We start from the raw sequence: 72,089 nt of genomic DNA on the forward strand, positions 1-72,089 counted from the left end.
TAGGGTTGGGGGAAAAATCCACAGCACTCAATCTTTAAAGGCCTATTCATAGTTTGGATTTTCGGTGGTGAGGTGACCACCGCTCCGGTGGTGAGCTGACCACCGGAGCTGAAATAACGTTGAGCGGTGGTGAGTAAAAACAGAGAGAAGGGCTGGAGCGGTGGCGGTGGTTTGCTCTTCACCGCGGCTCGTGACGTCATGTTGTAGTTCGGTGGTCACCTATCCACCGAAAATCCAGACTATGTATGAGCCTTAACAAGTAAAGCACAAACAAGCAATGTTGAAAAGTGAAGTGAAGTGGTCCTTTAAAGAGTTAACTCTGAGAATGACTCCTGATTCCTGTGTGCTCCTGAATGACAGCTGCTGTAGAGAGAACTGAAAAGGACTCCATTCATATAATACCATGCATGAAATAATTTTATTAATTAGAAGGAAAAAAAAAGAATAGATATACAGAATAGGAGAGTATAACAGCAGAACGTTTTCCCCCAGTATGCTAGGTGTCAATGTGGTTTAATGTTTTCTTCTCCTCTGTTTGGTCTGCCTTAGAGGAGATTGGACGTTCCACAGCCTCGGCTCTTGAGCTCTGGAGAACAAGGAAACGTTTGTTACTTAACGGAGCCCGTTTTCAACCTCATTTTCTAATAATTGGTCTTCACTATAATAATGACGATTAAAGATGCACGGAATAAAGCAAAATTAAAATATCAAGACTGAAAATGTTTGTATGGCCATCAGTGTTGTTTTCGTCGACTAAAACGAAAAATGTTCGTCGACTACCTTTTTTCACTGACTAAAACTAAATAAAAACGAATCTATGATGACTAAAACTAAGACTAAATATACTGACAATTTCGCCAATAAATAAAAACTAGACAAAAATGTTAGGAATGGACTAGTGGACAAGAGATCCAGTTTTATGCTGGATTGCGCGACGCGTAGATTGTAGATCTGCTATTTTCAGTATGCAACCAAAGTGTAAAATATGTCATTACAACGTCATCAAGGCCTGTCAAAACACATTTTAGTAGACTAAATCAACTGTAGATTTAGTCGACTAAAATCGTATGACATTTAGTCGACTAAAACTAGACTAAAAACTAGAACATTCCAGGTGAATAAAATGTGACTAAAACTAAGTGAAAACTATTCAAGAGACAAACTAAAATAGAAATTTGCTGCCAAAAACAACACTGATGGCCATTTGGCCAAGTCCTAACATGAAACAGAAACCCCACCCGCACGGATTCCTAAACAATTGACACAATATGTAAGATGATGTTTTAGTAATAAAGAAATCACCAGATTGAGGCTTTAACCTTTGCTTTTATGAAATTTGGAAAATGCTTATGAACATATTGCTAGTTTGGCCACTTCAAATGCTCTATTATTCTTATTATTTTGTTAACCTAAAATAGAATGAGACACATTGAGAGCTTGTAGATTGGCTATTTTTTGCTGTGCAACATGCTTCTATATTATATAGAAAAACATGCTGGCTTCCATTGAATATAATGACTGAAGTCAGTTGTGGTGACTGAGAACTTTAATCCATAAAGATGCCACAATGTTTGTCTATCTACTCGATCTGCATCTCATTGGTGCTGTGCGGACGGTTCAGAAACCTGCCTACCAGTGACATCATCAATTGCGATTCCAAGCCAATTAAAAACTACAGCCTCTCTCATATCTGAAAGCCAGACGTTGAGAGGATAGCGCCCCTCAAAAATAGCAGATGTAAAAAGAAAATAATCTTCAAAGTGAATCATTTTGAATAAATGTTGAATATTTTTGAGAAACACAAACGTTCTCTTCTGAGAGTCCAGGGCCAAATACAGATTAGCATGAAAAGCACAGCTTTAAGATACTTACTGCTGGTCTGAGGTCAGTACAAAACCAATGCTAACAGGCAAAGACTACATATTAAGTGATACTTAATGCTGGTCTGAGGTCAGTATAAAACCAACGCTAACAGGCAAAGACTACATATTAAGTGATACTTAATGCTGGTCTGGATGTCAGTATAAAACCAATGCTAACAGGCAAAGACTACATATTAAGTGATACTTAATGCTGGTCTGAGGTCAGTATAAAACCACCCCTAACAGGCATAAAGACAACATAACTGCCACTTACTGCTGGTCTTGGCGCAGGTTTAGGGATGGACTTCCCTCAGTGTCTGCTGAACCTGTTTTAAGGAGGAGAGTGTTTTACAACCTGCCCATAGCATCTGCTACTGATGCTTACTTGCATGTTAACCCATTCTGACCTGAGATCAGATTCATACGGGGTTTCCACTGGACACACACTGGTCTGATTAACCCATTCTGACCTGAGATCAGATTCTAAAAATGTCAGTAGTTCTTCGATTTTTCAAAAATAGCTAAAGCATAACATGATGCCAACACCAAAATGGGTTCCCGTTCAGAATGGGTTAACCATGCAGAAACCACGTTCAGTCAATCGACTGCAAGTCATGTTTAATTTGTATTACTGCATATTCAGGCCATTGACTGGAACAGTACTATAGAGAGCTTACACATTTGCAAAGCATATGACAGTTTTTCTTTATAAGACAATCTCGCGAGAGGATCGGACCACCCGAGGCATGATATTCGCAACTGTAATCAAAAGTAAATAAAGCTCGTTTTGATTAGAATCGGAATCTGACATTAGAATCTGAGATAAAAAGGGTGTTAAGACTTTGGCTATTATTCAAGTCGACCTTTTTACTGACAGACCGACCACTTTCCGGTTCATCTCCTAGACACAGAGAATAGCGTGATCTCACTGAACTGAATTAATATAAAGCATTAAAAGACAGATCTCCATTCATGGCAGTCAGCATGTTAAAGAATCTGAAAAACGCATCGCGCTATGAGCTTGTTAATCTCTCAAGAACAGATTCCCGAGCGATGCTACCGATTCAAGGATATCAGGAAACAATTCAAGGAAACAAACAGCAGAGGGCTCTGTTTTTTCTTTTTTTTTTTGATTTCTAAATTCTATAATTTGTAAAATCAACATTTTTAACTCAAATATTGGTCCTTGGACATGAGAAGGTTAAAGAACCACTGTTATAGCAACATACGTTTTTTTTCTTCCAGAAAACTGCTTTAGATTTAGAAGACATTTTGTAGAATTATGGGTTAACCCATTCTGGGCGGGAACCCATTTTGGTGTTAGCACTATGTTATGCTTTAGCTATTGAAAAATAGCAGATCTACAAGCTCATAGCGCGCCACCGAGTGGCGTGCTACGAGCTTGTAGGTCTGCTATTTTTGAAAAATCGAAGAGCGACTGACATAGAAGACATTTTTAGAATCTGATCTCAGGTCAGAATGGAAAACTGTCAGGATGTAGAAGACATTTTTAGAATCTGATCTCAGGTCAGAATGGAAAACTGTCAGGATGTAGAAGACATTTTTAGAATCTGATCTCAGGTCAGAATGGAAAACTGTCAGGATGTAGAAGACATTTTTAGAATCTGATCTCAGGTCAGAATTATGGGTTAAGAACATCACGTGTACTGTGAGTATGCGACAGGAATCTTACTGGAGTTTATGTCACTCAAGATGGCGCTGAATCCTTCACCAAACGTCACATCAGAGCATCCAGCTGAAACACATAGCAGGGTTCAAGTATTAATAATCACTAATACTACGGTTGTTGGTAGTTTCTTTTTTTTCTTCCCCAGCTATCACGCATCATTAATACATTTCCATCTTGTGATAGGATAACACCAGCTGTGCCCGTGACGCCAGTTTGGTGCACGACAAGAGAAGGGAGTTTGGTGAAACAGAACCCCCACAGTACTCCGTAGTTCTTTGAACTTTAACCTTCGTTATGATCTGAACTACACGCCTGTCAAGCTTTCCGACTGCATCTCGGACGATTGTGATGCTACCACGTCAACATGAAAACAGACATTATGAAAACATACAGAATGCTAAAGTCCCACTCATTCACAGGATTATTGTGATTGACAATATAACTTTGACATGACAGATCGGGGGTTTTCTCCTGACCACATGGAGTGTTGACGGTTAATTATGACCTACCGGCAGGTGTGCTGATGGCTCTGAGTGCTGCTCCTTTGGACATTACTGTAAGAAAATGGATCATTTCAGTGAACCTGGAAACATTGTCATTTCATACTCGTCGAGCACCGGAAACATAACTTAACACAATTATTTTCAAACATGCACTCAATAATTACTTACAATACATACACTATCATTAGATAAAAATGATAAAATACACAAAATTACATGCGCAATGCATACACTATCATTAGATAAAATACACAAAATGACATGCGCAAATTGACAACGCACACATTGCAGCTGTTAGCACCGCTCAAAAGTTGAAATATGGAGATACAATGTTTCTGCCCGACAACGATATGCAGCCTCCTGTTGCGATGTTCATTCCCCTAACAATAGCAATTAGCAACTGGTTTGTCCCTCACAGGAGTCTAAAGTTCTGCTAGGTAGACAGGGTGGCGTGCCATGTTTAACAATTTATTTAATTACTGGAAAGGCAAGCACCGTTTAATGTTAACGGTCAACGACATTTTGGTGTTGCGGCCGGGCTACACTGGGGACGGAACGGAACCGTACGCAGCAAATTGTCATGACGGACAGACAGACGGCAGTACCTGGTTGTCATGACAATGACAGAGACGACAACAGTACCTGTAACATCACTTCTCCTGGTCGATTCATCGAGAGCTTCCTTCCGCTTCGCTTCCTCCAGATGTGCCGGAAGGGAGAAACGCCTGGAATTAAAGACAAACAATTTAACACAAAAAGGCCTTCCAAAATAAAAAAATAAGCTTTTTAGGCCTGTTGTAAAAGAGTCCGGGGGCTGGTGGTGCCCTTAAATCGATAGAAAGGCTGTTTCACGGGCACGGTGCTGCCGAGGAGAATGCCCGGTCCCCCATGGTGCGTAGATTTGTACTAGGGACATCGAGAAGGAAACTGTCTGTCCTGACTGGCAATTGTGGACATTAGCCAAGATAAAATAAAATGCATAATTATCCATTGATGTAACGATAAAGTACAACCTTGAACCTCTAAATATGATGTGTTCATTAATTAAGTAGGATATCAAACGTTTACCAGTACCGATTTTGTTGCGTCTGTCGAGGTCTTAAGGGCTGTGGTGTGGCGAAACCCGGAAGCGTGGCGAGCACGTTGGGAGCCTGGAGAGGAAATGCAGGGTAGAGTTATGAGGGTAAAGCGAGAACACTGGCTTTCAGATAATGGCTCAGGTTAAGAGTCGTTCCGACTAAAACTAAACTAACACTAAAACATTCCGGTTGACTAAAATGTGACTGAAACTAAGTGAAAACTATATTCAAGAGACTATGACTAAAACTAAAATAGAAATTTGCTGCCAAAAAACACTGGCTGCTACAAATAGCATCATGTCTGAAAACCCAGACATTGTAGGCGTAGCGCCCCTCAACAAAACAGCCGACCTAAAAGTACTCAGTACTGTACAGCCTTCCTGGAAATTTGCTCGAGTAAAAGTAAAATAATATGCCTTGGGAAATGTACTTGAGTAAGAGTAATAAGTATAAAAGAAAATATTCAAATAATAGTAAAGTACAGTTCCACAGAATCTGTACTTAACCCATTTTGGGCGGGAACCCATTTTTGGTGTTAGCATCATGTCGTGCTTTAGCTATTGAAAAATAGCAGATCTACAAGCTCGTAGCGCGCCACCGAGTGGCGCGCTACGAGCTTGTAGGTCTGCTATTTTTGAAAAATCGAAGAACGACCGACATAGAAACATAGCTTTTTCAGAAAACTGTCAGGATGTAGAAGACATTTTTAGAATCTGATCTCAGGTCAGAATGGAAAACTGTCAGGATGTCAGAATGCGTTACGTTTGTGTGTGTGTGTGTGTGCACTCACCGGGGAAGGGGTTAGGTCACAGCCAGGTGGAGCAGCCTGGTTCTCCTTCTCGCTCATCTTCAGGTTGTACTCCAGCTCCGACATCAGCTGCTGATCTGCAGAGAAGAACTGCTTCATCTCATCTCGCAGCTCCTTCATGTTCACCTGAGGGATGAGGAGGAGACCATGTTCAGTACTGAATGGATGATAGCTTTAATATAATAGTGGCATCTTTTATGAGCCCTCAGTGTGGGGCAGTGTTGTTTTGGGCAGCAGATTTAGTTTTAGTCTCTTCAATTTCTTTGTGAAATTTAGTTTCAGTCACTTTTTAGTCACATGGAATGTCTTAGTGTTAGTCTAGTTTTAGTCGACTAAATATCATAAGATTTTAGTCGACTAAATCTACAGTTGATTTAGTCGACTAAAATGCATTTTGGCAGGCCTTGATGCCGCCGTAATGACTGATTTTACACTTGCAACCAAGTGTAAAATGACTTGTACTGGATCTCTCGTCCACTAGTCCCTTCCTAACATTTTAGTCTAGTTTTTATTTGTTGACGAAATCGTCAGTATATTTAGTCTTAGTTTTAGTCACCATACTGTAGCTTAGTTTTCATTTAAAACAACACTGGTGTGGGGGTGTATACTGAATTTTCCTCCATTTACCGTTTGTTGCTCAGCACCTGCCCAAAGTTCAGATTGGGGATATATGCATGACGTTTTCTTTTTTGAGGGGCGCTAGCCCATCCTATGGCCAGATTTTGGGGTTTGTGTACACACGAACATTGAAGACAAAAAAGGAGGACGGAAAAGTGAAGACGCAAATTGTGATTGGCTGGAATGACATCTGTGATGATTTGATTGGTTGAGCATGGAATGTGATGTATGATGATAAGAGTGCCCCTCACTTTAACCCATTTTGGGGCGGGAAAAACTTTTGGTGTTGGCATCATGTTATGCTTTAGCTATTGAAAAATGCTACGAGCTTGTCGGTCTGCTATTTTTTGAAAAATCGAAGAACGACCGACATAGAAGCATAGCTTTTTCAGAAAACTTGTCAGGATGTAGAAGACATTTTTTAGAATCTGATCTCAGGTCAAAATGGGTGAAATATAAATGGATGCGTCTAATCCATGGTCTACTTACTCCAACATCCATTCAAACTACAGGAGGCCCAAATCTCCAGAGGACACATGGACTCATTACCTGGAGGTAGGACATGAGGTCTCGGAGGACGGGGGAGCGCTTCTGTTCCATTAGATTCTTCAATTCGATGATGACGGGCATGATGTTCTCCATGAACGCCTTCTTCTGCAGCTGTTGACCACCATCATAAAAATAATGTAGGTTAGACGACCGTCACTGGACACACACACACACACACACACACACACACACACACACACACACACACACACACACACACACACACACACACACACACACACACACACACACACACACACACACACACACACACACACACACACACACACACACACACACACACACACACACACACACACACACACACACACACACACACAACCTTCTACCAGACAACAAATAAGATGGTTATACAAAAGGCCTGTTCCGCTGGTGGTCCATGAAGGCATTCCATGCGTTCCCAACTTCCCTTACCATGCATTTAGTAAATGTAGCAAAGTGAGGATCTTGTATTTTCTTCCACAGAACAGAGCACTAAACCTTTTGTCCATTGATCCGTGGAAAATGCGTCAATGTTGTAATTTACTGGGAAGTCCGAGGTCAAGACATTTTCCACAGAAAAGGGAGTTAGAATATCAACAAGGGTGATTGAGTCATCGTCATTATTAATAGGAAACGTGCCAACCTAATCATCATGCCATTATGTGTCTACCCCATTTTGGGCGGGTACCCCTTTTGGTGTTTTAAACATTATGTTATAATTTAGCTATTGAAAAATAGCAGATCTACAAGCTCATAGCACACCACCGAGTGGCGCGCTACGAGCTTGTAGGTCTGCCATTTTAGAAAAATCATTAAAATGTGCCTCAAATCTTTCAGAGAATTGTCATGATTTAGAAAACTTTTTTTTTTAATTTCGACGTCAGGCCTGAATGGGTTAACCTGAATGTTGCGAATATGGGTAATCGTAGCACGAGATGCAGCCCGATTGGCTGCGTTCCGTGGATTTGCGAAGTGACAATTACAAATCCACAGAGCGCAGCGAATCAGGGTCGATCCCAGGCGAGGGCAACCGTGGGATTTATAGGAATACATCAGTGCTTAACCAATTCTGACCCGAGATCAGATTCTAAAAATGTCTTCTACATCCTGACAGATTGCTGAAAAAGCCATGTTTCTATGTCAGTCGTTCTTCGATTTAAAAAAAATAGCAGACCTACAAGCTCATAGCGCACCACTCCATGGCACGCTATGAGCTTGTAGATCTGCTATTTTTCAATACCTAAAGCATAATACAATGCCACCACCAAAAGGGGTTCCCGCCCAGAATGGGTTTAAAACAAAAAGTCCTTAAATCCTCCTTTCAGTTCAGCCTGAGCTTGATATAATTTGTTGCACATAGTATTGTGCAATGAATGAAATGGAGCCCTTAAAAGGGTTAGTTTGGATTTTTTGGACAAAGCTGTATGAAATACTAATTGATTGCCTGGTGAAACGCAGCTACTGTATGTCAACTTAGCTTTTAACCACTTTTAACTATTATTTTCAACTTTAGCTGTTGGGTTTTTTATTTAATGTTTTTAACCACTTTTAACTATTATTTTCAACTTTAGCTGTTGTTTTTTTTATTTAATGTTTTTAAACATTAAAGAATATATATATATTCAAAGATTTACTAATATTAAAATAAACAGCAAAAAAAAAAAAAAAAACTCAAATATTCTTCTGAATGTTTTTCAGAAAACTGTCAAAAATACATTTTTGTAGAATCTCGTCTCAAGTTGGGTGAATAAGAATGACTGAGAAACGAATTCTGCAGCCTGTAATTTATTTAAAATTAGCAATCCAGAAACATAAATATTATATTATAAGTAACCACTAACCAAAGGCAGTGATTAAAAGTTGTATTATGCTGCCATGTTGTATTATATGCTGCCATGAAATGTTGTTTACGTTGTGTATAACGTTTCCGATCGGTTACAGAGTGTCACGTGTTGGTGCGCGTTCATCTGTAAGCCCTTGACTTTCTGCGTAATGCATTGCAGTCCACATGTCTTCAATACAAAACGATAGGAAGCCACTGGGTCGCGAAATATGTGCGATCCATGTTATGCACGCCACAAACCACTTGGGGGCAGCATACACATCACAACACAGTTTGACATATAGTTTAACACCAGGGGGGCAGTGAGACAGATATTTTGTGAAGCCACTAAGGAAATCGGGACTTCCTGTTGTGGCGCTGTCATTGGGCCCAAAAAAACCCATATCCCCATAGAGGTCAATGTATTTGGGCCCAACTTCACCTAGACTGTATTACTTTAATAAACATGGTCATGAATACTTTCTGCTTCCAGTCACTAGTTTAAAGTCTCATTTCTCATGTCATAATATTCTTTTTGGAAAATTATGGTTCCATTTATGAAAAAAATTACCATAAAGTCGCGTATGTTCTGAGGGGCGTGGCTACCGTTACAGTCTATGAACGGGAGCCACCCCCCGCTCGAGTCAAAATAAAAACCAAATAAGAAGAAGGGGTTAAGTCCTGCCTCGTTGTCTGGGCCAGCCAATGGGCCAGCTGGGCCAAAACGGATCTAGAAAGATGGCGATTTACAGTACAAGGACTGACTGGCTTCATTTTAAGTCCATATCAGACCCGGCGAACGCGCTGTCCATATTTCTTTACAGTCTATGTTTAACACACAGTCACCACAGACGCTAGAAAAACATGACTGACGAGCCACACGAGTGCATGTTTTCTTGCTATTTTTATAGCGCACTTCCTGGAAAAAGTAGTCACCCACCACCACTGGTGAACGGTGAACGGGCCGATAGTATTTACCCGTGACAGCAGTTTGTTCTGCGCGGCCCGCACCACGGCCTGGGTGGCCATGTTGGCGTCCTCGTCCCCCGCCCCCTCCTCTCCCCTGGCGGCAGCGGCGGGGTCCACAGAGGAGAACATGGAGTGGAGCCTCATCTCCTCCAGGCTCAGCACGGCGAACATCTCCGACAGGAGGTCAGCGCCGTCCGCGTCCAGAGCCAGCTCCTCCTCCGCAAAAGGCACTGGTGAGAGAGGACACGAGAATGATCATTGGGCGGTTTGACTTTGATATCCATTTGGTTTGGATTTTTAAAAATCAGGAAACAATCTGTCAGTCACAAAAAGTTCAGAAACATAACTTTGGTCAGTTATTTCTCCCCTTTAATAATGCCAATTGGTATTGTATTTTACGTCGTTTTTTTATCAATGATTTAGTCACATTTACAACGAGACTAAACGTGTGGGTAGCTAAACATGGCAAATGGTTGGTATTCACCCGTTTTGAGATGCTTATAGGATTGGATGATTGCACTCTCCCACAGTAATAAGGAAAAATAACCGTGCACTCTCCCACAGTAATAAGGAAAAATAACCGTGCACTCCCACGGTAATAAGGACAAATAACCGTGCACTCTCCCACAGTAATAAGGACAAATAACCGTGCACTCTCCCACGGTAATAAGGCCAAATAACCGTGCACTCTCCCACAGTAATAAGGACAAATAACCGTGCACTCTCCCACGGTAATAAGGACAAATAACCGTGCACTCTCCCACAGTAATAAGGACAAATAACCGTGCACTCTCCCACGGTAATAAGGACAAATAACCGTGCACTCTCCCACAGTAATAAGGACAAATAACCGTGCACTCTCCCACAGTAATAAGGACAAATAACCGTGCACTCTCCCACGGTAATAAGGACAAATAACCGTGCACTCTCCCACAGTAATAAGGAAAAATAACCGTGCACTCTCCCACAGTAATAAGGAAAAATAACCGTGCACTCTCCCACAGTAATAAGGAAAAATAAGCGACCAAAGTAAAGTTTCCAAACAGTTTGTAGCCGAGTTTATATAGCGACATTATGTTATTTTGAGGGCTGCTAGCCCTCCTATATACAGCCTTTGTCCGCAACACAAACATTAAATACCATTGACAAAGGGAAAATGTACGTCATCTTGTCCCCACAGGTCTCATATTTGCCATGGACAATGAAAGGAGAAATTAGGTCAAATGTCCGCCAAATATGACGTAAAATATGATTGGCCAGTATGAGATGATGCATGATGATGTACAGTACGATGATAAGAGCCTGAGATGAACTGTTCAGAGATGTGGATCACCGTGTGGATCTCTGCCGTCATTGGTGGTGATGTCATAGTATAGGAGCGTCGCTCGTAAATGGACAGCCTGCGCAAATCTGAATGTCTACGCTGGCACGGCAACAGTTTATGTTGTGCGCTCCGTCAGGACCTGAGCTCCCGGTCAGCATAAATATCGTGCAAATTGTCTTTTTAGACTTTCACTCATCTCGTTGTGTACTATAGGAGTTTCTTCGGGACACGGTGTGAGTGAGTGAAGAGAGAAACGTAGAACAGGGATATATAGTACAAAAAGACTATTGTCCAACACCAACAGAGGAACCTAGAACTCTCACTCATGTCACAGTCCATTTGACGATGGAAGCGAGGAGTGAGCCACAATCGTTCCAGATTCGGGTCTCCCGTTCTCAGCGTCCACATGCCCGTGCCTCCACCCATCTCCGTGAACCCATGAAGATGAGCCACATCGACCTCTACGGCCAAACGCAGAGGAACGAGCACATCCATTCACCAGCCCCGTCAGCGAATAAACTGCTCTGTAGCGCCAGCCAGAACCAAAGAGAGACGGATGAGCATGAATCCAACGGTCGGCAACAGTTTACCAAGAATGTAGCTCTGGCGGGAGAAGTGAAGACAAATCGGCCGAGTTACACAGGAAAGAAGACCCACATGTGTAAACGGTGTGATAAGAGTTTCAATCGGCCAAAGAATCTGAAGACACACCAGCGTGTCCACACTGGAGAAAAGCCATACGCTTGTCAACAGTGTGATCAGAGTTTTAGTCAGTTAGGTAATCTAAAGGCACACATGCGTCTCCACACTGGAGAAAAACCATACCACTGTAAACAGTATGACAAGAGTTTCAGTGTGTCAGGTCACTTGAAGACACACCAGCGTATCCATACTGGAGAAAGACCATACCACTGTAAAGAGTGTGACAAGAGTTTCAGTAAGTCAGGTAACTTGAAGACACACCAGCGTATCCATACTGGAGAAAGACCATACCACTGTAAAGAGTGTGACAAGAGTTTCAGTGTGTCAGGTAACTTGAAGAAACATCAGCGTCTCCACACTGGAGAAAGACCATACCACTGTAAAGAGTGTGACAAGAGTTTCAGTGACATGGGTAATCTGAGGATACATCAGCGAATCCATACTGGAGAAAGACCATACCACTGTAAACAGTGTGACACGAGTTTCAGTCAGTTAGGTAATCTAGAGGTACACCTGCGTAGCCACACTGGAGAAAAACCATACCACTGTAAACAGTGTGACACGAGTTTCAGTCAGTTAGGTAATCTAGAGGTACACCTGCGTAGCCACACTGGAGAAAAACCATACCACTGTAAACAGTGTGACAAGAATTTTAGTCAGTTACGTAGTCTTAAGACACACCTGCGTAGCCACACTGGAGAAATAAAAACATACAACTGTAAACAATGACAAACGTTTCAAGTTAACTGACTCGAAGAGACACCAGTGTATCCAGTCTTTGTAATTGTTGAGGGGCGCTAGCCCCTCCCATGTACTGTGTGTGTGTGTGTGTGTGTGTGTGTGTGTGTGTGTGTGTGTGTGTGTGTGTGTGTGTGTGTGTGTGTGTGTGTGTGTGTGTGTGTGTGTGTGTGTGTGTGCGTGAGCGCATGCACAGGCTTTACAATGACATTGGCAATGAATGGACCGTTTTGCGTGTTTATGTAAACACAAACATTGAAGATGAAGGTGAGGACGCAAATTCTCATTGGCCGGACGAGATGATGTATGATAAGAGCGCCCCTCACTTCACACGGGTGTGATTTTTCTTTTTTAAACCTCTGAGGATTTAGAACGGTGGTGCTCTAAAATAGCAGATCTACAAGCATGTGAGTAATAAGGAAAAATAAGCGACCAAAGTAAAGTTTCCAAACAGTTTGTTGCCGAGTTTATATAGCGACATTATGTTATTTTGAGGGCTGCTAGCACTCCTATATACAGCTTTTGTCCGCTACACAAACATTAAATACCATTGACAAAGGGAAAATGTACGTCATCTTGTCCCCACACGTCTCATATTTGCCATGGACAATGAAAGGAGAAATTAGGTCAAATGTCCACCGAATATGACGTAAAATATTATGATTGGCCAGTATGAGATGATGCATGATGATGTACAGTACGATGATAAGAGCCTGAGATGAACTGTTCAGAGATGTGGATCACCGTGTGGATCTCTGCAGTCATTGGTGGTGATGTCATATCGGTGATGTCATAGTGGTGATGTCGTAGTATAGGAGCGTCGCTCGCAAATGGACAGCCTGCGCAAATCTTAATGTCTACGCTGGCACGGCAACAGTTTATGTTGTGCGCTCCGTTAGGACCTGAGCTCCCGGTCAGCATAAATATCGTGCGAATTGTCTTTTTAGACTTTCACTCATCTCGTTGTGTACTATAGGAGTTTCTTTGGCACACGGCGTGAGTGAGTGAAGAGAGAAACGTAGAAGAGGGATATAGTACAAAAAGACTATTGTCCAACACCAACAGAGGAACCTAGAACTCTCACTCACGTCACAGTCCATTTGACGATGGAAGCAAGGAGTGAGCCACAATCGTTCCAGATTCGGGTCTCCCGTTCTCAGCGTCCAACTGCATGTGCCTCCACCCATCTCCGTGAACCCATGAAGAGGAGCCACATCGACCTCTACGGCCAAACGCAGAGGAACGAGCACATCCATTCACCAGCCCTGTCAGCGAATAAACTGCTCTGTGTAGCCAGCCAGAAACAAAGAGAGACGGATGAGCATGAATCCAACGGTCGTCAACAGTTTACGAAGAATGTAGCTCTGGCGGGAGAAGTGAAAACAAATCGGCCGGGTTACACAGGAAAGAAGACCCACATGTGTAAACGGTGTGATAAGAGTTTCAATCGGCCAAATAATCTGAAGACACACCAGCGTGTCCACACTGGAGAAAAGCCATACATACGACTGTCAACAGTGTGACCAGAGTTTTAGTCAGTTAGGTAATCTAAAGGCACACCTGCGTCTCCACACTGGAGAAAAACCATACCACTGTAAATAGTGTGACACGAGTTTCAGTGACATGGGTAGTCTGAGGATACATCCATACTGGAGAAAGACCATACCACTGTAAAGAGTGTGACAAGAGTTTCAGTGTGTCAGGTAACTTGAAGAAACATCAGCGTATCCATACTGGAGAAAGACCATACCACTGTAAAGAGTGTGACAAGAGTTTCATTGTGTCAGGTCACTTGAAGACACACCAGCGTATCCATACTGGAGAAAGACCATACCACTGTAAAGATTGTGACAAGAGTTTCAGTGTGTCAGGTGACTTGAAGAGACATCAGCGTCTCCACACTGGGGAAAGACCATACCACTGTAAAGAGTGTGACAAGAGTTTCAGTGTGTCAGGTGACTTGAAGAAACATCAGCGTGTCCACACTGGGGAAAGACCATACCACTGTAAAGAGTGTGACAAGAGTTTCAGTGCGTCAGGTGACTTGAAGAAACATCAGCGGCTCCACACTGGGGAAAGACCATACCACTGTAAAGAGTGTGACAAGAGTTTCAGTGTGTCAGGTCACTTGAGGACACACCAGCGTATCCATACTGGAGAAAGACCATACCACTGTAAAGAGTGTGACAAGAGTTTCAGTCAGTTAGGTAATCTAGAGGTACACCAGTGTAGCCACACTGGAGAAAAACCATACCACTGTAAGCAGTGTGACAAGAGTTTTAGTCAGTTATGTAGTCTTAAGACACACCTGCATAGCCACACTGGTGAAAAAAAAACATACAACTGTAAACAATGTGACAAACGTTTCAAGTTAACTGACTCGAAGAGACACCAGTGTATCCAGTCTTTGTAATTGTTGAGGGGCACTAACCCCTCCCATGTCGTGTGTGTGTGTGTGTGTGTGTGTGTGTGTGTGTAAAATGACATTGGCAATGAATGGACAGTTTTGAGTTTTTGTATGATAAGGGCGCCCCTCACTTCACACGGGTGTGATAGTGGTGATGTCGTAGTATAGGAGCGCGTCGCTCGCAAATGGACAGCCTGCGCAAATGTGAATGTCTACGCTGGCACGGCAACAGTTTGTGTTGTGTGCTCTCTGTCAGGACCCGAGCTCCTGGTCAGCATAAATATCGTGCGAATTGACTTTAGACTTTCACTCATCTCGTTGTGTAGTATAGGAGTTTCTTTGGGACACAGCGTGAGTGAGTGAAGAGAGAAACGTAGAAGAGGGATATATAATACAAATAGACTATTGTCCAACACCAACAGAGGAACCTAGAACTCTCACTCGCGTCACAGTCCATTTGACGATGAGTGAGCCACAATCGTTCCAGATTCGGGTCTCCCGTTCTCAGTGTCCACATGCCTGTGCCTCCACCCATCTCCGTGAACCCATGAAGAGGCGCCACATCGACCTCTACGGCCAAACGCAGAGGAACGAGCACATCCATTCACCAGCCCCGTCAGCGAATAAACTGCTCTGTAGCGCCAGCCAGAACCAAAGAGAGACGGATGAGCATGAATCCAACGGTCGTCAACAGTTTACCAAGAATGTAGCTCTGGCGGGAGAAGTGAAGACAAATCGGCCGAGTTACACAGGGAAGAAGACCCACATGTGTAAACGGTGTGATAAGAGTTTCAATCAGCCAAATAATCTGAAGACACACCAGCGTGTCCACACTGGAGAAAAGACATACGACTGTCAACAGTGTGACCAGAGTTTCAGTCAGTTAGGTAATCTAAAGGCACACCTGCATCTCCACACTGGAGAGAAACCATACCACTGTAAACAATGTGACAAGAGTTTCAGTCAGTTAGGTCATCTAGAGGCACACCTGCGTCTCCACACTGGAGAGAAACCATACCACTGTAAACAGTGTGACACGAGTTTCAGTCAGTTAGGTAATCTAGAGGTACACCTGCGTAGCCGGGACAACGCTCCACACGTCCCAAACTCTTCTCCCTTCTGGCTCCAAAACTGTGGAATGCACTTCCCATTGCAGTCAGAACTGCAGCATCACTCCCAATCTTCCGCCGTAGCCTGAAAACCCACCTTTTCAGACTCCATCATGGCCCATAGCACTTACCCTAACCCCTTAGATAGAATTTCTGTTGGCTTAGATAGCATTTGACTTAGACTTATAGCATGTTATGTAGACAGCACTATAATTGTATTGTATATAGTCATAGCACGCCATAGTACATATGTATAGCATAGTAGTGAATATGTATAGTTTATTATGTATAGTGTATGTATAGTTTCATCATATAGATATTCCACTGTTACCTTCTTAGCTTACGCATGTTTCATGATAAATGCTTTTATGTGATGTATTCCCATGCTTTTGTTCTTGCCTAAATGTAAGTCGCTCTGGATTAAGAGCGTCTGCTAAATGCCTAAATTGTAAATTGTAAATTGTAAACCATACCACTGTAAACAGTGTGACACGGGTAGTCTGAGGATACATCAGCGAATCCATACTGGAGAAAGACCATACCACTGTAAAGAGTGTGACAAGAGTTTCAGTGTGTCAGGTAACTTGAAGAAACATCAGCGTATCCATACTGGAGAAAGACCATACCACTGTAAAGAGTGTGACAAGAGTTTCAGTGTGTCAGGTCACTTGAAGACACACCAGCGTATCCATACTGGAGAAAGACCATACCACTGTAAAGATTGTGACAAGAGTTTCAGTGTGTCAGGTGACTTGAAGAGACATCAGCGTCTCCACACTGGAGAAAAACCATACCACTGTAAACAGTGTGACACGAGTTTCAGTGACATGGGTAGTCTGAGGATACATCAGCGAATCCATACTGGAGAAAGACCATACCACTGTAAAGAGTGTGACAAGAGTTTCAGTGTGTCAGGTAACTTGAAGAAACATCAGCGTATCCATACTGGAGAAAGACCATACCACTGTAAAGAGTGTGACAAGAGTTTCAGTGTGTCAGGTCACTTGAAGACACACCAGCGTATCCATACTGGAGAAAGACCATACCACTGTAAAGATTGTGACAAGAGTTTCAGTGTGTCAGGTGACTTGAAGAGACATCAGCGTCTCCACACTGGGGAAAGACCATACCACTGTAAAGAGTGTGACAAGAGTTTCATTGTGTCAGGTGACTTGAAGAAACATCAGCGTGTCCACACTGGGGAAAGACCATACCACTGTAAAGATTGTGACAATAGTTTCAGTGTGTCAAGTAACTTGAAGAAACATCAGCGTATACATACTGGAGAAAGACCATACCACTGTAAAGAGTGTGACAAGAGTTTCAGTGCGTCAGGTGACTTGAAGAAACATCAGCGTCTCCACACTGGGGAAAGACCATACCACTGTAAAGAGTGTGACAAGAGTTTCAGTGTGTCAGGTCACTTGAAGACACACCAGCTTATCCATACTGGAGAAAGACCATACCACTGTAAAGAGTGTGACAAGAGTTTCAGTGCGTCAGGTCACTTGAGGACACACCAGCGTATCCATACTGGAGAAAGACCATACCACTGTAAAGAGTGTGACAAGAGTTTCAGTCAGTTAGGTCATCTAGAGGTACACCTGCGTAGCCACACTGGAGAAAAACCATACCACTGTAAACAGTGTGACAAGAGTTTTAGTCAGTTATGTAGTCTTAAGACACACCTGCGTATCCACACTGGAGAAAAAACAAAACATACAACTGTAAACAATGTGACAAACGTTTCAAGTTAACTGACTCGAAGAGACACCAGTGTATCCAGTCTTTGTAATTGTTGAGGGGCGCTAGCCCCTCCCATGTCGTGTGTGTGTGTGTGTGTGTGTGTGTGTGTGTGTGTGTGTGTGTGTGTGTGTGTGTGCGTGAGCGCATGCACAGGCTTTAAAATGACATTGGCAAAGAATGGACCGTTTTGCGTGTTTGTATAAACACAAACATTGAAGATGAAGGTGAGGACGCAAATTCTCATTGGCCGGACGAGAGGATGTATGATAAGAGCGCCCCTCACTTCACACGGGTGTGATTTTTCTTTTCTTTTTAACTTCTGAGGATTTAGAACGGTGGTGCTCTAAAATAGCAGATCTACAAGCTCACAGCGTGGCACGAACATTGTACATCCATTTTTGAATATTTCTGTATTTCTAAACTCAAAATGTTGTCGGCTTCCATTCAAAATGACTTGCAGGCATCATTGTCATCGCTTCTAGTTTGAACTTATGAACATTATGAGAACACAGTATATTATGAACATTATGAGAACACAGTATACTGAGGACACAGTACACACATTATGAGAACACAGTATATTGAGGACACAGTACACACAGACTGAGGACAGGACACTGTTAATGGGCATTGTGTGTGTGTGTGTGTGTGTGTGTGTGCGTGTGTGTGTGTGTGTGTGTGTGTGTGTGTGTGTGTGTGTGTGTGCGTGTTTACCCAGGACAGAGTCGTTTATCTTGCTGTAGATGTTGAAGCGCTGGACGTTGTCGGAGTGCTGCAGGAGGAAGCGGTAGATCTGGAAACGTTTGTTTCTGTTCCGAGGTCCCTTCAGGGAGAACAGGGCCTCCTCTCTGAAACAACACGGTCAAACACACACTTAAAGACTTCTGAGGGGTCCCTTCAGGGAGAACAGGGCCTCCTCTCTGAAACAACACGGTCAAACACACACTTAAAGACTTCTGAGGGGTCCCTTCAGGGAGAACAGGGCCTCCTCTCTGAAACAACACGGTCAAACACACACTTAAAGACTTCTGAGGGGTTCCTTCCCATGCAATCCCGCCTGCAACTGTTCAGCAAAAGGTCTAAAAGAGGGAGCCTATCACCGCTACCTGACCCCTCTACACTGGCTGCCATACAGTTAAATAATCCATTTTAAGATTCCTTTTGTTTATAGCCTTCAAATGGGCTGGTCCCCTTCTACACTGCTCATCTTTTAACCCCTCCAACTATCCACACTTTTCCTGGGCTGTGTGTGCTCCAGTTCCTGTCGATTTGATCCAATGAAAGCCAATGAAACTGGTCAGATGACCAATGATATCCAATGAAATCAACAGGAACTGGAGCACACACACAGCCCAGGAAAAGTGTGGATATCTCCTCCAGGTGCCTCAGGTCAGCTGACCCCAAGTCAGCTGACCTGAGGCACCTCGACAGGTCAGCTGACTCAGGTCAGCCGTCCCCAGCACTAAACCTAACTCTGTTTTTATTGTATTGCACTTGCTTTGGCAATTAAATGTTTGTTTTCTCATGCCAATAAAGCTCCTTTGAATTGAATCGAATGCGCCTTTGCCGTCTAGACCATGGGTTTTCAACAGGTGGTCCGTGGACCACTGGTGGTCCGTGGAGGTATTGCATGTGGTCCCTGACCATGCATTTAGTAATGTAGGATTTGTTGATTTGTTTTAAATGTTCTTTCCACTAGTTGAGAAACCGTGAACTGAATGACCTGGTGACCTATGATGAGTCCATCCATGTAGTCATTTACAAGTTGGAGTTCAAGAAATTCAACAGAAAAAGGGAGTTAGAATCTCAAGAAGGGGGAAGTGCACCGGATTGTCTGGTTGAGTTATTATTAGGACATTTTACCGGTTGAGAAACAGTGGGATGTATACACATGGGATGGATTAATTTACAAAAGCACTAATCTTAGCCCATCTCCCCACCCAACACAATAGTGGTCCCCAGGTTGATTCTAAGTCAGGGTGGTGGTCCCCAGGTTGATTCAAAGTCAGGGTCCATGGTGGTCCCTGGTTCACAATCAGTTGAAAACCCCTGGTCTAGACAGTGGAACACTAGTGGAAATGCATTCCCCAATCCCGTCAGATCCGCTTCCTCCATTCAATCTTTTATGTCCAGGCTCTGATGTATTCACCGATAATGGCTAAAGATTTTATGGTTTCCTTTTAATAATGTATTTGTATGTCTCTCTCTCTGTTGATCATTATAGTTATAATCTGTATACCACTTTGGCAGATGAGTTGTTTTTCTTTATTAACCCATTTTTGGGCGGGAACCCCTTTTGGTGTTTTAAACATTATGTTATAATTTAGCCATTGAAAAATAGCAGACCTACAAGCTCGTAGCGCGCCACTCGGTGGCGCGCTACGAGCTTGTAGGTCTGCTATTTTTTGAAAAATCGTGAAAATATCCATTTCAGAAAACTGGAGGATTTAGAAGATTTATTTTAAATTTCGAGGTCAGGCCTAAATCTGACTTGATTGGAGGATTGTATTGTGGGTGTGAAGGTGTCATATTACCTACCGTTCAGTTTGGTAGAACTTGTTGTAGGTCTTGTGTTTGCTGTAAGAGTTGAAGTGGAAGACGCACTCGATGAAATGCTGGGAGAACATGACCGGACACTTCTTCAGGAGCCGGTGGAGCAGACAGTACTCGCACAGACTGGGAAGACAAAGACAACCAGTCACAGGTAGGTATAGCTCAACCAGTCACAGGTAGGTATAGCTCTACTGGAAGTATAATCCTGGGTCTCACTATAGTATAGGCTACCAGTGTTGGTTTTGGCAGCACATTTTGATTTTAGTTCTAGTCATAGTCTCTCTTGAATGGCTTCCATTCAGTTTTAGTCACATTTTAGTCACCCGGAATGTTTTAGTGTTTTAGTCTAGTTTCAGTCGACTAAATGCCATGAGATTTTAGTCGACTAAATCTACAGTTGATTTAATCGACTAAAATGTGTTTTGGTGGGCGTTGAGGCTGTCATAATGGCCGTTTTTACACGTTTTTTACCCTCTGTGTGTGTGTGTGTGTGTGTGTGTGTGTGTGTGTGTGTGTGTGTGTGTGTGTGTGTGTGTGAGGAGCTGATCACAGTCACAGATAGAGGGAAAGTGTTATATTTTGCCTATTATTTGTGCTATATATTATTGACCGCGTCTGTGTCCTTCCGTGCCCTGGGCTGTGACCAGCTAGGTCACATTTGGCGCCTGATCAAGTCCATGCACATCAGGTGCGCAGCCACACCCAGCTCTGAGTCCAGTTCTCTAGTTTGACTCAGGCCAGGTGTGACTGCATAAATCAGTCATCCTCCATCTCACAACATCTATTTCAATGAGTGTTTGATTGTATTATTAATTAGTAACGGTCACCTTGAGATGGTTGGAACAGGATCCACCAACGCCACCATGAAACGAAAGAACAGCGAGCCTTTCCACTTGATGTACTCCTCCTGTAAAACACACCACGGTTCCATTTGTACACTCTTCCGAGTTAAAGGAGTAGTTCAGCCTACTGTAACAATTACTTATTTTCTAATCAATTGTTCACCCAATGAAGCCTTGAATTCATGGAGACTTTGTCTTTGTCACAATCCCTGAGCCAATCATTTGAATACCAGCGGAGACTCAATTTGAGGACGGGGCAGACCCTTACTAGAGTATGACCACTCTATGGCCTCCACTATCCATTGGGAGACACGCGTCTTCGAAATAGACTTCCCCAAAGTCCTGGGGGCTCCACGAGACAAACAACTTGAGTCGTCTTTCTCGTGTCTGCAGTCTTGTCCATATTATACACCCTCAGGACCCTCATACCGGGCACAGGTTATGCCTCCTACTGTCCTCCTCCTCAGAGGCAAAAGGGGGGGCGGACAGAAAGCCACCAATTCCACCGGGACACAGGTGGCCAGGTGGTTCTTGGGCACGAATGCCGCGTTTTAAGTCTTGATAACCACCTACGTATACAGTCTTCTAGCGAAACGTGTGCATTCCGTGCTTACCGAAGAAGCATGGATGTCACTGACCCCCGTAGTAAGCCATCTTGCTTGTTGTTATAAATACTAGGGTTACTTTCATAATAGAGATTAACCCCTTTTGGTGTAAGCATTATGTTATACTTTAGCTATTGAAAAATAGCAGATCTACAAGCTCGTAGCGCGCCACCGAGTGGCGCGCCACGAGCTTGTAGGTCTGCTATTTTTTTTTGGAAAAACCGAAGAACGACTGACATAGAAACGTAGCTTTTTCAGAAAACCGTCGGGATGTAGAAGACATTTTTTATAATCTGATCTCAGGTCAAAATGGGTTAATAGAGATTAACCCCTTTTGGTGTTTTAAAGGTATATTCAGTGATTTCACTTAATTCAAATATCACTTATTTTTTTGTTTTGTTGTGATAATCCTCCCTACTATAGAGTGTGCTGGCCATATAAGGAGTTCCTCCCTGTCCCCAGTTAACCCCTGGGGGTCAAAAAAACCTTAGGTTTCGTTTTTGACTCTCTATCCTGATTGGACGAAAGGCTGGGTCCCACAGCCAAAAACGAAACCTAAGGTTTTTTGAGTGAAATCACTGAATATACCTTTAACTAAGCATTATGTTAATACTTTAGCTATTGGAAAAATAGCAGATCTACAAGCTCGTGGCGCGCCACCGAGTGGCGCGCCACGAGCTTGTAGGTCTGCTATTTTTTTGAAAAATCAAAGAACCACTGACAAACCATCAAGATGTAGAAGACATTTTTTAGAATCTCATCTCAGGTCAAAATGGGATAAACTCTAACATTCATACTTAAGACTACAAGAGGATAAATTCTATACAAAGTGGGAAAAGTGGAATCTCTTCTCTCAGCCTAGCGATATTGCAATAGGATTTCATTGAATGTTTTTTTTGTAATATGGAAAATGCAGCCTTTTTTCTTTTACTTTTTATCTTTTAGTCTTTTCTGTTTCTTTCCGTATAGTCTTGTTTGTTGTTTTTCTTGTCTGTTCAATAATAAAAAATAAAAAAAAGGGATAAACTATAGTTATTTCCTGGGATGGATTTCGCAGTGTGTGTGTGCGTGTACCTGCAGCAGGCTGGTGAGCACGGTGAGACTGTGCTCTCGGACGATGGGCTCGGGGTCTCGGATGCCGGCGGAGATGTTGGGGACGTAGCGGTCCACCATGTTGGTGTAGCGGACGCACAGGTCGCTCAGGACGACCAGCACGTTGTTCCGCACGCACACGTCCTCGCCCGTCTCCAGCTCCATGCTGAACGCCGGGAGGTGCCTCCTGGTCAGCTCCTCGTTCTGGAGGCAGAACTTACCTGAGGAGGGGGGGGGGGGGGGGGAGTTCATCGATTGACCCATTGAAACCGGGAAAGCATCCGTGGCATTTTAGACACACACACACGGGCCGCTGACTCTGACCGGCCCCCACGAAGGATTACTTGATAATTTGAAAATATACTTTCGAATTACCTCATGGGTGGGACTAAAACCGCATTGCTTTTATTTTGAAGCCCATTTATTCTCACAGTGCACGCAATCAGTCAACTGCAGCACACGTGAATTGCGTTTGATTGAGAACCTGTCTTCCTTCCTTCACCCCCCTCAAATGTGAAAATAAGCAATTGTATAGGTGTTTAAACATCAACGTCTTTATTTTTCAACTGCCACCGCCGTATCATACATTATCCCTTGCATTATCGTCTGTCGGGTGGATAGATCATATGTTATATTATATATATAATTGACTAAAAATGACACATAAATAAAAAATAGACAGATAAAAGAAAACAATCACACCCGTGTGTGAAGTGAGGGGCACTCTCATCTTACAGCATCAATTACAACATGTTTGTTCAAGCAACGGGTGCTAATGTTTGTTTAAGTCCTCAAAACTTTTCTCTTTATTGTCTATGGCGTTTTCTTAAACAAACATTAAAGCCATATATATAATTAGGAGGGGCTAGCGCCCCTCAAAAACGACAAGTCACTCTAATAGAAATAATGCAGAGAGACAGGTAGAGAGACAATTAGAGAGAAAGGTAGAGATAGACCAATATAGAGACGGACAGACAGACACAGATGCATTGTACCTAGAGTGATGACTCCATGAGCTCGGACCTTTGTAGGAAGACACTTTGGATTGAAGTTCGAGACAGAATCTTCGAAGCCTGACAACACAACATCATCATCAACAAACAACAAAAACTAGGGCTGAACAATAAAACCAAAATAAAACCAATTAAACAATTGTAAAAAAAAGGAGCCCTCCCTACCTGGCTGTGAGTTATTGCGGGTGCTGACGATGGACTCCACCAGGAGAACAATCTTCTTGTTGGTCCTGGAGGGACAGTGAAGAGAAGCTACACCCAGCGTGTGGAGGTGCTTCACCTGTGGAAACCGACAACAATCGCTTATCGCACTCCATTTTGTCTGCTTTTTTTGAGTGGTGCAACCACTCCTACAAGCAGCAATGTCCGTGTACCTGTGTACCTGTGTTAATGTCCGTGTACCCGTGTGTAGTCATGAGCACGAGTGGTGTGCGCATGCATGAAATTGGAACGACACAGAGAAGAAATTGGTGTGTGTAGTGCCGTGCATGAACGCGGTGGTGCAACCACTCGTACGTGCTCATGAGTGAAATTGGAACGATACAGAGAAGAAATTGGAACGATACAGAGAAGAAATTGGAACGATACAGAGAAGGAATTGGAACGATACAGAACGATACAGAGAAGAAATTGGAACGATACAGAGAACCAATAGACGGGAGTTGCACCACTCAGTTCACACAGGTGTGATTTTATTTGCTTCCTTTGACTTGACGTGTTCCTGTTATGTTAGAAGTCTTAACGATCCACTATCGTTGCGGAGATCTCTGGGCAGTCGTGTTTCACGGATGCACGTGCCTATAGAGGACCGTGCCAAAATCTGCCATTGAGCCCCATGTTAAAAGTCTCAAATTTGAAAGCACTATATTTCTAAAACTATGACACCTTTCAAAGATTCCTTTTCAGGCAAACATGTCCACCGTAAGATGAACCTAAGTAGGCTAGAATGGGGTTGGTAGGTTTAAGTATGTAGGACTAGTAGCATGCCAAAGTTTGTGCTATTGCCATAGAGAATGCAAGTCTGACGTCACTTTCAGTAGAGGGCGCACGTACACCGGTTCATGCATTTTTAAAATTTGCATTGAAATCCCCATAGGGCGATTTTAGGCCGCTTCATATAAGAACCGCGTTTGAAAAATAAACCGATCATCACCGGCCTTTCCGTCAGGGGGGTGGCTGTGCGTCGTTAATGATGTCCATTCATATGTGATACAGCCAGTTTCTGGAAAAAATGGAATTAATGTGGCCGCAAAAGCCTTGAAACTACAAGGGTATGAAAGCAATGTCGCTGCTAATAATACGTCACGCCCAGCTGTCGACACATTGCACTCCTGAGATTCCTCGTTGACGTAAGCTCAGCTGGCAGTGACTCGACTCGTAGTAACACGAAATATCAAATATCAAAAAATAAATAAATAATTTAAAATAAAAATTAACATATCAGTTTCTGTTGTGCGACGGGCAGCTGGAGCAACTCCGCCTACCTGGAAATGTAGTCTCTGGGTTGTTGGACTCGTTTCTAGCGCTTATTTTGTTACTCTTTGGGTATATTTGTACATTTACACCTTCAGTCGATGCTTCATATCCGTACGAGTGAAAAGGCCGGGATTATTTTTCAAACTGTTCTTATATGAAGAGATCTAAAATCCCCCTATGGGGATTACAATGCAAATAAAAAGTACACGAATCTGTGTGGACTGGCGCCCTCTACTGACAGTGACGTCAGGACTTCAAGTGTACAGCAGTGTATGTCTGTGTGGATTAAAGCCAAATAAAATCTCACAACTGATTTTTTTCATTGTTTTTTTATGGCCAAGTCCGAATGTTAGATTTGTCAAGCAGTGTGTTAAAAAAAAGAAAAAGAATCACACCCATGTGACTGAAGTGAGGGGCACTCTTATCATCGTACATCATCCATTCATAGTCAATGGGAATTTAATCTGTGTGTAGGACAAAAGAAAATGCAGATTTGCTCATCATATTATAATCAACAAAATGTCTGTCTGAATGTGTCAGAAACACTGCCATAGATCCTCACCGCCTGCACCAATCACTCCCACTTTTCACACAGGCATTGACCATAATAATATGGAGGTCGTAACGAAGCCCTTTTTCCCCATTTAACAAATTATAAATTAATAATTACTTTATTAGTGAATTAAAATTGGAAAGATGCGCAACCTCACACCTCCCCCCCCCTAGCATCACAGGCCACTGTTCTCTGTGTTACCGCACTGTCAAGCTTCCTCTGCTCCCACCGCAACACAACAAACAGTGGCCTATACAATATTGCGCCAGGCAAAAAAATAATGAATGGAGAATTTACGTCCTATACGTGGACGAGCAAATCATCTGTCAATGGGAATGTAATGTTTGGGTAAGACGCAAATCTACACTAAAGCTAAATATAGGAGCGCCCCTGAAAAATATGAATAGTTTGATTAAGCCATTCTGAACGGGAACCCATTTTGGTGTTAGCATCATGTTATGATTTAGCTATTGAAAAATAGCAGATCTACAAGCTCATAGCGCTACGAGCTTGTAGGTCTGCTATTTTTTGAAAAATCAAAGACATTTTTAGAATCTGATCTCAGGTCAGAATGGGTTAATAATGAAACTGTCAGGATGTAATAGACATTTTTAGAATCTGATCTCAGGTCAGAATGGGTTAACTGTTGCCCCATTAATGAGTTCCAGCGGGTCTCCTACCATCAGGTCCTCGTTGAGGTTGTCGGTTCCATTCTCACTCAGGATGATGCTGGATAAATAAGCTTCACTCAGTGACACCAGTTCTCCACAGTGCTGGTTCAGGAAGGCCTGGGGTTGACGACAAACAGTTTTAACCCGGGTGGAATAAACCTCATACTGTAATGTCCCAAAAGGTTACTTCTCAGGATTCTAATTAAAAAATAGCAAAGGTAGCAGATCTATAAACTCAAAACGACCTTGTGGACCTGCTATACCTTTGCATATGTGTTTGTGCGACGCTGTAGTTACAGTATGATCAAGTACTAGGCATTTTATATGGATATAAGAGGTTTCTGCCCTCACACACGCACACGCACACGCTTTGGGGATCATGTTATTACACCAAGAGTAATTCAACAAGGCAAAGCAAGTGCATTTGTAACAGCAACAGAATCAAGGTGTTTCATACAAAACAGACAACCTTCCCCTCTCAAAAGGATGACCAGTAGTTCCCAAATTATTTTGGGGATGTCCCCAGATAATCTGGGAGCTGTTGCACATAATTACGCACTATAATCTGGGCCAGATTATGTGCTTAATTATGTGCAACAAGGGCCTGAAACGTTTGGGAACCCTTGGCTCTACCGCTAGGCCAGCTTTTCCCAACCCTGTACCAACCTGCGTGTCTCTGACGTCTTCACAACGTCCCAGCTGGAACAGAGTCTCCAGGCTGGCTGAGATCACCTCTAATGGCTTGTCAAAAGCCTTCAACCAGGACAAGATGTCCTCTGGATAGACAGACAGAGATTGAGAGGAGGGAAACAAAGAGACAAAACAGAAAATAGACAAAATGATGAGCAAGCATTAAGACTTTAAGAGCCAGCCGTTACCCAAATCCACAATAGGACCTTTGTGAGAACATCCATAGTTTTGGACATTTCGTGGGCTGCAATAAAATGGGCATATCTGAAGTTATGAGTGACAACCTCGTAAAATAAGCGAAGTTCAGTGAGAACTCTGTTTCTTTTCAGATGTATGGGAATTCTCACGAAAATGTTTTGGATTTGGGATATTTCACTTTCAAAACATGTTTGGGGTGATTTTAAAGTCTACTCAGGCTTTTTGTGAGCACCCCAGGCAGTTTTTAAGTTGATTCAGTATTTATACATTTGATATTCTTTTCTACCACCTGCGCCTGGCCCGAGGAGAGGTGCACACACACACACACACACACACACACACACGTTTCCGGCACCTTGTCTGTAAAGGATTTATACATTTTAGGTAAGAAATAGGCAGTTTCTCAATCTGGTTAGATTTCACACCTAAGTATCTAAAAGCCTAAAAACCTAAAAGCTTGTCATCAGTCTGTTTCTGTGCCGTTGAGTGTATATAAGGTTCAGGATCCTTTAGGATTTTAATGCCCGATTCCTTTAAAGTTTCCTTTAACAATCCTATACATTCATAAACATAAATCACGCTCGTGTGTAACAATCCTATACATTCATAAACATAAATCACGCTCGTGTGAAGTGAGGGGCGCTCTCGTCATACATCACGATCCATGCTCAGCCAATCAAATCACAAAAGTAAATCCGGCCAATCACTTTTGGCGTCTTGACCGTCTTCACTTTTCTGCCCTCACTTTCATCTTCAATGTGTACTTTTCTCAGCCAATCAAATCATCGCTATGGGGTGATTAGCCAATCACAAGCCAATGTCTGTGTTCACACAAACCCAGAAAGCTGGGCATATAGGAGGGGCTAGTCCCTTAAAAATTAATAATAATAATAATATATAAGCCTACTCCAGAGCACAACGTGCTTCTGAGTGGTTTATCGCTCTTGCTTTTTACCGTCTCCCCCCACGCCCAACGCCGTTAGTGGGAAAGCAGCAGCAGTGAAAGTCCTAATTACTAATCTCTCAACACAGATTCAGAGCTCCGCAGCTAAATCTGCCGGCAACTCTCCCATTACAATATAGAGTTGTTAGTAGGAATGATAACAATGGAGCACCACCGGAAGAGGAGGGCTGAAGGAGAGTAAACAGGCCCGACATCCGGTCTCTGCACGGGGAATTGTGCAAATTCAAAGGGGAGAAAATAAATCTTTTCGCCGATGGGTTCTCCCAGATAGTATAATTACAGCCCCATGCACTCACTCCGAGTAAAGCCACCGCTGTGGCGTGTAAAAAGCCACTGCTGTGGTCAACGCAGAGAAGTCATTTGACCTTGGGGATCAGTCAGAGCTGGACACTCACCCACCACCCTGAACTTGGTGTCTTCATTGAGGCTGCCAGCAATGTCTCCCAAGACCGACAGGATGTGACAGCATGTCGTCACGTTGAAGTCCTTTGCACTGTCGAGACAAACAAAGACGCGTCAGTAAAATGGCCTCGACCAAATCGACCTGCCAAATACTTGAGTCGTTCACATCAGTGTTGTTTTTGGCAGTACATTTCTATTTTAGTTTAGTCTTTGGACTTAAACTTAATTTAGTTTTAGTCACATTTTAGTCACCTGGAATGTCTTAGTGTTAGTCTAGTTTTAGTCGACTAAATGTCATAAGATTTTAGTCGACTAAATCTACAGTTGATTTAGTCGACTAAAATGTATTTTGGCGGGTCTTGATGCCGTCTTAATGAGTGTTTTTACACTTGCTGAAAATAGCCAATCTACAAGCTCACAACACATCGCATTGCGACGCGTTGTGAGCTTGTAGATCAGTTATTTTCAGTATTTTAAGTGTAAAATGACTTATACTGGATCTCTTGTCCACTAGTCCCTTCCTAACATTTTAGTCTAGTTTTTAGTTGTTTGTCGAAATCGTCAGTATATTTAGTCTTAGTTTTAGTCATCGTAGCTTAGTTTTCATTTAGTTTCCATTCGCTTTTGTCAGTGGAAAAAGGTAGTCGACGAACATTTTTTCGTCTTTCGTTTTAGTCAACGAAATCAACACTTTTTCACATCCCCTAATGCAAATTCAAGGAAAGAAACAGCAGAGGGCGCTGCAGTCCTTCTAGTCATGGGTTCCCAGCTGGGTGTGTGGGGGGGCTGACCTGATGAGTTGGTCCCAGCAGTCGAGGATCTGTCCGTAGGAGATGTGGTTGTGGGAGGAGCCGGCCACCTGGGCCAACAGCAGCCAGGCTCCGGCAGCGTGCTCCGCCTCAGTGTGAGACAGCAGCTTCTTCAGGAAGGCCGGCGTGAACTTGTTCTCCTTGGACCACACGCTGAACGCTCGGCTGAAGTAACGTCTACACACACACACACACGCACACACACACGCACACATTAGTAATGGAGGCCCGACCGATGCCAGATTTGTGGGTCCATAAAAGACAGGTGGGGGGGGAGGTCCCTTATAGTTAATATAACACTAGTGTAGATTTATTGGGAGTCCCAGAGATCACAATGGTATCAAACAATTAATATGGAGTAGTAACGATGATAGATAAAATTGGTCTTATCTGTTTACAAACTAATGTCCAGTGGTCAATGTCCCATATTCTCCTGAACTTTGACCCAGGCGGGATCATTCATATTGTCTGCCGCCAGCCTCAAACTTGCCATAATGAAGGGTCTATTTTGGTTTGAGACTGCATGTGTTTGACCTTGGCCTAGGGAGATAGGCTGCTCACTGAGTCAGGGAGTGACTTTCTCTGCCGAAAGTTCAGTGCAGGGAAAGTTATCTACAGGTTGCCTGGCAACGCCTGCCTAGGCGCTCCAGGCCTCAATGGGTATCCATGTGCAGGACAGAGGAGAGCGATTCTGCGTCTCATCATCTATGTGCTGGTCCAATGAGCGCTCGACAACCAGTGCTTCAGCCAATGAACTTTATATCAACTAATCTGACGTGATCTACAGTATTTAGCCTGGAACAAATACTGTGAAGAGGAGTTCAGTTCCGCAGTTCAGCTTCGGGTTCTTTTTGGAATCAACAATTGATTATTCTAAATTATATTGATGTAAATATATTCTGAACCATGTAGCACATTCTCTATGTAAATTGACTTTATACAGACTAAAATAATTGTTAAACCTTAAGCTCTCTCCGAACTTTATTTCATCCTGCCTCCAAATAATTTTTTAAGGTATGTTTCTATTCTTGGTACAGTGATGGTCATTTAAAGGGCTACTCACTCATCTTTAAGGTAAATACAGCACGGTATTTAATTGGTCTCCCTGCTGGGTTATTTGAAGTTATAGATTTACAGTATGTCTTTCTTAATTATACAGTCCTTTCAAAGCTATCATTATAAAAGATGGATCCTATTTTTATATCCATCAAACTATGTTCTTCTCTTCTCTCATCTTGAAAAATAGATTTAGATTTGATTAAAGTTTCTATTTGACATTTAACATGTTTGATAGTTCAAGAATATGATGAAATGAACAAGCAAATGGAAAACTATGAACTGAACGTTTAACAACTTAAGTCCTACTCTTTTTTTAAAGGGTGATATTGGACACTGCAGGTATTCCTGCAGGCTGGGGCGTGGGCACCTGTCAGCAGGGAGTACTACTCACCTACCAGTGATTTTTTTTAATAATCAATTTAAGTTGTTAAATCAATTGATTAACGAGAATGTTATCGTGTTATTTGATATACAGTATGCCCCGACTTTCCCTTTAAAATTAAAATGAATATCCTTTCGTGGGATGACGTAGACTCGTAGAGAGCGCACAGATCTAACCTGAGGTCCCGACACTCGGTGCAGAGCAGGCCCAGCAGGTCCCAGGCGAGGCTCTGGGCGGAGTCCAGGTGGGCGCCGGGGTGGTGCTGTTTCACCTGGCTGAGGATCAGCTCATCCAGCTGCTCCAGAGCCTTCTCCTGGACGGAGCTCTCCGGGTCCATGGCGGCCGGGACCATCCCCCTCAGAGCCGCCGTCTGGACCAGCTTACTGTGCGGCTGTGCCTGAAGGAACGCGACAAAAACGGTAACTGAGGGGGAAAAGAACTCACAGGTAAACCTCTTACCTCCATGTTTTACCTTTTTGTGTTTTTGAGGGCCACTATAGGCTAGCTAGCAAAATGACGTCATATGGCAGCCAAGTCTATGGACTTTTCATGTTTTTTTAGAGCACTTTTAGCAAACAGTCTATGGATTTCAGATTTTTCAGTGGTGCAACCACTCCAAAGAGCAGCAATGTCCGCCTATGTGTTGGTTAATGAGCACCAGTATATGACTATGAGTACCAGTAGGGGCGCTGTTGTGCCAGAAACAGAGAGAGGGATAGTGCTGCACTGTTGCCTGCGCGAGCGAGCGAGCGAGCGAGCGAGAGAGAGAGAGAGAGAGAGAGAGAGAGAGAGAGAGAGAGAGGGGAGTTGCACCACTCAGTTCACACGGGTGTGATTTTATTAAAGGTATAGCATGTTTAGAATATATATTTGTTTTTACTTTTTGAGGGGCGCTAGCCCATCCCATCATATTATCCAGCTTTTGGCGTCTGTCCACAACTTTGTCCTACATAAACATTAAATTCCCTTTGACAATGAATGGAGAATTTTACATCGGTGTCTGAGCAAATAGACATAGGGCTCCATCTTATGACATGCTTTATCCGCAAGACATTTTCCGTGAATTATGCATTCGGGAGCTTCCACTATGCGTAAACGTTATCTTGCGGCCACACAACCCACTATTCATTTAGCAGACTCCTATTCAGTATTTTAGCTGTGACGTGAGCGCCCCCTCCTGAGATACTTCCGGGTCATACTTTTGTGTCGCTTTTGTGTCCACATAGTTATACTGTGACGCTCCGTCGGACTAAATCTGAGACGAAAACAACCACGGAAGTCTCATTTTACCGCTTTCCTCAACAACAAAGCTGCGCTGCTCTCCCAAATCTGGCTGTGACAGGCCGTCTGCCCCACATGGAATACTATCGCCATTTTATTTTATTGCGTCAACTAAATCCTCATTAAATACTGAATATTTGCGGGTGGAGGTGTGTCTGTAGGCGTGTTGATGCGCTTTCCCTATATTTACTATCTTATGCAGTTATGCACACAGGTTTAGGACAACGGAAAGTGCCTCCTCAAACCACCCCGTAATGCGAATTGCCGAATTCTGTTTGATAAAAGAACGTGCTCCTGACTCTGAGACGGTGAGACCGGAGTCGCAGCTGCCTCGGCTTGAGTCATGTTGCACAACATTCACAGCTCGGAGGTCTCGTTCCGTCATAATTCTCCACAAATCTCTGCGATTGGAATTGTACTACTGTATAAATCAGCAGAGTGTCAATTCCTTGTGCTTATTGTGTATAATTGTCTAGTTATTAGATTTGTGCCAGGGCGCATTGTGGAGGTGTTTTAGGGACTTCGGCTGTGTCATAAGATAGCAAATTTTGCGGGGTCACACCTGTCACACAATACTAAAATCCCCAAATTATGTAAAAAGGGCCACCGTGTTAAATCCCTTACATCTAAAATACTTTGCTTATTCTTACCATTTAGAAAAACATTTTTGAATAGTTAAAAACGTTAATCTACATCGACACGTTGTGACTGTGAGCTTGTAGAGTAGTTTAGGGGCCTTGTGATTTTTGAGTGGTGCAAGACTTAGGGATGCACCGATCCGGCTTTTTGGCATTCGATACCGATTTCGATACATGGGGGTCCAGTATCTGCCGATACAGAGTACCGATCCGATACCCCCCACAAAGAAACGTAATAATCTATTAAGCTGTATGCCTCACTGTGTGGAGTCTGGAATCATTATTTTGTGTAAGGCAACATCAAGGCTTGACTTAAACATTACTTTCCCAACTTTGTAAAACAAAATGTAACAAACACAGATATAAATGCACTGAATTATTTATTAAATAACTGTGCAACAATTAGACCAGGTTAATGTGTGCGCAGGCTAGCCTGGCTGCATTCCACATGTTATACTGTCAATACTACACTGCTGTGTCACAGAGGAGGTAGAGTTGTTTTCATACTGTAATTACACATAATTATCGGATCGGTGCATCCCTAGGTGCAACCACTCCACGGAACAGCAATGTCCGTGTCCGCCTATCTATGTGACGTTGTGAGCACCAGTAGCTATGACTATTAGTACCAGTAGGGGCGCTGTTGTGCCAGAAACAGAGAGCTGCACTGTTGCCTGCTTATGTGTGTGTGTGTGAGTGAGTGAGTGAGTGAGTGAGTGAGTGAGTGAGTGAGAGAGAGAGTGAGAGTGAGAGAGAGTGAGAGAGAGAGTGAGAGAGAGAGAGAGAGAGGGGGGGGGGGGGAATTGCACCACTCAGTTCACACGGGTGTGATTTTATACTACAAGAAGCGGCCCCATTATATCGCACCGAACATCCAAGCGATATGCTCATAAATGGAGAACTCTGTATCTGTCATTCCTCAATCCTCAAACCATTTATGCCCATATATGAGATCCCGGATGTCATCAGTATAATGATATTTGCTGGTGACAAGGTTATGTCTACAGTGATTAATCCGATGTGTAATTTGCGGTGAAAGAAGACACTCACAGCGATCAGCTCGGCCAGACACTGCAGGGCTTTCTTCTTGACCGACACGGCGGGGTCTCTGCAGCGGTCGGACACCTCTCGCAGGTGCTCCGACGTCAGCGGGATCACGCCGTGTTTCAGTAGACCCACGAAAGCCTGCAAAACGACACACAACCAGTGTTGTTTTCGTCGACTAAAACTAAGACGAAAAATGTTCGTCGACTACCTTTTTCCACCGAAGAAAACTAAATGGAAACTAAATGAAAACTGTGCTATGATGACAAAGACTAAATATACTGACAATTGTCAATAAAAACTAGACTAAAATGTTAGGAAGGGACTAGTGGACAAGAGATCCAGTATAAGTCATTTTACACTTGGTTGCATGCTGAAAATAGCCGATCTACAAGCGCACAACGAGTCACGCTGCAAACCCATTGTGAGCTTGTAGATCAATGCCCACCAAAATACATTTTAGTCGACTAAAACTAGACTAACACTAACACATTCCAGGTGACTAAAATGTGACTAAAACTAAATGAAAACTATTCAAAAGACTATGACTAAAACTAAAATCTGCTGCCAAAAACAACACTGCACACAAGCCATTTAGACTCTACACATGCCTTCTAAAACCAGTAGTTCTCATGCCCCCAGATTGATATACATTTGGCCATACAGACACCCATCTGAAAATGTGTATGTGTACAGGGAACCCCCTAGGAGAGAAGATTCTATAAGCGATATGTCACTCATTCATGTCATTTTATCGTCTACTCTTATGTGAATACACCAGACAGTTTTTAAAGTTGCTGGATTAAGTATTTAGATATTTGATATTAGTTTTGTCACACACGCCCCCTTCCTACACAAACCCAACTTGTAACTCATTTTAACCATGTTGGATTAATCGAAAAGACCCATCTTTGGTTCTGGTGACTCATACTGCCCTGAGTCTTAACCGTTTCAGTTCATACGACGCATGAGGCCGTCATAAGGATTCCGACAAATTAGTGCCTACAACGTCTGTGGACGTCCTAGCGACGTCCTAGTGACACGGGGCGAGATAAGAATATTCAGAATTTTTTTCGCTTTTCGCTTTCCGTACGCCAACGCTCTGTGCAACTATTAGCTTGTCATTGACTCCCATGTTAGCGCGGCGGAAAGAATGACTCGTATCTCCTAATCCAGGGCGCTCTCCGTGGTTTTGAATGGATCGATATGCTGGCGCTTCATTTCTGCTCCTCATCCGTCTCTCCCGCAAAATATGAACGCTTTTTGGAGCGTAAAAGAATAAATTAAGATGATCGGGGATGTGAGGTCACTTTGTAAAGTCAACCTTTTTAGGAAAGTGTTTCCGGTTCATGGCTTTCAGAGTAAAAGCGATCAGACAACTCTGGCACCCCGGAGCTTCTATTTTGATGCACTTCCGGCACTGAATGTGTTATGTGAGTGGGGCATGTTTATTAGATTACCCTTTTCATTCCTTTTATTATTATGTTTTTATTGCATTTAATTTAAAAACATGATTACATAAAATGAAAAGAGGAATTGAAAAAAGCATGCCCCCACTATTAGGAGAGCAGTATGAATAAAATGGAGTTTGGAGTTACAATGGGTTTGTATCGGAAGTCTGTGTCTGATAAAAATCAATATCAAATGTCTAAATACTGGCCCAGGCCATATCGTAACGGTCTGGGCACCGGACTGGTGATCCAGTCGCGGTGTGCCGCGGGTTCGACTCCCGGACCCGACACGGCCTTTACCGCATGTCATCCCCCCATCTCTCTCCCGTTTCCTGTCAGCCTACTATCTGTCCCTTAAAAAATCAATAAAAGGCGTACGGTAAGCCGCAAAAAATATATCTTAAAAAAAAAAAAAAAAAGTCTAAATACTGAATCAATAAACTTCAAAACTGTGGGTTTTGGGTTCTCCCAAAACCCTGAGTAGACGATAAAATGATGTACCTCTTTGAGAAGTCTAGTCTTTATCCAATATTTTTCCTCCATAACAAACGTATGCGCGTATTTAAGAGAATACCTGCAGTGCCGACTTCCTCACGTTGGTCTTGGGGTCAGCGATACGCCTCATGAGCAGAGCCACGTTCTCTTTAGCTGCCCCCAAAAAAAACAAAAAAAACACAAATTATGAAATCGCTCTGAAAGTAATCCCAAACTACTGTATAACTGTATATGGTTCAAACATTTGAGACATCATTGGGGGGGGGGGGGGGGGTGGACTGTGGACTAAACATTTGTAATAATCATTCTAACTCAAGTAGATGGCATATAGTCATCGTTACGGTTATTGTCAGTCCTTTTTTATGAGTCTGTTGATAATCAACCACTGTGCGAAGAGCTTTACAGAATGTCTGTAAGCCACGTGTTCACACAGAAAGCACTTGGTTTTTGAGTGGTGCAACCACTACAAGGAACAGCAATGTCCGTGTTCACCTATGTGTTCACCTATGTGGCCTTGAGCACCAGTATATGACTATGAGTACCAGTAGGGGTGCTGTTGTGCCTCATAGGAGGGCTGTGGGCAGTTCAGAAAACGTCCTCCAGTGACATCATCGATGGGGAAATACAAGCCAATAGAAACTGCAGGCTTTCTAGTCCTGAAAAGTTGCAATGCGAAAATGGATGCCATCGTTCTCACGATAATGAAAATCTAAACATTTTTGTAAAAAAAATCTTGTTTAAAAATAATGAAATATGATGTCACTGGAGGACGGTTTCTGAACTGCCCACAGACCTCCTATGAGACACAGACTGAGTAGAAAAAAATTATGCCATTTTATCATGATTATTAGTGAGGACCTATTATATGATGATAGGTTGAAAAGTGGTGAAGTGGTCCTTTAAGGTTAAATTACTTTTAGTAATTACTTTCAGATTCTGATTATTTTTAGGTCTCTTGAAGTTAAACATGGATGTATCACTTATTTCTGCCTCTTGGCCAGTTCCCACTCGAAAGAGATTCTGCCTCAATGTGTTTTTACTGGTTAAATAAAAAATAAAATCTGCGTCATTAGCACAAATATATATAATATAATATAATAATAATATAATATAATAATATTAGCTGAAACAATGATAAACAAGGGATTCTCATGGTTGTGATACCATTGTCAGCCTGAAGGGCCCCAGGCGCTGAGCCAAGAAACGCCGGACGAGGGGAGCACGAAGCGCTATGCTCGGGCGCTGGGAAGAGGAGTCTTTACCATAGTGTTGATTTTGACAACTAATTTAGATTTAGATTGAGGGAAGCTCAAAATGTGCTTTCTTTGGGGGTCGTCCCTATGTTCCCCACTTACCTTAGGGTTTAGGGTTAGCGTTAGGTTTCGGGTTTAAGAACATGGGTACGCTCCCCTTTCTTTGGATACGTGCCCTTAACTATGTGAAGAGCTTTACAGTACCATTTGTTGGCAGTTTATTTTAGTAGTAAATTGTGTGGCAACATAATTTTAATTCCATAGCCAATACCCAAAACAGAATAGAAAATACATTTCCCACCCAAAAAGGTATAGGCTGAAGCCATGGCATAGCTTATTTCGCCTACCATTTTAACAAAACAAAGAAAGAGGAAAAACTGTCAAAATGGAGGAAAAAAGAAAAAAAAAGCACAAGACACTTTTCTAGTCTACATTTGTTTGTTGTACTGTAAGCACATTCATTTAGTTTTTTTATAATTCTTAATTTTTAAGCTTTTTTTTTTAATAACTTCTGTAATGAAACATCGCATTAAGAACAGGAGTCGTCTTATATACCCTCAGTACTGGCGGAAGAGTTGGCAGCGGTCATTTCAATGGTTCTGAATGGCAGAGTCCTGTAGGTTTTCTGAGTCTGATGGAGGCTTTGGGTTGAAGCTCGATCGGAGGTGGACCCTGGGATGGAGGTGCAAGCGTTGAACCCTGGAACAGACATGCAATTAGACTCGTTTATTATACAGTGTATGTATACACAGTTTCTCAACCGTAATGTATAGCGAATAAGAAGACGGTCACCTTCAGAACTAGGTTCCTCCAATTCTGTCTGGCTCCCACCTAGAGAGAGAGAGAGACAGAGACAGAGACAGAGACAGAGACAGAGACAGAGACAGAGAGAGAGACAGAGACAGAGAGAGAGAGAGACACGCACAAGTTAACTAACATATTTGAACAAATACAGATCATGAGTCCATTAAACCATTGCGGGCCGTTTGTAACTGCATGTGAATATACATGTTACATGTGAGCGAGTGTGCATCACTGTACATTTAGGTTCAAGGTTTCTTTATTTTGTCTCCCAAGGAAGAAATTTGTCTTGGACCCCAAGGACCCGCTCTGCAGCATACAGATACAATACAATACACAATACAAGACAACAAAGGCACATAGTGACCCGTACAACATAAAAATAAACACACACACCAACATACCTAGTGCAAAAAAACCCAAAGAAGAACATCACCTCATCACCTTCGACCCCTACCCTGTCTGCCCTCTGCAAGGACACTGTTTAGGAGTGTGATTGACAGAGGGACAAAGGAATGCTTGTACTGTACCTATTGTATTTGCACGCATGGACCTCGTACCTCCTACCTGATGGCATTAGCCGATACTCAGGGTATAGTACATGGGAGGGGTCAGACACAATTTTCTTAACCTGTCCAATGGTGGCCTGCTCAAAGATGACCTGGGGGTGATCGGAGGTGTAGACATACCCATGATCTTCCCTGCCATTTTGGCTAATCTAAGGATCTCAGATTTGTATTTTACAGTTAGGTTTCCAAACCAACTGGTGATACCATACCTTAGAATTGACTCTATACTAGCTGTAGGGGCAAGCTTAAACTATACTTTGCCTCTCGGCTGGGCACATGCATTATACAGAAACCGTTTTTGACGCGTAGGAATATATTGTCCAGGCATTGACTGCTGTAGGGTGATGTTCCTATTTATTGTACACATGTTGTAATACAGCAGTTTTCTTAATGCAAAAATACAATGATACGGTAAAAGCCGTGTGATCTCTTAGCCTGTTGTGCCCATACCTTCCAAACCATTCAACCTGGCTTGTTGCACCTGTGTTCTCATATGCCAATCCTTGTGACACACACCCCCCATGGTGAACCCGCCCATCAAACAGTTTAAAGGCACACACAGGCAGAAATGGCTCCTTCACTAGCTCTGTAGAAGATCAGCATTATGTTTCTACTTACAACAAAAGGTCTGAGCCTACGTAGAAAATGAAGGCGTTGGTGTACTTTCACACACATACTTGTCACATGGGAGTGCCAGTTTATATCACAATCAATGTGTACTCCTAGATATTTATAGGAGGTGACCAGTTTGACGTCATGACCATGTATGGTGATGGTGGTGTGGTCACCTATAGACCTGATGGATCCACTACAATCTCCTCGGTTCTCCTTACATTAACTTGTAAGTGATGTTCTTCATCACACCAGGTTACAAACCTGTCCACTCCAGGTACTTAACATTAAGTACAATGTATGGCAAAGATCATCTCTGTTGGGTGGAAACCTTTCGAGCTTGTAGATGTGCTACTTTTCATACTAATTACGAAAATAATAAATAATAAAAATAATTTAATAAAATATGGAGATGAGGTTTGCAGCAAGTGTGTGTGTGTGTGTGTGTGTGTGTGTGTGCGCACGGCACGCTCACTGTGAAACAGGCTGTGGACGGCGTGGGTGACGTTGAAGGAAGGCAGCTCCAGGCAGCGTGCGAGGCACGCGAGGGCGTGGCTCCGCACCGTGGGGGAGGCGTCCTTGCGGCGTCCGAACAGCAGGCCGTGGATGAGGAACTTGTGGGCGAGGAAGGAGGACTTCTCCGGGGACAAAGACGCCTCGTCCTCCTCCTCCGCCGCGGCCGCCGTCCTCTCCGGCTGCTCCAGCAACACCATCACCACGTCGATGGAGAAGAGGCGATACACCATCTGTCCACAAACACACCGCACGCTAACCGTCAAGTCGGTGTTGTTTTCGTCGACTAAAACTATGACGAAGAATGTCCGTCGACTACCTATTTCCACTGATGAATGGAAACGAAATGAAAACTAAGCCATGATGACTAAAACTAAGACTAAATAGACTGACAATTTCAACATAAAAACTAGACTAAAATGTTAGGAAGGGACTAGTGAACAATAGATCCAGTATAAGTCATTTTACAAAAAAATATTTTCAGCAAGTGTAAAATCAGGCATTACGACGGCATCAAGGCCAGCCAAAATACATTTTAGTCAACTAAAACTAGACTAACACTAAGACATTCCAGGTGACAAAAATGTGACAAAAATTGTTCAACGACGGAAACACAACACAATCCTTCACGTTATTTGAGCTACAGTACAATCGTCAAGTAAAATACATAATGGTGTTGTGGTCCCCGGTTTGGCGTTACTGTACCTTGGCATTTTGAGAGTAGTCATGCAGCCACTTGATGAAGGCTGCATACTCTGAACAAGGCAGATAACCCACAAGGATCCCCACAGCCTGCGAGCCATGGTTACGATAGTCGCTCTTCTCCACCATCTGCACACACACAAAAGTAGATCTTGTTTTTATTTAAATAATAGATTTGAGGGACATATTTAATTTTCCCCCAAAAATAACAGATCTAAAAAGGCAATCTCAAGAGTGCGTTTCTCTCCCCTGAAAATGTATTTTCTGTAAAGAGCTGGGAAGACTCCCGTTACTGAACAAACACTCTATACACAACAGCAAGGACAATTATCAGAACAAAATAGAGACACACACACACACACACACACACACACACACACCTACCTGGAAGCAGATATGTTGGATGAGAATGGAGAGGAAGGGTAGAGCCAGTTCCTTTAACTCGTCCACAGCGTGACTGTAAGGACAAACAAAACAGCCCATGTTAGAACAACCAACACAACACAAATGGCTCCTTTTGACTGTCACGGGTAAATGATGGTAAACCCAGAACCTCCAATAACCTGAAACTTTCCACAACCTGTGGAAAGACCTACGCTGAAGGTTCAAGGCATTGCTGGAATTTGGCGGAAGTAGTGGGATTTTTCGCGGAAGTACCGCTCAAGGAAATTATGTTGATGCTTTTACAAATCTGTTTACGTTCTCCGTGTATGAAAAGGTGTTGCGATTTAGTCAAAAAATATCGTATCCGGGGGGAAATGCATCCGACGGATGTTCCGGCCCGACATTTCCGGCTATGCAATCTCTGCCTTATATCGTGACGAGGCTTTTGTCTTCGCAGATGAATAAGGCTGGGACCGTGGGACCCCCCCCCCCCCAACACTGCCCCCCTACGGTCCATCTCTGTCAGCTTTTCTACTGTCTCTCCTATACCAATCTCTAAAAGAAAACGGATTCTGAGCTATGCTACTGAATCTGTCGGCAGGGGGCATTCAGAATGTGTATACATTGTTCCCCACCAGCGGTGTGCTGTGGATTTAATATTTGAATGACGTCACGTGCACGTCACATGCACGCGCATGCATGTGCACATAAGCCACTCAGCTCGTGCTAGTTGAAATACTTATTCAATAGGCCTATATGATGGAAAACCAGCTATTCTAATGTAATTGTATTTCTTATTATTTAGTTAAATTTTCCTACCGTCTCGCCTCCCTCTCAGCTTTCCAGCTTTTAGTGTGTGAATGTAACTTAGTAAAGTGCAGCTATACTACAGCAGCTTTTAGTGTGTGAATGTAACTTAGTAAAGTGCAGCTATACTACAGCAGCTTTTAGTGTGTGAATGTAACTTAGTAAAGTGCAGCTATACTACAGCAGCTTTTAGTGTGTGAATGTAACTTAGTAAAGTGCAGCTATACTACAGCAGCGGCTCTGACAAAAGCAGGTTCCGCAGGATGCCCTGGGGTTGGGATTTCCAGCAAAAAGGACAAACAACAGCTTAAACCACTTTGACCACTAATTTATACTTTTACAGAAATAACTGATATACAAGCTTACGTTGCTTCACACGCACCACTGTAACACACTATGAAGGTTTTGCCTTACCAGACAAAGCTGATGGCGAGCTCTCTGGCAGAGAGGACGATCTGACCGGGCAGCAGAAGAGAGGGCTTCCCCGAACCGGCTTTACTCATCATGACGATGACGTACAGCAGTCTGTGGAACACCCTGCGGATAGACTATACAGAACACACACACACACACACACACACACATTATGATGACATATATGCAAAAACCCAGCAAACACACTAAACTCAAAGTACTATCCGGTATTATAGCGTTTCCAAAACAACGGGTCGATCACCGGGACCCTTTATTTCGTATTGGTTAAGAGTATAGGCACGCAGATTATCTATTCATTCATTAGTAGTATAGGTCGGATTCACCGTAACATTTTGTCCCGTCATGGGATGACCAACAACATCCATTTTGATTGGTCAGAGGTGCAGAAGTTGGCAGCAAATTTCCGCAGAATTCAACAGCAGAGCGAAAATAATTCTGCTTCCGTAGAAATTGGTCGCTGATGTGGAAGCTTGCATTGACTTTAAAACCCATTCTGGACGGGAACCCCTTTTGGTGTTTTAAACATTATTATAATTTAGCCATTGACCAAATAGCAGATCTACAAGCTCATAGCGCGCCACTCGGTGGCACGCTATGAGCTTGTAGATCTGCTATTTTTGAAAAATCGTGAAAATATTTATTTCTGAAAACAGGAGGATTTAGAAGATTATTTTTTATTTCAAAGTCAGGCCTAAATGGGTTCACCCATTTTGGGTGGGAACCCATTTTGCTGTTATTATGTTATGTTTTAGCTATTGAAATATAGCAGATCTACAAGCTCGTAGCGCGCCACCGAGCTTGTAGGTCTGCTAATTTTGAAAAATCAAAGAACGACTGACATTTTTAGAATCTGACCTCAGGTCAGAATGGGTTAATCAGACCAGTGTGTGTCCAGTGGAAACCTCGTATGAATCTGATCTCAGGTCAGAATGAGTTAAGTGTATTATCCGCATGAAAAAAGGGCCTCCAGTGTGTAAAAACCTTTAGGATTCAAGGTAGACCAACCAGGGGTCTACTGGACCATACACACTGTACTGTACAGTACCTTCTTCTGGTCTCCATGGCTGGGGGTGCAGAGCAGTGACAGACCATGGAAGGCCAACTCCGGAACGGTCTTCAGACTGTCGATGTTCCTGTCGAACCACACACACACACACCGTTAGGGATGGGATGATAATGGTTCGTTTATCGCGATAAGTTTTTGTCTCCACCAGGCCGAAGGCATGCGGGGAGAGTATGTTTTGCACTCCGTCCGTGTGTGTGTCCTTCCGTCCGTCCGTCCGTCCGTCCGTCAGTTATCAGCTAATCTCCGGCACCGCTGGCCCGATCCATGCCAAACTTTGCATACACACACACTCCCTGGATGCCAACGACGAACCTCTGCCCCAAATATTCCTCAACGGCCTGTTATAGCGCCACCATAGGCAAAACACATTACTCTTACACATTTTATGCACATCACACAATTCGGTATACACTATCTCCATAGTCATGTGATCTGTGATCAACATTTCCCATCTTCCATCCTGATTGGCTCTATAGAGCGTCGCATTCCATTTTCCTCATGTATTGCGATGTATTGCAAAGTATTTATTTAAAGACGTTTACGCCGCGGACTAAGCCAACTCTTGCCGTGACAAATCATGACAATAAACACAATGTTTTGGGCCAGACAAAGAATTAGAAAGTAGAAAAGAAACGACAGCTTACAACACTTTTTGTTGTTTTTCTTCTTTGTAATTATTTGTTTGGTCCAAAATATTGTGTTTGTTGTCATGATTTGGCACGACTCCAGTTGGCTTCGTACGACACTTAAAAAGGTCTTTAAATAAATACTTTTTGAAATGTCTATCGGAAAAATGCATTGGGATTAATTTCCTGGGCCTGGCGTCGTCATGAAAGGGGGCGGGACTGCTCTATACTTACGGTCCTGTAAACTTTACAGTATAGAAAATGAAAAAACTGCATACCAAGAGTGCTCTTTACAGTGTAAAGAGTATGCACTTTTTTTCACTCTACACCAAATCTCTTCTATATTGTGTACGAGCTTCCAGAGCAGCTATTTATGGCTAATGTTAACCACAAAATATGGATGAAAGTGGTTAATAAAAGTGTAATTCTAAGAGTTAAAGCACATGTTGATTATAGCATTAATATTGTTAACATATTGTGATTCATATTAATTAGTCATTCATATGGTTCCATCACTAGACAACGTCATTACAGTGTTCAAACTATATGATGCCACATTCGATTTCTTTTTTTTATACCAGTTAATGTTATTAAAATATGATCAATCATATCAGGACTTTGTTAGCTTTCACCATAAGCAAAAAGCAGAGAAGTCGTTTGCGAGTCAACTTACCTTTTAGCAGAAAAGCGGACTTCTCCAAGTACAGGCTCAAAGTAAATGAGCTTAATGAAGATCTGAAGACAAATCACACCAAAGAAAACCCAAGTATTACATTACAATCTGAAGTTCAAACGGTACCCATTGCATGACAATAATGTCTATAGGTTTTTCAAAAGCAAGTCTGTAACTAATACATTTAGATTAGATGCATGCATTATTATCCCATTTTGGGTGGGAACCCTTCTTGGTGTTTTAAACATTATGTTATAATTTAGCTTATAGACATTTTTTAGAACCTGATCTGAGGTCAGAATGGGTCATTTATAGTGAGAGCAGTCATCGGCTATACCCATATACCTGTGTACAGTGGATGGCGCTCTGCTCTCGGTCTTTGAGGGAGAACCTGTGCAGCAGTCTGAGGAGGCTCTGCATCAGCAGGACCACACCGTCCCTGATCTTCACCAGCTCCTGGACGGAGATGTGCACCTCCTCCTCCTCCTGCTCCTCGTCCTCCTCCTCGTCCGCCTGCATGGACACACACACACACACATTAACCCATTCTGACCTGAGATCAGATTCTAAAAATGTCTTCTACATCTAATTGGGAACTTACCTTCTTATTTAAATTATCTTTTAAAATGGAAAACCACTTCTTATCATACACGCTCTCAAGAATATTTGATGCTTGAGACCATACATGCCTCCACTACATCTGGAAAATCTGCCTTCAAGTGCGCTGCTGCCCCACACACTTGGAACACCTTACAGACTTCACTAAAATACAGATCTCTTCCTTCTCTATATCGCTTTCAACTTGACATATCAACGCTGGTAAATATCAACTGTACCTGTTTTAATTGAGCACTATGCAAATGTTCCCTTATTATTACCAGTAATTTTACTCTTTTTATCTATGTTTTGTTTTCTTGTTGTTTTCTTGTTTTATGTGTGTGTGTGTGTGTGTGTGTGTGTGTGTGTGTGTGTGTGTGTGTGTGTGTGTGTGTGTGTGTGTGTGTGTGTCCCAATGTACATTGTTGTAATCTCGGCACCACTGAAAAAGAGGGTCTCAGCCCTCAGTGTGTTCTCCGAGAACTAAATAAAGGTTGAAATTAAAAAAATAGCAGACCTACAAGCTCGTAGCGCGCCACTCGGTGGCGCGCTATGAGCTTGTAGATCTGCTATTTTTTTCAATAGCTAAATTATAACAATGTTTAAAACACCAAAAGGGGTTCCCGCCCAACATGGGTTAAAGCCAAATAACAATCGCATAGTGTGTCATTTTCATTAAGTTTGTTATTCATATACCCATGGATCCATCTGCCTTTTTTTCATACAGCATGTGTTAAAAAGAAAATCTCCATTTCACATAGTAATCAAAAGTGTTCCATAACAGGAGTCTCAAGTTATTGCTTTTAAATGTAATGTTCTTCTAATCCCATTTAAAAATAAATACATATGAATTCACCCTTTGGTTGGGAACAATGGAAACCAGTGCCCCTATCCTTTCAGCTCAAATGTCTGACTGTACCTCGCCGTACATTACTGTCTAATAAAGCATTCAATCAATACACACAAGTATTCAAACACTATAGTATCACATGACAAGAAGTTTACACAAAAGTATAAATAACTCAGACTGGGTGATACATACAATATATACAGTATAAGTATTTGCATTTTATTTTAATATATATAAAAAATCAAGCCTCCTACTGAGGAGGCATCTACCATGTACCGACCTCTTCCTGGTCTCTCCTGGTAGCCTTGTGTCGTTGACTGGGAGCCGACTGGGAGCTCTTCAGCGCTTCTTTCTTGCGTTTCTTGGTGGAGTCCTGAGGCCAGCAGTGAGACCAGATGTCTGCACAGGTATCAAACAGCACCTGGTGGAAGGCCTTGTTGCCGATGCTCCCTGCCACCCACACAATTTATGTATTACTATACAGGTTGAGTTATACTGTAAGAAGACAAGTAATTCATTGTGCATCGGACGGGTGCAGTACTTAGTTTAGACAGTTTTTGGTTTAGACTAGTCATTGGTTAGACCAGTCATTAGTCCTACAACAGACAAGTACAACCCATCTCAAACCCTCACCCTAAACCTAACCTCCCACGGGGCAGCACACCTAAACCTATAACCTTAACCCATGTCTAACCAATGACTACTAGTCTAGACTAAGTATGCATCCCCATCGGTGTCTTAGTTGTGTCGCACGCTCAAAATACGCTACAAAGTGCTGCGTTGCGAGCTTGTAGACTGGATATTTTCGAACTTGCTGGTTGAGGCTTTGCTTTTGTGAAATATCTCAGACCACTGGGGGTTTTATGGAAGAAGATGCTTTTGAAAAAGTATGCTAGTTCACACCCAGTCTAATACTCGTTTATCTTATACAAAATGACAAAGCAATGACTGCCATGACGGCGACTTGTAATCCATGCCAACAGCCACAGTCGCACCATTTTCCAACGGGAATTGTAAAATAAACCAGGAGCTGTAAATGGTGCATTTATATTTATATAGCGCCTTTATCCAAGGTGCTTTACATAGATTGGTGCATTACATTCACACACACACACATTCATACACTGATTGCGGTGGAAGCCATGCAATGTACCAACCAGCACATCGGGAACAATTTGGGGTTCAGTGAATGCAGCTGTGAATGATGGCTGGGTACCTGGCAGCGTAGACCAGACCACTGCATTCACACTAGGGCTGTCATCACTATTATGAAGCTTTAAGGCCTATTCATAGTCTGGATTTCCGGTGGTGAGGTGACCACCGCTCCGGTGGTGAGCTGACCACCTGAAATAACGTTGAGCGGTGGCGAGTAAAAAACAGAGAAGGGCTGGAACGGTTTGCTCTTTGCCGCGGCTCGTGACGTCATGTTGTAGTTCGGTGGTCACCTCACCACCGAAAATCCAGACCATGTATGAGCCTTTACTTGTCACACAAATAATAATTGCGATTAAAGATGTGATTGCATTTCTGTTGTTGATTATAAATAGAAATTACATTTATGTTGTTTGGCTTTGCAAACAAAAAGGTGCACGGGGCAGATATGACAAATAATTGCATAAATGTAATAACTTTATACTTGGGGTTTGGGGGGGGGGGGGCATGAATAGTGGAAATAGCTGATCTACAAGCTCAACAAGTTTGAGCTTGTAGATCCACCACTTTTGAAAAATATTATAAATCTCTTTCAGCGCCACCTGGTGGTCACCAGTTTAGGCTTTGAGTGCCAATTCTCCCATTATAAAGAAATAAATAATTTGTAATTATATTATGCATGTAATGTGCATGTCATCACCTGTACACCAGATTAGAGGAATTTTCAAAATATGGATAAAAAAAAATGATAATAAAATAAAATAAAAAAATCCCAAGGGAAGACGTCTTGTCGTCCGTGGCATCCGGTACATAATTGGCAATTAGACGTCTTGACGTTTATGGCTCTTAAACTGTTTTAATGATTTTTCAACATGAAACCGATGACTGTAAAAAATAATTAGGCGATCAATAATTGCGACAGGCCGACTATAGTCGACACTCACCATGAACAGCCAGCAGCAGCAGGTAGTGGGAGGCGGCATGGAGCGCCAAGCGCCTCTGTTGGACGCTGGCGTTCTTCCCTTTTCCTCCCAGGACCAGGTAGCCCAGGACCGCTACCAACGACTTGACGGAGACGCCGTTCTCCCTGAACAACACCCACATACTAGTCTGCAACGCAATGTAGTCAATGATTAGAGCTTGTGATACATAGAGTCCTCAAATATTATGGATTTATTCACCAGGTTTTTGTGTGTGTGTGAGCTACACGTCCTAAACATCTGTCCATTGTACCAAGACATCAGAGACACATACTTCCCACAGATTACAACCACACACAGATTTTGAAAACGTGACCAATGACAAAAAAAACTCCCATATCTGCTGGGCGAAAGTACAACAATGTGCAAACACAGCAGCAAGATTTGTGAACTTGAATTATGCGTGTGTGTGTGTGTGGGGGGGGTTAGCTGAAGACCGACAACCTACCTCAAACCCTCCAACCTAACCCTTAAAGGGATAGTTCAGATTTTTTTAACTTAAGCTGTATGAAATACTTGCATGCAACTGTATTAATTGATTGCCAGAGTCCCGTGGTGGGAGTTCTGCTCTGGTTTTGGTGAAATATCAAGTAGTTCCGGTCATTTTGTGGGGGGCACTGGGGGCCACGCAGTAAAGGTAAATGAATCCACAAAACTAACATTATTTGTATTGTTGACCTATTTCTAAAATATTACTGCAACTTTCGTTATTTTTTTACCCCTCTATCACACAGAACTATGTTTTTTGTGTCCATATCACTACGCCCAAAAAATAGTTCCATGTGATGGAGGGGTCAAAGTTGAACGAAAGTTGCGCTAATATTTTAGAAATAGGTCAACAATACAAATTACGTTCGTTTTGTGGATTAATTAACTTTTACTGTGTGGCCCCCAGTGTCCTGCACAAAATGACCAGAACTACTTAATATTCACTAAAACCAGAGCAGAACTCCCACCACGGGACTCGGGCAATCAATTAATACAGTTGTAACCACTATATTAAAGGCAAGTATTTCATACAACTTTGGTTTAAACTATCCCTTTAAACCAGAGACCTAACCGCAAGCGCGGAAGCGACGCATGTTCGACCGCATGTCGGTCCGTTGGTGTGTCTAATCTGTGTGTGCATCCCGTTGTATTACAGGCTGTCACACTTATTGTGACATTTCACATGACGATAGTCACTCAAAAATGTGTGATTAACGATTTCATTGTCTTTTTGTCTCTTTGAACACTGTCTGGAACATATGAATACAAATTGCATTTCCGTTTGGCTTTGTGCACAAAAGGTGCACAGGTAGTTTTAAGACCAAAGAAAACCGTACATAAATGTAATAAGAAGTGTAGGTGTTGAAGTAGCACAGGGCATATGACAAAGAATAAACTAAATATACAAACTTAATGGCTGACATATTTAATAACTTTATTAACTTTTTATACAAGCTCACACCGCGTTGCATGGGACACGTTGTGATAATTGTTATTAATGTATGTAATAATTGTGATCCATGTCATGAGACTAACCTGGGCAGCAGCATCATCAGTGGCTGCAGCAGCTGCAGTGCTGCCTTCATCATCAGCAACCTGGACCAGTAAAGCCTTGTAGAGGCTTCGAAATGCGGGCAGTCCACTGGCCACAATGTCCTCCTCCAGGCCTGCATCCAGAGTGGCCGACTCTGTGAAGTCCAGGTCCCAGAGAGTGTCCACCCACACTGGACAACACACCAGACACATTCATCATCATCATCATCCTCAGTCGCCTGAACAGCACAAAAACTGCCCTGCCCCCTACTAGTACCATCATAACTGATAATTACAGTGTACAAATGGAACCAAACGGACCTGTTAGTTTAGAGGAAAAAATAATTCTGCCAATTATCCCAAAAGTGACTGCAAAGGCATTGCTCCTATAATTTGTATAGAATGATAGAGAGAAACAACGCAATGCGACATAGCTCGGTTGAATACAATGCTGCTCCTGCAACTGTGCATACTTCCCCCGTTTTCTTAAAAACTGTTTTTATTCCAATTTGACAATTATTGCTCACATGTTTTCCCATGCCACTAAAGGTCCTCTGAGAGTTACTACAGGGGGGGGGTGCCAAATCTTTGTGTGATAGAAACTTTACTTTCTAAATAATGATTATTTTTTTCTTTGCGTCCCCATTATGGAGGGTACATCCACCAAAAATAGACGATCTACAAGAGGACTTGTCAACTTGTAGATTGGCCATTTCCTGCGAAGAGGTTTGGTGTGGAGGGGCAAAAGTACAGAATTTGTAAACAAACTAACATAATTTACACATTGCTTGATTCCTTTAACAGTTTGTAAAAAGAAAACACACAGGAAAGCACAGTTCAGGATTTAAAACCAAAGAAAGCATGTGGCTTGTTTCCATTGGGGGTCCTTCATATTCAATTCATCACAACAGTGATAGCGCCGGAGAAAAAAAAACACTATGCCTATAGCAATAATTACTATGGAATCTATTTTACTCTTTCAACCAAAATATATAATTTAGAGCGGTTTAATAATCTGATTAACTGCAGTTGTGTTATTTTATCCCGTCATGTTTTTAACTAGCCCTGAAGAATTGAATCGTGATGACTGTCAAGTACGAGCTAGTTTTCAACCTGTACTGGAAAAACAAACTGCAAAGTCAGAGTCAAAGGGTTGCATTTAAACCTCTATACCAGGGGTCCTCAACTAGAAATGATGAAGGTCCACAATTTCTTTTTGAATAAGACCGAGGTCCGGTCCCATGCGCGGCGTCCTTCGGAGAGCGGGGCTCTATGCCCGTTTAGTATGGTCAAGCCAAGCTTATACAAATCAGATCCCCTTCCACCCAACCAATAATGGGGTGCAGAGTGCAGGCCCGGAGTGGAACTCCAAATCAGGCCGGGAGTTATACGCCCTGGCAGGCCACACTGCGCGCGCGCATAGCGCGCGCCAGAATTTTGGAGGCCCTTGGGGGACATTTTGGGGGCCTTTGCAGCAATTTCACATGAGAAATGTACCATCTGATGTTATTTATATTATTAACTTAAAAAAAAAAAAAAAAAAAAAAGTTTTTTTTTTTTTTTTTTGGGGTGGTCCGCAAAGAGGTGGTCCGCGGTCCGGTCGCGGACCGCGGTCCGCCAGTTGAGTACCCCTGCTCTATACATTCTGGTATCAGTGTTTTGAATTCATCTCCTCAGAGTGGAACAATAGTAGTGTTTATGATAAGCCTAGCCCCCGTACGTTCCCTCAGTCCTAGCCCCTCGGAACCCGTCCCTACGTACAGTTTGTTTACACTAACTTTACGTAGGGTTCCGAGAGGGGCTACCTCAGTCCGTACATGTTTATGACATTACAATTACAATCCAGTTTTGAAAAAAATTTGCGTTTCATAAAATGTGTCTTGTAAAAACTGTAATAAGTGATTAAATCAACGTATTAAATAAAAGCTACCCTGCAGTGCTATTGTGCTAATGCTAAGGAAAACATTACCAAGAATGACAAGACCCGAAAAATAACGAGGAATAAATGCCTCAAATGGCATTACATTTGTATAAACGTCGACCTTAGAGAATAATACGAGTCGTTGTTGTATTTAATTTGTACCTTCTGGCAGCTCTCGCAACTTCAGAAACTCCAGCGCCCTTATAACCTCCATGTTGTTTTGAATCGTCCCGCCACTGGCCGCCAAAGAGAGAGCGAAGTATATCGCCGAAAATGGCAGATATAAAAACCCACAACGCGTTGAGGCCAGGTTGCCGCACGGAGCGTTGTGAACTTGTAGATCGGCAAATTTCGACGCAGGAGGGAAACAACGAATCAGGCAACATGTCTTTCTTTATCCCATGGTCCGGACGGACGGCCGCTTAGAGCCGCGATTGGCTCTCAGACGGTTGCCAAGGAGATCAACTACCCATTCGCATGCATGGATGGGATCTAACCATCGCGCTTCTCGGTTGGTTTCCAAGATCCTTCTGCGTCACCTACTGGTTGAAAAGAAAATTGCGCATTGACACGTTTTGATTTAAGTGAGTGAGTGAGTGAGTGAGAGTGTGTGTGTGTGTGTGTGTGTGTGTGTGTGTGTGTGTGTGTGTGTGTGTGTGTGTGTGTGTGTGTGTGTGTGTGTGTGTGTGTGTGTGTGTGTGTGTGTGTGTGTGTGTGTGTGTGTGTGTGTGCGTGTGTGTGGTGTGTGTGTGTGTGTGTGTGTGTGTGTGTGTGTGTGTGTGTGTGTGTGTGTGTGTGTGTGTGTGTGTGTGTGTGTGTGTGTGTGCGTGTGCGTGTGCGTGTGTGTGGTGTCAGTATGCATGTATTGGTACATGTCACTGTTACCTATTTGACCCTTTCTTTTAAATGTAAAAGTATGCTATTTAATACAATTTCTGCTCATTCATGCTTTCATATCCATTGATGTATTTATTTTTCTTTTTACCTTTTCTTAATTAATCAAGAATACATTGTAAAGCATTATTCATACATTACAAATCATTAGTAGACACAGTTATAACTTTACTTACTTTATTCTGCCACTTTTTGGGCATCATACTACTTCCACATACTTTATTCCGCTTTATGCAGTTATTTATGCTTAAACTATAGTTTTTACAAATTTTCATACTATTTTTTAACTTTTACTTCAGCTTTAATACATTTTCTACTTTTGTGTACAATATTACAAAATTTAGACCACCAATGGGAACACTATTACTCCGGTCCCCAAGTTTCAAACTTGACACAGCAATAACTTTATACATTGCATTGTATGCGAGCCCACGCAGTTTCTACAGGAACTGCTTTCTAGTTTAAAATAGTATGCCTATTGCCTATACACAAAAGCAGCAGTTTCAACCTCTTATACTGTAGTGACTTACTTGACTTAAGCCCGTTGCTCCTCTAGGGTGCATAGGCCGTTGACAAATGTCCTCCATTTCACTCGGTTTTTAGCCGTTCTTTCGAGATCTCCCCAGTTAAGCCCTCTCTCTGCCATTTCTGCCTCGATACTTCTTCTCCAGCTGTTCCTGGGGCGACTTCGTTTCCTTTTTCCTTGGTGGTTCCATTTCAGGGCTTGTCTGGTGATGTTTGTCGCAGGTTTTCTGAGGGTGTGGCCAATCCAACTCCACTTTCTTTTTCGGATCTGTAAATCAATGGGGTCCTGGCTTGTTCTTTTCCACAGGTCCACATTGCTTACTTTGTCCCTCCACCAGATGTGGAGGATTCTCCTGAGGCATGTGTTTGTAAATGTTTGCAGCCTGTGTGTTGTAAGTGTTGTTGTCCTCCAGGTCTCGGCTCCATACAGAAGCACCTGTTTCACACTGGAGTTGAAGATGCGCATTTTGGTGTTGATGGAGATGTTCTTTGAGCTCCAGATCCTCCTGAGCATGTTGAACACCACTCTAGCCTTGTTGGTTTTGCTTTTTATGTCAGCGTCTGTCCCTCCGGTGGTGTCCACAACACTGCCTATAGGTAGGTAAAAGCTTCTACCTCCTCTAGGGCAGTGTTGTTCATACGGATAGGATTGGTGGTTTTGGCATGGATCTTGATCAACTGTGTTTTTGCTATTTTGGGAGTGAGACCGAGTTGTATTGCAGTTTGTGAGAGTCTGTCTGTTTTCTCTTGCATCTGTGTATGTGTATGTGAAAGGAGGGCTATGTCATCCGCCAAATCAAGATCGTCCAGCTGTTCCCACATTGTCCACTGAATTCCATTTCTCCTCTCCGCGGTTGTTTCCCTCATGACCCAGTCATAGGCGGAGCTTGAAATTGACGCTGGGGGGTGCGACTGCTTGGCCAACCTTTATTTTATTATTTTAGCGTTTTTACAATGCCCTAACCCCTAAAAATGAGTTATTTAGGTAGTACAGCAGCTCACACACATACACACATGCACTACAGCCATACAGCGAGTCATCATATCATGATAAGAGAGATGATTTCAAACTACAGTCAGAAGCCAGAAGGTATTAAAGTTTTTTTTTTTTTTTTTTTCAGGGGGTGCAGTGCACCCCCTGAACCCCCCCAAGCTCCGCCCATGGACCCAGTCGATTGCCAGGAGGAACAGGAATGGTGAAAGTAGGCAGCCCTGTTGTTTCCCTCATGACCCAGTCGATTGCCAGGAGGAACAGGAATGGTGAAAGTAGGCATCCCTGTTGTTTCCCTCATGACCCAGTCGATTGCCAGGAGGAACAGGAATGGTGGAAGTAGGCATCCCTGCTTGACGCCCGTCTTGACCTCGAAGCTCTGAGACAGCTGGCCTGCATGCATAACTTTGCATGAAGTTCCCTCGTATGAGTTCTTAATGAGGTTTATGATCTTGGTGGGGATTCCATAGTGGTCCATTAGTTGCCATAGTGTTGCCCTATCTAAACTGTCGAAAGCTTTCTCAAAGTCAATAAAGTTGATGTACAAGGACGTGTTCCATTCAATAGACTGTTCGATGATGATGCGTAGTGTGGCTATTTGGTCTGTGCATGAGCGATTTTTCCTGAAACCTGCTTGTTGGTCCCGGAGCTTCTTGTCCACAGCTTCCTGGAGACGGTTAAGGATGATCCGATTGAAGATCTTACTGGGCACACACAGTAAGGTGATCCCTCTGTAGTTGTTGCATTTCCTTAGGTCACCCTTCTTTGGCAGCTTCACTATGTGACCCTCCGCCCATTCTGTGGGTGTATTTTCCTCATCCCAAATTCTCCTAAAGAGGCTGTGGAGCATGTCAGTGGATGTGTTTATGTCCACTTTAAGGGCTTATTTAAGGGATAAGGGCTTATTTATGGGATATTGTCAGGGCCAGCAGCCTTGCCGGTTTTCTGTTGCTTGATTGCAGCTTTTATTTCAGTTTTTGTTGGTCTGTGACACTTGATTTTTAGTGGTATCCTGGCCTTAGGGATATCTGGCTGTTCTGCTGGTGGTGGCCTGTTCAGAACCTCTTTGAAGTGCTCTACCCATCTTTCGAGCTGTTCCTCCGGGGTTGAAAGCAGTTGGCCATTCTTGTCTGTGATTGGTTTGTTGCTATGTCGATAAGTTCCAGACAGCTTCCTTGTGATGTTGTACAGTTCCTTCATGTTCCTTTGAGCCGCTGCGAGTTCTGCCTCCTTGGCTAACCTCTCTACCTGTGATCTCTTGTCCCTCCTGATGTTCTGTCGCACTTCCTTATGGCACCTGTTGTACTCCTTTTGTGTCGAGGCTTTTTCGGCTCTTGTTCTTGAGTTGTTCACTTTTTCTTGCAGTTCTCTCCTCTGCTGGATTATGTAGAGTGTTTCTGGTGTTATCCATTCCTTGTGTTTTTGGGATCTTCTCCCCAAGGCCTCCTCACATGTTGAGCTCCAAGCAGCTTTCAAGTGATCCCACTCCTCATTTATTATTATACTGTAGTAGACAAATATATTCCACAGTTTCAATATATTATTTCCGTTCCCCCCTGCTCTCTCTCTCTCACACACACACACACACACACACACACACACACACACACACACACACACACACACACACACACACACACACACACACACACCATCAGTGGCGTGCACAGACATTTAGAGGGGCAGGTGATCAAGTGAAAAAAGGGCACCTTGTGTTTTTTTTTATCAATAATTGATCAATGTCACCATGGTCCACATACACAGTGGAACCAGCATTGCAAAATGTTGTGCATATTAACTAATACATGTATAATGTAATGATATAAAGGGTATTTGTGTATGTTGCACTTTGTACTCTTTTGCTACTGTATTTGATTGAAGATTTGAAGGAGACATTTTTTATAAAACAAAATGATTTTACTGTATTCTAGTACTTGTCTCAGAAGTTAACTCTGGCAAATGGGTTCTAGCAAGAGTCCGCCAGATGGGGGCGGTGTTGATTCACAAGTTCAAACAATGCTGAAACCTTACAGTCTACACTCTATGGCTGAAACCAAACCAACGTGATTGTGATTCTCTTCCATCAGCCTGAAATGTGTTCCCCACTATATGCAGATTTACCAGTGCAGTGAGTGGACCAGATAATTACCTCGTTTTAAAAGTTGTGACCAGTTTACTTTAAACGGGCTTTGTTGTTGCTTTGATATCGGTATAGCCGCCTATGCAGTGTTGTAGTGGTACTTTTAGAAGTTGGTGGACGCCCGATAAACTCTGACCATGCACAGACAACAAGGTAAGACTTTATGAATGATGCAGGAAGCTATACATGTATGAAATATTGCTCGTTTGAAGTTTTGTCAGTAAAACGGGCTTTGTGTGGGTGTTTAGTCAAGTGTGTGACTCGCAATATAGAGGGTATGCGCATGCATACAGTGGATGGCAAATCAAGTGTCAACGTGATCCATGAGTGACATAGTCAGTTTAATGCAATCAAATATAACCTTTCTGTTTGGATGTAGGCCTATGGGTTGTCAAGGCCAGAAAGTTGTTGTTTTTGCCACTCCGTAGCGTCTTACGCCAGGGCTCCACTGGGCGCGTCTGCGGCGCGTCTGCGTCGCGTCTCCGTCAGCGTCGGGAATGTGCTCTTTTAATCAATGGAGGGTAGCTCCACTGCCCGCGTTGCGTCGCGTCTCCGTCACCATAAAATTGAACCGGTTCGTTTTTTGACGCACGCACGCGTGACGCACGCGTGACGCAACGCGCCCAGTGGAGCCCTGGCGTAAGTAGGAATATAGTAAGAGTGGCGACACTGGCGTTGACTCCCATTGTAACAATGGAATGCGGAAGTGCTCATTCTATCTCAATGACAATAGGATAGTTCCACAGGATAGTTCCAGAGATCAAAGGGTGTCGCTACGGATACTCTAAACTCTGAGTAGGCATGCTCGGAGCAATGCTCTGTCGGATGATAGTATGCCTCCCCTTTCTGCCGCCTGCAGATATCTGAAGTCTCCATTGCAGCGTTAAGACATAAGTGAAGTAGCCTGCTCTTTTAGCGTGTTTTAAACTCTCTGACCATGCACAGACAACATGGTAAGACTTTATGAATGATGCTGGAGTATGACATATTGCTCGTTTGAAAATGAAAACGCTGTTGCGTTTGTGTTTGTGTGTGTGTGTGTGTGTGTGTGTGTGTGTGTGTGTGTGTGTGTGTGTGTGTGTGTGTGTGTGTGTGTGTGTGTGTGTGTGTGTGAGCACTATAAAATCAAGCCTGGGACCGAGGCTACTTAAAATGTACAAGTAGGCCTATAGGTAATCATGCCTGGCTGAACATTCTTCAACCTAAAAGCCTACCTGGAAATGTATTTTCTGTTACAGAGCTGGAGGGAAGACCTAGGAGACCACTGTTAATTTAACTGAACAAACTCTATAGCATGGTTCCCCAATTCATTTTCTCCCTTAGTGCCATATGTTTTTTAAAATTAATAAGTAATCATAGATGTAGAACAGTGGTTCTCAACCAGTGGTCCCAATTAAGGGGGTTCCAGGTGGTCCCCTGACCCAGCTAAATGATGGAGAGTTGGCAACCAAATAGACCCTTGAGACTGTAAAATGAACGGAGCTAATCACATACACCATACCTGTAAACATTTAACTATGTTTCACTGTTAAAATTATTAGCATGTAGATCTGTTCTTTTTGGTAAGCGACAAAGCTGTGTGGTGGATTACTGCACAACACCTTGGATGTCATGTGTACACTTTTACACAAAATTCTCTTCTGGGGTGATCCTAGGCAAGGCAAGGCAAGGCAAGGCAAGGCAAGGCAATTTTATTTATATAGCACCTTTCATGCTCAAGGCAATTCAAAGTGCTTTACAGAATAAAAACAAATACAGAGTGCAACAGTGCACTTTAAAAGGAATACAGATTATAATAGATACAATTACATTACAACAGATACTCCCACCTTTAATAGAAACACAGTTAATTGGGATATGCAATGTTAAATAAATACGTTTTTAAATTTGACTTAAAAACGGCTATGGTTGGGGATTTTCTAATGTAACCTGGAATGTTATTCCAGGTTTGTGGTGCATAATGGTGGAATGCTGCTTCACCATGTTTTGTTCCAGCTATCGGGTGAACTATCAGTAGGCCAGCCTCAGATGACCTAAGGGTTCTGGAGGGCTCATATGGCTTCAGCATGTCTGAGATGTAGCTGGGCCCAAAGCCACAAACAGATTTATAGACAAGTAATAAAATTTTAAAATCAATTCTCTGGGACACTGGTAGCCAATGTAAGGATTTTAGGATTGGTGTAATATGGTCATATTTTCTAGTTTTTGTCAGGACTCTAGCAGCAGCATTCTGAATTAGTTGGAGTTGACGAAGAGCTTTGTTTGAAAGTCCTGTGAGCAGACCATTGCAGTAATCCAGTCTACTGGAAACAAAAGCATGTATAAGTGTTTCTAGGTCTTGCTTGGACATAATTCCTCTAACTCTTGCAATATTTTTAAGGTGATAATAGGCAGATGAAATTACAGTTTTGATATGACTGTTAAAATTTAAATCTGAGTCTAGGATAACACCAAGATCTCTCACCTGACTCTTGGGTATAAGAGACCGCGATTCAAGGTGAGAAATTACACTCCGTCTCTGTTTCTGTGGTCCAAAAACAATTATCTCAGTTTTATCTTTATTTAATTGAAGAAAGTTTTGCCGCATCCACTCATTAATTTCCTCAATGCAATGACAGAGGGAATCAATAGGACCATAGTCAGTTGATGTAACTGATATGTAGATTTGCGTGTCATCTGCATAATTATGGTAATTTACTTTATTATTGCTTATTATTTGTCCTAGGGGAAGCATATATAAATTAAATAGGAGGGGTCCTAAAATGGACCCCTGTGGAACCCCACAGGTCATAGCCATCTGTTTGGACACACAGTTTCCAATAGAGACAAAGTATTTCCTATTCTGAAGGTATGATTTGAACCACTGAATAACAGTTCCAGAGAGTCCCACATAGTGCTCTAATCTTTGTAGTAATATTGAATGATCCACAGTGTCAAACGCGGCACTAAGATCCAGTAAAATAAGAACAGAGACATTGGCAGAATCAGTGTTAAGCCGAATGTCATTTAGAACCTTTACGAGTGCAGTCTCAGTACTATGATTGGGCCGAAATCCTGACTGAAACTTGTCAAAACTATTATTTAAAAGTAGAAAGCGACTGAGTTGTTGATGAACAACTTTTTCAATAATTTTACCTATAAAAGGTAAATTTGATATCGGCCGGTAATTATTCAGTACAGCAGCATCAAGGCTCCTCTTTTTAAGGAGAGGCTTGACAACTGCAGTTTTCAGGTCCTCAGGAAAAATACCAGATTGAAGAGAATCATTTACAATATTTACTAGTTTTTTCACCAGACTGCCCAAAACAGCTTTGAAAAAACTAGTGGGTAAAACATCAAGGCAACAAGTAGATGAATTCAAACTGGTGACAACATCTTCAAGTGTTTTGTCATCAATAGAATTAAATTGCACCATACACACCATGTTGTTTCTTTGTATCTGTGGTAGTGATAAGATGGTCGAGTTTGACACTGAGGAACTAGCAGCATTCCTGATACCTTGAATCTTGTCATTAAAAAATGATGCAAACTCATTACATTTGCTGGTAGTGACTAGTTCTGATGATATTGAATCTGGAGGATTAGTTAGTCTGTCAAATGTAGCAAATAACATGCGTGAATTGTTACTGTGCTTTTTGATGATCTCAGAAAAATAAGATTGTCTGGCACTGTTCAATTTCATATTAAAGATATGCAGGGTTTGTTTATACATTTCTAAATTAATGTGGAGGTTTGATTTACGCCATTTTCGCTCTGCTTTTCGACACTCTCTTTTCTGGTCCCTTACAGAGAGAGTGTTTCTCCATGGTGCCGTTTGCTTATTGGTAATTAATTTATCCTTAGCAGGAGCAATGGCATTAATTACATTCAGTACTTTAGTATTGAATGTAAGACAGGGTAGAGGACCCGAAATGGCTATGTTCTTTCCAGTCTCCCAGAGAGTATCCAGCAGTCTATTAAAATCCTTTTTTATCAGTTCTGATGCATCCGCTTTGATGTCATTGGCTCCGATATGAACCACCAGGGAGTCATGACACACCTCAGACAGCAGACGAGGTATTATGGTGTTCATGTCCTCCACTTTAGCACCAGGGTAGCACCTTGTCTCGCAACCTTTCACAGAGACATAGCGGACAATCGAGTCACCAATAATAAGAGTGTCTGAGACAATAGGAGACATAGTTTGAACAGGAGCAGCTCTGTCAACAGTAGTGAGGGTGGTATAATTAGTGATGGCTGCCGTCTCAACAGCCATTTTTGTAGAGGTGTTTATGGCCGCCTCTCCACTTACAGCAGCGCTGGCTCCATCTACTGCCCCCCCACAAGCAGAAACAGTGATGGCACCATCTTGCACCTCTATGTTCACCATAGCAGAGGTGACAGTAGGGAAGGGTGCCCGATCAATACTCACAGCAACAGGAGCACTGGTAGCAGCAGCCACTGATGCCTCTAGGTGTGTCAGCTCCAGAAATTGTGGGGAATCTGGTGCCTCCGAAGAGAGTTGAGGATGACCTTGGTGGGCAGGCATATCTTCAGGTGACTCTGGGGAGAAGGTAGTGGGATGATGATCATCCAGCTGAGGGAAATCCTCATAACTCAGGATGTTGAATCTGTTCGTCAGTTTCACATCACTCTGCTGAGGTTGATGATGAATGTTGGGTGAACAGGTGATATTTCCTCTGCCATGTCTGCGACTCCGGGCCTGTATCCAAGGCTCCAAACAGGGTGTTGAGGTGTTTTTGGGTCTCGCCCCACATCGGATCCAGGCTTGTGTATCTAGCCCTGGTTTAGAGAGTGGGGGGGGAATCTGGACAGGGATTGTATCTTCAAGATCCCTATTAGGCCTATTATAGGCATTGACAGATCCCCTATAAAGCTCACAAACAGTTTCTTCAAGAGCATTTAGTCTGATAACCAGGCGACGCTGCTCATCTTCCAGACACAAACAATTTCCACAACCTGAGGAGGTAGGGGAGAACTGTGGCATAATGCCTTTGTCTCTTAGGCTGTTTCAAGCACAGCCGATGAGTAGGCCGGGGAAGAGTGTATCCACCAAATATCAGAGGTTGCAAAAATAATCCACAAATGCTTGTTGCCTGTGCCCTTGGCTTGTCACTGACTTGTTGAGTAGCACTTTAAATTAGATACTTTAAGATATATAGTATAAAAATATAGTTAAAAACAAGTTGGAGTGTCAGGAGTCCAAACACATCCAGCTACAGTGTTGCCAGGTCCACAGTGTTGGCTACTGTACTAGCACACTGTTTTCAGGGTTTCAACTTGGGGGTCCTTGACATGAGAAAGTGGAGGACCAACTCTCCTAATAAAGCTATGGATAAAGCTATTGATCACTGTTTATTGGTAGAGTTGTCTCGGTATTAAAAATAGCTGCCGATACTGCCTAAAATGCTTTTATCTGTATCAGCGAGTATGTCGGTCTACTCTATCCCGATCCGTCATTTATCACAACATGATATTTCAGAATAGTAATACATTTTGATTGCTTCAGTTGGTGTTGCACTATTAAATATAAGATGTGTGAAATTAAGACACAGTTCAAATATGATTGTGTGGCGTCGTGGCCTGAAAAGGTTGAGAGCCACTAACGTCACAGAGTAGTCGTACTGATACTATATATGACATATAAAAAGGTAGACGCCCTTTCCGGCTCTGGAGCGTATGTGCTCAAGGGAGGGAAAAACTTTCCCGACATTCCTTGCGAAGCACCGCGGAAGCATGAGCGTGCGTCTGATAAGTCCTGGAAAAGATGCGCTGTGATTGACCAGTAATCACTTGAGTGGCGTCTTCCGGCGTACTTCCTCCCCCAGTGTAAATTCTTCCGCCCCTCCTTCAACACACATCGCTCCAACGAACTGCAGCGGCCAATGAGGCATCTATATTTTTTTATATCTATGGCTAGCGCTATGTTAGTACAGTACCTATAACAATAACAGCATAGTTGCACCGCTCAGTTCACACAGGTGTGATTTATTTTTATTTTTTATAATCATTAGAACTTCACTTGAACCAATGACGTGTGTTTTCAATTAATCTATCATGGTTAAAATGGAGTATGAAGTTACAAACATGTTTGAAAGTGAAGTCTAGCACCACGTTACGAATTGCCAAGCAGATTAGAGGGTAGCATGGGTCCGCCCCAAACAGAGTTTTTTTTAGCAAGGTGAAACGCATCCAAAATCCAGTGGGAAGATGCAAGTTGGAACATCGTCTGTGTAGAGCACTTGAAAATGTTCTCAGTCTGTCTGCAACACAACGCAACTCCTCTGTGATTAAACTCTCGGGGCGGTGCGAGTGACAAAATTGCTAATCTGAATACCAAGGTTATTTTGGCATCGAGTCCAGTCGAGACCAGACGGTCAGACCGGGTCTAATACATTTTAATTATCCTCTGTTTAAAATTATTTCGGACCTGGTCCGGTTTTCCGCTGTCCCATTTCAGACATTATTTAGTGCAGGTTCATTCACATGCATTTATCTAAAACTGAAAACGACTTTGACTTGGACCCAACTTTGACATGACATGACCTGTTATATAAATTAAACATGTGAGTTTCAGTGATGCAAATAGCCTGCATCCTTGCATCCTTAGACTCACTAAATTGAGTAAAGACTCAATCATGTCACCCTCCGGGGGTCCTGGGATGCATAAAATAAAATAGGGATGCATAAAATAAAATGTCCCTGGGACCCATCTAAAAGACCTCCTCTGGGTCCCGGGACCCATTACATTGAAAACCTAAGGCTATTTACATCACTGGGGTTTCATTTATCCACGGGTCCGTTTCGGTCCGCACCATGTTTATCTACGGGTGAACATTTGACTAACGGCAGATCTACAAGCTCACAATGCTCGCACGATTTGAGCTTGTAGATCGACTATTTTTGGCCAAGAGACAAAACTACAAACCTTCTTCCCTTGAATTCAGTATACAACCGTCTATGCAGATTTGTCCTTGACTGCCCATATCTGACCCACCACTGTACCTTGTACGAAAATCTCAATTTGCCATCTCCCACCTCAAGAAGACAGCAGCACTGGCTGCATTTCATCTTTAAATGTATTCATTTCAATTATCCACAGTATTTGAAACAGCTTATGATACCATACACTTCTACACATCAACTTAGACATTGCTCACAGGTTTACTTTAATATACCCACACATCAGTTGGCAAAAAATCATTTATGTTCAAAGCTCCTTGTGACTTCACTGGAACAATCTACCTGTCCATATTCGTTCAATAACATCTTTTAATTTGTTTAAAACTGTGCTGTCCTCTCATCTTGAGACTACCTGTTCATGTTTACGTTGTTATGTCTACGTTATGTCCATGTTATGTGAAATGTTGTTTTGTTGCAGTTTTTGTTTTGTTTTTTGTTTTGCTGTTGTTGTTCGTTTCTTGTTTATCTAGGAATTGTATTGTTTTGTCTTGTTTTGTTTTGTCTGGTTGAATTGTTTGTAAAAAAAAGTGTCTATGTATGAAGTGTACTTTGTGAATTGCGGACCCCCTTGAAAACGAGATGGTTCATCTCAAGGGATTGTTCCTAATAAAGAAATGTCAGACTTGTCGTAGAGGGAAAAAGGAGTTGACCCTGGTCAACTAAATATATACAGTAGTGTGAAGTGTATAAAGTTGGGTCTGAACTTGAAGGCAGATTGATGCACGAATCCAGCTCTTATCAGATCTATGTTTTCTACCTCAGATACCTGTCCAGACCAGGACCTACCTAAACCAAGATGCTGCTGTGACCAATGTGGAAGAGGCTTCACTTCAGTTTACAATCTCAAAATCCACCAAAGAATTCACACTGGAGAGAGGCCTTACAGCTGTGACCAATGTGGGTCAAAGTTCACTCAACTGTCTCAACTCAAGACACACAAGAGAATGCACACTGGAGAGAGGCCTTACAGCTGTGATCAATGTGGGAAAAGCTTTGCTTTGATGTGTACCCTGAAGAAACACAAGAGAATGCACACTGGAGAGAGGCCTTACAGCTGTGACCAATGTGGGAAAAGCTTTGCTGAAATGGGTGCCCTCAAGACACACAAGAGAATTCACACTGGAGAGAGGCCTTACAGCTGTGATCAATGTGGGAAAAGCTTTGCTGACATGTCTACCCTGAAGACACACAAGAGAATGCACACTGGAGAGAGGCCTTACAGCTGTGATCAATGTGGGAAAAGCTTCACTGTAATGTCTACCCTGAAGAAACACAAGAGAATTCACACTGGAGAGAGGCCTTACAGCTGTGATCAATGTTGGAAAAGCTTCACTGTAATGTCTACCCTGAAGAAACACAAGAGAATGCACACTGGAGAGAGGCCTTACAGCTGTGACCAATGTGGTAAAAGCTTTGCTGACATGTCTACCCTGAAGACACACAAGAGAATGCACACTGGAGAGAGGCCTTACAGCTGTGACCAATGTGGGAAAAGCTTTGCTGAAATGGGTGCCCTCAAGACACACAAGAGAATTCACACTGGAGAGAGGCCTTACAGCTGTGATCAATGTGGGAAAAGCTTTGCTGACATGTCTACCCTGAAGACACACAAGAGAATGCACACTGGAGAGAGGCCTTACAGCTGTGATCAATGTGGGAAAAGCTTCACTGTAATGTCTACCCTGAAGAAACACAAGAGAATTCACACTGGAGAGAGGCCTTACAGCTGTGATCAATGTTGGAAAAGCTTCACTGTAATGTCTACCCTGAAGAAACACAAGAGAATGCACACTGGAGAGAGGCCTTACAGCTGTGACCAATGTGGGAAAAGCTTTGCTGACTTGTCTAACCTGAAGACACACAAGAAAATGCACACTGGAGAGAGGCCTTACAGCTGTGACCAATGTGGGAAAAGCTTTGCTGACATGTCTACCCTGAAGACCCACAAGAGAATTCACACTGGAGAGAGGCCTTACAGCTGTGATCAATGTGGGAAAAGCTTTGCTAACATGTCTAACCTGAAGACACACAAGATAATGCACACTGGAGAGAGGCCTTACAGCTGTGACCAATGTGGGAAAAGCTTTGCTGACTTGTCTAACCTGAAGACACACAAGAGAATGCACACTGGAGAGAGGCCTTACAGCTGTGATCAATGTGGGAAAAGCTTCACTGTAATGTCTACCCTGAAGACACACAAGAGAATGCACACTGGAGAGAGGCCTTACAGCTGTGACCAATGTGGGAAAAGCTTTGCTTTAATGTGTACCCTGAAGAAACACAAGAGAATGCACACTGGAGAGAGGCCTTACAGCTGTGACCAATGTGGGAAAAGCTTTGCTAACATGTCTACCCTGCAGACCCACAAGAGAATTCACACTGGAGAGAGGCCTTACAGCTGTGATCAATGTGGGAAAAGCTTTGCTTTAATGTGTACCCTGAAGAAACACAAGAGAATTCACACTGGAGAGAGGCCTTACAGCTGTGATCAATGTGGGAAAAGCTTTGCTAACATGTCTACCCTGCAGACCCACAAGATAATTCACAGAGGAGAGAAGCCTTTTGGGTGTGAGAAATGTGGAAAGTTTTTTACTCAGTATAGAACATTAAAAACTCATCGGTGCATCCATGCTGGAGAGTGAAGCTTTCCTACTGTGACCAATCCAAGAATCCGTCTCCATTCAAAAGGAGGAACTTGAAGACCTCCTTTTACTTCAGTACGTTTTTTTCTAATCAGTTTCTTTAACTCAGATCCAAGCTGCCAATATTTTCATAGTAATTTGCTTAACTGACCAAATTTCAAAGATCCTCTGTTATTTCTACCTTTCTTCTTCACCCCCCCCCCCCCCCCTACCCCCCAACACATGCACGAGTGCGCACGCGCGCACGCACACACACACACACGCGCGCGCACGCACGCACGCACGCACACACACACACTTTCTGCATTTGAACTGTAAAGGACAGTGAACTCTAAAAAAATCACACCCATGTGAAGTTGATGGGCGCTCTTACATCTCATGAACAACAGAATGTATGTTATGCCGATTTCCTTGTCTACATATGACGTAAATTTTCCTTTCATTGTCAATGGCATTTAATGTTCGTGTTGCCACGAATTTACGCCATATTTGGTGGACATTTTGACCTAATTTCTCCTTTCATTGTCCATGGCAAATATTGAGACGTGTGAGGACAAAAGCTGTATATAGAAATAGGATAGTGATTTGATGCTTGTTGTTATGACACTTTGTATCATTCTTAAAGTGCATTTAGATTTGTGTTGTTAAAACTTTTAATACTAAAAGGGACACACACTGCAAAGTAGCTTCATTTCACTTCACTTCACCAAAAGAGAAATGAGTGTGGAAAATATTGTTTGCCCAATTTAGGAAATTGTTTGCCCTCTACATCCACTCCTCTGACACTTTTTCTTTGTTTGTTTGTGATCCTAAGATCCTAAGATTTTCAAAATAATTTAGTTTGTGATGTCTCTGAAATGGTGCATCTTGTCAGGTATCAATACCAATAGCAGCAAGTGTTTGGTGAGGTTTGTATTAACAGCTATTTGATTTGCAAGTTAAAGTGCACATTTCTATTGCCTCGAAATGTACCCACATTTTAAACGGCTTCATGCTGCCTGTCAGTGGCGTGCACAGACATTTAGAGGGGCAGGTGCTCAAGTGAAAAAAGGGCACTTTTTTATTTTTAAATCAAGAATTGATCAATGTCACCATGGTCCACAACTCCACATACTGTACAGTGTAAAAAACACTTTCAAAAGGGCACATTGCTGTCCAGAGCAAGGGCAGGTGGTGCTCTAGCACCCCCTAGTGTCTATCTGTGCACGCCACTGCTCACGCACTTGACTAAACACCCACACAATATACGGAATAAAGTATGTGGAAGTAGTATGATGCCCAAAAAGTGGCAGAATAAAGTAAGTAAAGTTATAACTGTCTACTAATGATTTGTAATGTATGAATAATGCTTTACAATGTATTCTTGATTCATTAAGAAAAGGTAAAAAGAAAAAAATACATCAATGGATATATAACTCTAAGTTGGCACTAATTAGGCGAAATGGCCTGCGATTGAACTGATTTCGGAAAAGCCGTTTAACGTATTCAAATACGGTTTGAACCACGAAAAAGTCCAGAGTCGTGTGAGCTTTCTAAAGTTTAAATCACGTTTCTACGACAAAGTATGCCAGAGTAATGATGCTGCAAAAGTGAGGTTGATTTAGAGATACAACTTTTTCACCAATGAAAGTTCAAAGATAGATGAACATTATAAAGTTTGAATGAAATTTCAAAGTGAAAGTATGACGGAGTAATAAGAGCTCAAAAAGGTTAACTGTGAAAAATGGGACCTTTTTTCCATCGACTCATTATAAAGAATGTAAAAAAGTAAAGTATAGTATATACTTATATATATAAATATACTATATATGTAAAGTATAAAAAGTATTAAACTTTGTGAAAATCAAAATACAAGCATAGATAACTGCAAAGAGCTGAACAGTTTGAACTACATTTCTAGCATAAAGTATGTGGAAGTAGTAAGAATTCGAAAAAAGAGCGGAAACTGGAATAAATAAATATAAACTGGCAGTAACAATAGTGTGCTCGCTGAGGCGAGCCTACAATTAAATCCCTTGCAGCTATTTGCCCCAACACGTTTTATTATATAAACTGCAAAATTCTCAGTTTCAAAAAGCTTTACCTGTATATCCGATGCCTACATATAACTATTTCTGAAATGAACATTTTGGTGGTTTAACTTTAAGCTATAGGTTTTCCAAGTTTCACTGGGATACTTGCTGTCCACTTCATTGTATTCTATTCCATGCATTTCTTAGTTGTAATTGTTTTTATTTAGACTGATATGTATAATTATAGGTTATTGGTTTAACCTAGATTACTATATATGCATTTTATCAATTTTTACCTTGCTTACTGTAAATCACTAAATGCTTAAATTGTAAATGGATTAATTCATGAACAGCCATGCAACAAACTTTATTTACATAAGAAGGGAACAGTGAGTCCTATTGAACAGTCCAACACCACGCTGCTCCTGTGAATGAATTAATGTTGAATGAATTAATGCGGTGTGACCGCCCCTTTAAGGGTGCGGTCAAACCAAACTTTAATTCTGCCGATGCGGGCAGATTCTGGCAAATGCTTTTCACTCAACGGAACGGAGGGTTATTCTGTTTTTACGGAAATCCTCAAAATGGCAACAAACCGCTCCATTCCCATTGAAAAGCATTAGCAGAATCCGCCCCGCATTTTTTAACCAAATTGTGTGGCCAAGCATGTTTATATTATAACAGCGATTCTAAACCCCGCGGGTCAGATCCCACATGACGGTCCCCAAAATAATTGGCAACAATTAAAAAATAAGTGATGCCAATCCAACTTAAAAGTATACACAATCAATTTGATTAATCGTTCATATAAACTGGAAAATAGCACGTGAGGTCAGATGGGGCGGGCCGCTGATGCTTTCAGGTTTTTCTTTTTCAAGTGGGCCATGATCCGGAAAAAGGTTAAGAACAACTGTTCTATAACGTAGCATATTGCATAACATATACAGTAGTACATATATGCAGTGGTAGACATGTGGTAGTACATGAACCCATTCTGACCTGAGATCAGATTCTAAAAATGTCTGTTTGAAAAGGACAGTTTTCTGAAAAATGTTTCTATGTCAGTCGTTCTTCGATTTTTCAAAAATAGCAGACCTACAAGCTCATAGCGCGCCACTCGGTGGCGCGCTATGAGCTTGTAGATCTGCTATTTTTCAATAGCTAAAGCATAACGTAATGCCAACACCAAAAAGGGTTCCCGCCCAAAATGGTGGGTCTGGTAGGACACTTGCTGGTTGACAGGGTCAATAAAAGGTATTTGAAGCAGACTGGGCACTGGATTGGACTCCATCTTTATTGTGGTTCGGACACTGTTGCAACTGCCTCACTCCATTGGGAGCACGCCCATTCTACGGGCAGAAACTACGCAAAAATGACAGGAGGGGGCCTAGTATAGATAGATGGACAGAGGTTCTCAAAGTGGAGGTCCTTGAGGGGCGTTCCAGGGGGTCCTGGGTCTGCAATGTGTTTTTCCCTACATCTACAGGCTATTAATAGTTGATCTACTGGCAATGCAATGAGATTGTAAATCTGTCATTTTGATTAAAACATTAGAAACATTTGAATTTTGAAACATTTGAACACCACAAAAAGGCACAACACCTTTTCAGATCGGGGTAAACGCGGCCAAAAGACTTTGGGGCCTACTTGACATGAAAATGTTGTATAACCAGTTGTATAAGTGGTAAATACAACACTTTCTCTTTAAGAGATGGTATCCCACGCTCCACCACTTGACTGGGTAAGGAAATGGTCCAATGGCCTGTTGCATCTCCCCACCCCATTCCCTCCCTTCTCACCACCCACTTCTCGCCACCGATGTTGTCACACAGACACAGGAAGTAAAGCAAGACGGGCAGTCTTGGGCAAGGACTGTCTAAAGAGGACGAGACGCGAAGACCGCATGGGCGACGCCATGTTGCTCCATGGAAGCTGAACGGGAAGTGTTGGCTGCATATAGCCCACTGCGCATGTTTCTTTCCTTCCATGGAGCAACATGGCGTCGCCCGTACGCGTCTTCGCGTCTCGTCCTCTTTAGACAGTCCTTGGGGTCTTGGTTTTCCTAGAGGCGCTCCTCTAGTGCTGTTTGGGAGGCAGCTTCCTGCGATCCTTGGTGGCGTTCCTCTTCCTCTTCTTGCCCAGGAAGTTCTCCAGCTTGCCGCTCTTCTTCAGCTCGTTGTATTTGTCCGCCAGCTCCAACTTCTTCTTGTCAGCTGGACGGGAAATAAGAGAATACGACGCAAACATTGTCAAATATTAACGAAGAGGCCAGAGCTTGTGACCATAGCCGATCTACAAGGTGTAGGTAGGCTGATATTGCAATTAGAGGTTTCCAGTAGGGTTTACTTTACACCTGAAACTGACCCGAGATCAGATTCTAAAAATGTCTCGTTTGAAAATGTTTTCTGAAAAAGCTGTGTTTCTATGTCAGTCTTTCTTCGATTTTTCAAAAATGGCAGACCTACAAGCTCGTAGCGCGCCACTCGGTGGCGCGCTATGAGCTTGTAGATCTGCTATTTTTTCAATAGCTAAAGCATGACATGATGCTAACACCAAAAGGGGTTCCTGCCCAAGGACATTTGTGAAAGTGTATAAAAACATAAAGTAAGGAACATATCAAGGAACAGAATACTGAGAATAGTATAATACGCCTGCTGTGTGCCCTACAATCTCAACCAATTGTACCCTAAACCCTCTAAACAGCCGACCAGCTGAAGAAATCAAAGATTTGAGGCATTACTACCCCTTTGCTTTAATGACATTTCTGAGCCCATACATGTTTCTGGAAGATGCTAGTAAACGTGTATCCTGTTGCTAGTCGATCACTTCAAATACTCTTTCCCCCTAAAATAACGAATGGCCGAAAATAGCCGATCTACAAGCTCACAACACGTCACGCTGCGATGTGTTTTGAGCTCGTAGATCCGCTATTCTCGGTGCGCAACACGCTTTCACAAGAAGGCCTCTATGGAATCCAAATGACTGAAATTAGCCGTGGCGACTGAGAACTGAGGATCCATACAAAAACTCTCAATACTTTGACCGTCGGCTCTGTACTTGGGTCTGCTCTCTTTTCCCCTCTACACCAAAGTGAAACAGAAAATAGCCGATCAACATGCTCTAACCTTGTTGGTCTGGTATTCAATCCCTCAGAATATGAATTCTAGGTTTAAGTTGTTAATGTAAAAAAGAAAATAGGTTCCTATCACACAAAGATTTGGCGGCCCCCCCACTGTAGTAACGCAGAGGACTGCCGGACCCCCTGTTGACGACACCTGCCTTAACCCATTCTGGGCCGGGAACCCCTTTTGGTGTTAGCATTATGCTACGCTTTAGCTATTGAAAAATAGCAGATCTACAAGCTTGTAGGTCTGCTATTTTTGAAAAGTCATGAAAATGTGGCTCATATCTTTGAATATATATTATTCCAGAGAGTGAACATTTTTACTCAAATCTTTGCTTCTGGGGAGGTCCCCTGGAACAACATATCTTCAGATGTTGGGGCGGAGGCATATTACACAAATCTTTTGGGGGTCCTTGACATGAAACAGTGAGCACCACTGATACAGAAACATAAGGGTTTTTCAGAACGCTGTCAGGATTTTGAAGGTTAGTACGGTAATAACGTTGTGGTTACATTTCTTGAGGTAGAAGGGCTGCAGTCCTTGCTCGGCCATCTCCCTCTGTCTCTTCTTGAACTCCAGGTCCTTCTCCCTCTGCTGCTCCTGGCGTTTCCTGGCTTTGTCCTGGTTGTCCTGCACAATAGAACACAGCAAACAGCTTTAACCCATTCTGACCTGAGATCAGATTAAAAAAAATGTCTTCTACATCCTGACAGTTTTCCATTCTGACCTGAGATCAGATTCTAAAAATGTCAGTCGCTCTTCGATTATTCAAAAAATAGCAGACCTACAACTTAAGCTCTCTTAAGATCTACAAGCTCATAGCGCGCCACTCGGTGGCGCGCTATGAGCTTGTAGATCTGCTATTTTTCAATAGCTAAAGCATAGGGTGGAGGGTGATATTTATTTTTAGTTTGAATAGGTGTTAAATAACTCTATTAGGGATGCACCGAAAGAGAAATTATTGGCCGAAACCGAATACCGAATGTAGGAAACAGTTGGCCGAAAACCGAATACCCGAATATGATTAATATTATTATTGTTTTTTCTCCTACCATTGCTGTCATGGCCGTAACCTTAAAGCTACCTGATTTATGGCAAAATAAATGGTTATGGCAAAACTCAACTTAAATAATAAATCACTATTATGGGTCCATAAAACATTTATTCAGCTCTTTTGAATGCATTTAT

At 42.6% G+C, this 72,089-nt stretch overlaps 2 protein-coding genes across 2 annotated transcripts in view; both read right to left on the reverse strand.

Moving 5' to 3' along the window:
- Positions 1 to 446: 446 nt before the first annotated feature.
- ncapd3 (non-SMC condensin II complex, subunit D3) lies at positions 447 to 51,839 on the reverse strand. The gene is made up of 35 exons (XM_083764386.1): positions 51,772 to 51,839; positions 49,692 to 49,879; positions 48,132 to 48,297; positions 46,316 to 46,485; positions 44,934 to 45,101; positions 44,589 to 44,650; positions 43,269 to 43,356; positions 42,203 to 42,336; positions 40,982 to 41,054; positions 40,601 to 40,726; positions 39,858 to 40,128; positions 38,193 to 38,231; positions 37,956 to 38,099; positions 36,227 to 36,300; positions 34,208 to 34,342; positions 31,415 to 31,635; positions 29,780 to 29,974; positions 28,982 to 29,079; positions 27,401 to 27,510; positions 26,744 to 26,851; positions 24,200 to 24,314; positions 24,017 to 24,094; positions 23,004 to 23,242; positions 21,310 to 21,389; positions 20,468 to 20,605; positions 18,644 to 18,777; positions 9,913 to 10,133; positions 7,110 to 7,220; positions 5,925 to 6,068; positions 5,130 to 5,206; positions 4,698 to 4,780; positions 4,062 to 4,106; positions 3,556 to 3,618; positions 2,137 to 2,188; positions 447 to 586 (listed from the first exon to the last, which is right to left on the reverse strand). The coding sequence occupies exons 1-35, from the start codon at positions 51,821 to 51,823 to the stop codon at positions 514 to 516; spliced, it is 4,275 nt and encodes a 1,424-aa protein (XP_083620512.1). The 5' UTR covers positions 51,824 to 51,839; the 3' UTR covers positions 447 to 513.
- A 17,901-nt stretch (positions 51,840 to 69,740) lies between these two features.
- The window catches only part of rrp36 (ribosomal RNA processing 36), a gene marked incomplete at its 5' end in the record, with an annotated part of 9,916 nt that continues 7,567 nt past the window's right edge, over positions 69,741 to 72,089 (reverse strand). Inside the window, 2 exons of the mRNA XM_083764387.1 lie at positions 69,741 to 69,989; positions 71,414 to 71,531. Of these exons, the coding sequence (XP_083620513.1) occupies positions 69,853 to 69,989; positions 71,414 to 71,531 (255 nt within the window). The 3' untranslated portion in view covers positions 69,741 to 69,852. The remainder of the gene's footprint in view (positions 69,990 to 71,413; positions 71,532 to 72,089) is intronic.

This window comes from Protomyctophum parallelum (genome assembly GCF_964188405.1).
Source record: "Protomyctophum parallelum genome assembly, chromosome: 5".
Lineage (NCBI taxonomy): Eukaryota > Metazoa > Chordata > Actinopteri > Myctophiformes > Myctophidae > Protomyctophum > Protomyctophum parallelum.

Bases quoted from the DNA above. Each gene is read 5' to 3' on its own strand.
- ncapd3 (XM_083764386.1), bottom strand. From the start codon at position 51,823: ATGGAGGTTATAAGGGCGCTGGAGTTTCTGAAGTTGCGAGAGCTGCCA. The intron at 49,880-51,771 runs GTACAAATTAAA...TGTGTTGTCCAG, and splicing joins GTTGCGAGAGCTGCCAGAAG to TGTGGGTGGACACTCTCTGG. The intron at 40,129-40,600 runs GTACAGTAACGC...GTTTGTGGACAG, and splicing joins ACTACTCTCAAAATGCCAAG to ATGGTGTATCGCCTCTTCTC.